Source organism: Phyllobates terribilis, unplaced genomic scaffold, assembly GCF_046119375.1.
Source record: "Phyllobates terribilis strain yellow unplaced genomic scaffold, ASM4611937v1 Scaffold_2__4_contigs__length_985480577, whole genome shotgun sequence".
NCBI lineage: Eukaryota > Metazoa > Chordata > Amphibia > Anura > Dendrobatidae > Phyllobates > Phyllobates terribilis.
The window spans coordinates 6,449,352-6,521,440 of record NW_027362762.1 but is presented as its reverse complement, the minus strand read 5'-3'; the positions used below and the strand labels follow the sequence as shown (position 1 = coordinate 6,521,440).

Below are 72,089 nucleotides of genomic sequence, written 5' to 3'. Positions count from 1 at the left end.
TAACAAAGGAGTGGCTTCAGAACAACTCTGTGACCATTCTTGACTGGCCCAGCCAGAGCCCTGACCTAAACCCAATTGAGCATCTCTGGAGAGACCTGAAAATGGCTGTCCACCAACGTTCACCATCCAAATTGATGGAACTGGAGAGGATCTGCAGGGAAGAATGGCAGAGGATCCCCAAATCCAGGTGTGAAAAACTTGTTGCATCATTCCCAAGAAGACTCATGGCTGTACTAGCTCAAAAGGGTGTCTCTACTCAATACTGAGCAAAGGGTCTAAATACTTATGAACATGTGATATTTCAGTTTTTCTTTCTTAATAAATTTGCAAAAATTTCTACATTTCTGTTTTTTTCAGTCAAGATGGGGTGCAGAGTGCACTTTAATGAGAAAAAAAATTAACTTTTTAGAATTTACCAAATGGCTGCAATGAAAGAAAGAGTGAAAAATGTAAGGGGTCTGAATACTTTCCGTACCCACTGTAGTGCATGGAAACTTCTGGTTTTAACTATATATATATATATATATATATATATATATATATATATACAGTCATGGTCAAAAGTTTTGAGAATGACACCAAAATTATATTTTCACATGATCTTCTGGCCTCTGGTTTTTATTAGTGTTTGTCTGATGTTTATATCACATATCACATAATTGCAATCATATTATGAGTACCAATAGGTTATATTGACAGTTAGAATGAGTTAATGCAGCAAGTCAATATTTGCAGTGTTGCCCCTTCTTCTTCAAGACCTCTGTAATTCTCCCTGGCATGCTCTCAATCAACTTTTGGACCAAATCAATGCTTGCATTTTGCCAGAATTTGTGGGTTTTTGTTTGTCCACCCGTCTCTTGATGATTGACCACAAGTTCTCAATGGGATTAAGATCTGGGGAGTTTCCAGGCCATGGACCCAAAATCTCTATGTTTTGTTCCATGAGCCATTTAGTTATCACCTTTGCTTTATGGCAAGGTGCTCCATCATGCTGGAAAAGGCATTGTTGGGCGCCAAACTGCTCTTGGACGGTTGGAAGAAGTTGCTCTTGGAGGACATTCTGGTACCATTCTTTATTCATGGCTGTGTTTTTAGGCAAGACTGTGAGTGAGCCGATTCCCTTGGCTGAGAAGCAACCCCACACATGAATGGTTTCAGGATGCTTTACAGTTGGCATGAGACAAGACTGGTGGTAGCGCTCACCTCTTCTTCTCCGAATAAGCTGTTTTCCAGATGTCCCAAACAATCGAAAAGGGGATTCATCAGAGAAAATGACTTTGCCCCAGTCCTCAGCAGTCCACTCCTTGTACCTTTTGCAGAATATCAGTCGGTCCCTGATGTTTTTTCTGGAGAGAAGTGGCTTCTTTGCTGCCCTCCATGAAACCAGCCCTTGCTCAAAGAGTCTCCGCCTCACAGTGCGTGCAGAAGCACTCACACCAGCCTGCTGCCATTCCTGAGCAAGCTCGGCACTGCTGGTAGTCCGATCCCGCAGCTGAAACAGTTTTAAGATACGGTCCTGGCGCTTGCTGGTCTTTCTTGGGCGTCCTGGAGCCTTTTTGACAACAATGGAAGCTCTCTCCTTGAAGTTCTTGATGATGCGATAGATTGTTGACTGAGGTGCAATCTTTGTAGCTGCGATACTCTTCCCTGTTTGGCCATTTTTGTGCAGTGCAATGATGGCTGCACGTGTTTCCTTAGAGATAACCATGGTTAACTGAAGAGAAACAATGATACCAAGAACCAGCCTCCTTTTAAAGTGTCCAGTGATGTCATTCTTACTTAATCATGACTGATTGATCGCCAGCCCTGTCCTCATCAACACCCACACCTGTGTTAATGGATCAATCACTAAAACGATGTTAGCTGCTCCTTTTAAGGCAGCACTGCAATGTTGTTGAAATGTGTTTTGGGGGTTAAAGTTCATTTTCTGGGCAAATATTCACTTTGCAAGTACAGTAATTGCTGTTAAGCTGATCACTCTTTGACATTCAGGAGTATATGCAAATTGCCATTACAAAAAATGAAGCAGTAAACTTTGGAAAAATTACTATTTGTCTCATTCTCAATACTTTTGGCCATGACTGTATATATATATATATATATATATATATATATATATACAGTACAGACCAAAAGTTTGGGCACACCTTCTCATGTAAAGATTTTTCTGTATTTTCATGACTATGAAAATTGTACATTCACACTGAAGGCATCAAAACTATGAATTACCACATGTGGAATTATATACTTAACAAAAAAGTGTGAAACAACTGAAAATATGTCTTATATTCTAGGTTCTTCAAAGTAGCCACCTTTTACTTTGATGACTGCTTTGCACAATCTTGGCATTCTAGGATGATGGGAGGAGTAATCTTCCATGGTCCATTCTTTGTGCGTTTTTGCCATGTTTTTGACTCATTGACTTGAATTCAGTCCGTCAAATACACAGCAAACAGCCGCTGCAAATCCACAAATATTTTTATACCTGCGTTTTTGCTATGGATTTGACTGACGCAATTCAAGTCTATGGTTGAAAAAAAAAAATTTGACATGCTGCAGATTTAAATGCAATGAAGATCCTGACAGGAAATTTCCGCGCACAAAAAAACGCACCAAAAACGCACAGCGTGCACACACCCTAATACAGCTATTAATGTGCTATTACTGCAGTATATCACAGGTCACTTTTTTCCACAGTCAGACACTCGATTGGTGATGATGAGAAGCTACAACAGTTCCCTAGAGATTGCTTGAATCTTGAATTTTCATCACTTCCAATTTCATTCTAATACATCAGCACTGAATTGGTTTACCACAATCTCATTAGGCCTTTATCTGTCCCTATCCTGTGTGCTCTGAGCGCCTGTCGCTACACAGTAAAGGCATAAAATGGCGTTCCTAGGTCAGCACATATCTTTAATGAAGGCTATTGACTCGCCCAGGGGGATGGGGACGACTCGGTACCTGGGCCTTTGCCTGGCCTTTGGGGATGTCGCGGTGGTCGGCTCCCGGGCCCGTACCCTGGCGTCAGCTTTTAAAAGGGTGGTTTGGTTTACTAATTTTATGGAAGTTTGTGACGCCACCTGTGGTTTCTGGTGAGAATCACCAGCGCTGCGGCAGTCCACTGAGGCTGGTGATAATGCAGCTCGATGGTATAGCTCCCCACTGGTGGAGCTAGGCCTCAGAGCAGTGTATGAAGAGGGATGCAGGACAGAGGGGACCCAGCCGGGTCAGAGCAAGAATAGGAGCACACACGAAGGTCACTTCAGTACCTTTTACTGATGGAAATTCAGGCACATCCCCGAGCACTGTAGGGTGAGGGGTGCACGTCCGGATTCTCCCCAGTGAGACGGTGTAGGGCCTCCTTTTTCTTGCCTCTCTGTAGTAAGTTTATGACCTGCCTGGAGCTAGGCCTATCTTGGTTTCTGTTCTGCACCTGCTGACTTGGTGATAGGGCCTTCTGTTGGAGATCACTCTCCCTATTCTCTGGGGTCTCCGTGATTCCTGACCCTGGTACGTATCAGCTTTTGGTGATCCTGGGACATGTAGTTCGCCAGGGGTTCCGGTTGTTTTCTACTGGTCATGAAGATCCACGTAGACTCGGACCCGGTATATGCTTCTGGGGTGAGCTTGTAAAGCTCCTCTGCCCCCTATGTTACTCTCTTCCACTAACCTTCGGCCCCACTCGGGCCCTCACTAGGCTACACACACTGCAGCTGGGACGCTGCTCTTCTTCGCCGCTGTCAGAGTGTCGGCACACTCCTAGCTCTCTATCCTGAGCTCTGTGAGTTCTAGTCTGGACTCACTCTACAGACTATACTGAACTCTTTCTGCAGGAACTGCTAGGCTATGGCTCGACTGCACTGACTCCTTCTGTGTCTGAGCAGGAACTGCTGAATCACTGAGCTGCCTAGCTCCACCTTCCCTATTTATATCCCTATCGGGCTCCCTCTGGTGGTCTGAGGTGGAAGGTGGAGGTGTGTGTATGCTGTGGGGGCTTTCTTGTGGAGAAATCCGCTAATGCTCCCCTCTAGGATCTGTGGTACCTAGCGCAGCTGGGTGCCACATTCCCCCCTAGCAAAGCTCAGCACTCCCGGGCTGAAGTACATTTTATAAAACAATAAACATTAACAATCTTCCCTTTATGGGAGGCACATTTCTTAAACATTGCATAACAAAAACATTATAAACATATAAAACATTTTCAGCAGTTCAGTAATGGTGCTCCTTCCGGGGATGCACCTGTCCATAATAGGCTGGCCCAGCCGGGTCATCAGCCATAGATGGCGGGGGTTTGCTCTTCTCTCCCACCTTGTGGACAATCAGGGCCATGGGTATGACAGGGGTTACCGGTCCTGCTGACGGGGCGGCCACTTCGGCCTGCTCGGGGCCGAGCTTGGGTTGAACATCCAGGCGGTGAATCGGTGCTCTGGCGCTGCGCTGTTCCTCGGACATTCTGGTGACCCCCTAGCGAACCGTGGCCTACCTTCCTTTCCTTCTGATAGGCCGCAGCTCCGCAGGTGACGGTCTTCTTCAGGACCTTGCGTCCTACGTCAGAGTGTTCACCGGGGCTCCTTCCAGGACCTGGCGCTTCCTGGTTTGACGTCGAGGCGTGGGGCGTGTCCGGAGCTTTGCGTGCTTTTGCAGGTACGCCTCTCGGTTTCCCGCGGTTATGCCCTTCTTCCCGCTCGGCGGCCCAACAATGGCGGCAATCTTCGCCACAGTTAAATACACAGTTCAGAATAAAGGCGCACAGTACCCGGTGGCAACGGGCATAACACTCCGTCATTGCAGCGGGCACGGAATCCTGTTCGTGACGCCAGGAAAGATGACTCGCCCAGGGGGATGGGGACGACTCGGTACCTGGGCCTTTGCCTGGCCTTTGGGGATGTCGCGGTGGTCGGCTCCCGGGCCCGTACCCTGGGGTCAGCTTTTAAAAGGGTGGTTTGGTTTACTAATTTTATGGAAGTTCGTGACGCCACCTGTGGTTTCTGGTGAGAATCACCAGCGCTGCGGCAGTCCACTGAGGCCGGTGATAATGCAGCTCGATGGTATAGCTCCCCACAGGTGGAGCTAGGCCTCAGGGCAGTGTATGAAGAGGGATGCAGGACAGAGGGGACCCAGCTGGGTCAGAGCAAGAATAGGAGCACGCACTTCAGTACCTTTTACTGATGGAAATTCAGGCACATCCCGGAGCACTGTGGGGTGAGGGGTGCACGTCCGGATTCTCCCCAGTGAGCGGGTGTAGGGCCTCCTGTTTCTTGCCTCTCTGTAGTAAGTTTCTGACCTGCCTGGAGCTAGGCCTAACTTGGTTTCTGTTCTGCACCTGCTGACTTGGTGATAGGGCCTTCTGTTGGAGATCACTCTCCCTATTCTCTGGGGTCTCCGTGATTCCTGACCCTGGTACGTATCAGCTTTTGGTGATCCTGGGACATGTAGTTCGCCAGGGGTTCCGGTTGTTTTCTACTGGTCATGAAGATCCACGTAGACTCGGACCCGGTGTCCGGTATATGCTTCTGGGGTGAGCTGGTAAAGCTCCTCTGCCCCCTATGTTACTCTCTTCCACTTGCCTTCGGCCCCGCTCGGGCCCTCACTAGGCTACACACACTGCAGCCGGGACGCTGCTCTTCTTTACTGCTCTCAGAGTGTCGGCACACTCCTAGCTCTCTATCCTGAGCTCTGTGAGTTCTAGTCTGGACTCACTCTACAGACTATACTGAACTCTTTCTGCAGGAACTGCTAGGCTTTGGCTCGACTGCACTGACTCCTTCTGTGTCTGAGCAGGAACTGCTGAATCACTGAGCTGCCTAGCTCCACCTTCCCTATTTATATCCCTATCGGGCTCCCTCTGGTGGTCTGAGGTGGAAGGTGGAGGTGTGTGTATGCTGTGGGGGCCTCTTGTGGAGAAATCCGCTAATGCACCCCTCTAGGATCTGTGGTACCAAGCGCAGCTGGGCGCCACACTATGATAGCACACCTTTCCCCTGTGACTGGCTGTACTAGACTACGTTGCTGCATGACATTATAAGGAAGCCCACATGGTCATGCCTGACGCCATTAATACGCTCACTGATTCTTTAGCAATGTGTGAAATGGTGTCGGACAAATATAAATATATATACGTATATGCACTGATGAGCAAAAGAGTAACAATGTTTTGAACTTTTGACTTTCAGGCTCCATATCTCACCATCCACTACTGATTCAAACGTTAGACGTCCATCATTTTATAGCAATCATCTTGGCTATCTCATACATAAATTTGACTTTTAACTATTTATCATATGATTACTTATGCAAATTCCTGTCATGGCATTGTTACTGTTTTGGTCTTAAAAGTCTATATTTTAATTTTCATTATTTTGTAAATCCACCTTTTGGCTTTCAGCACTGCCTGAATCCTTCTGGACATGCTCTCGATCAGATTTGAACATAACTTGACCGAAATCTGATCCCAGGTCTCTTCTACACATTCCCAATGTTGGTTCATACACTTGGGTATGTATACAGCTTTTTCTTCAACTCTACCCAGAAGTGTTGGCTTGGGTTGAGGTCTGGGGACTGTGGGGCCAATCCAGCACCTCTACTTCATTGTCATTGAACCATTTCTTCACCAATCTCGACGTATTCTTTGGGTCATTGTCCTCCTGGAACACTATGTCATCCTTTTCATACCCATAGAACTTGAGTGTATGAAGTAACTCGTCTTGTAGGATACTTACATATAGCTCAGCATTGAGACCACCATGGATCCTGGTCAGGTATCCAACACCTTTGGCTGTGAAACTACCCCATATCATCAGGCTTCCTCCACTGAACTTGACAGTTCTTTCAATTTCTCGATCCACTAGCCCCTTTTTTCCTTGTTTCTTCCAGATCAATTTGCACCCATCAGAGCCTAGTCTATTGACTTTCATCTCATCACTCCAAATCACCCTTTTCCAATCTTCTACTGTTCACTTTTCATGATTTTTTGCAAACTCGAGCCGACGCTTCTTACGATGATATTGAAGTCGAGGCTTCTTGACCTTTTTTTGGGCCACCATTCCAGACTTGTGTAGCGTATGTCGCACGGTGCTTGCATTTATGCCTATGATCTCCCTATTAAGAAGCATAAGGGCCACCTCCACTGCCGTGTTTGATACACCATAACTAATAGACCTTGTGATAAGCCGACTTGTTGACGCCAATATTTTGACTGGACGTCCACTTCTTGGCTTTTGATTGGATGGACAGTCTTCATCTTGTATTCTTCCAACTGTCAAGGCACTCACATGATGCAGTTTTGGCAATTTTCTTGGCCGAGAGAGACCGCTATCAATGAGCTGGATGATGCTGTTTCTCTTTTCTTGGGAAATCTTCTTCATGGCTGCTCCTTGATTCGCACCAGTGACCTTTCACTTGGGAATCAACCTAATGACACACCGAGTTATTAGCGAATGTGAGAACAGGTTGTAATTTGTAGTTTACAGGAAGAAAAAGATTTTTCCACCACCAGGAGCAAAACAGTAACAATGCAGTGACATGACAAGAATCTGCATAACTAATAATATGCTAAATAGTTACAAGTCAAATTAATGTATGACATAGCCAAGATGATTGTCTATCAAGTGATGATAAACAATAGTGTGTGACAGCTGCCAAACATAAAAACCCCATATAAATCTGGTATCTCTGTAATCGCACTGACCCAAAGAATAATAAAAACCCTAATACCAATTTAAAGACACATAGCGGTGGGTCTCAGTAACGACATGTTCCCATTAGAAAGGAGCAGTTCTGCTGTACAGTTATGGGGTATGCAGTGAGTAGAACAGCTGCCAAAATTTGGGAAAAGCCCCATAGCAATTTAAAGACACATAGAGGTGGGTCTCAGTAGCAAAATGTTCCCATTAGAAAGGAGCGGGTCTCTCATAATGTTCTTGCGTATGCAGTGACTGCACGGCTGCCAAAACTTTAGAGGCATTCCAATGCCCCTTGCAAGAGACGTAGAGAAGGGCCACATGAAAAAAAATGTTCCCCTTATTAGGAAGTGGGTCTCCCATACTGTTATTGTCTATACAGTGAATGCAAAGGCACTCCAATGTCCCTTGCAAGAGACATAGAGGAGGGTCTCATGAAAAAAATGTTCCCATTATTAGGAAGTGGGCAGGGCTGCCACCAGGAATTTCAGGGCCCCACACTAGCAAAATTTTTGGGCCCCATTGAGACTCCCCGATCATCAAATTTGCAATATTCACCGATTTATTCATCGAATGATCGTCGAACATTACCGAACGCCATAGGATTCAATGGGGGGGACAAAAAAACGCCATAGGATTCAATGGGGGGGACAAAAAAAATCATATACAACACCTTAACCCTCCGTCACATACAATATCGGTTCTAACGTGTTCACATACAATTTGACTGTCATGCGCAGGCTAGAAAAATACCTATAATATCTAATGTTTGCAATTTCAGTGCTCTAAAAGTGATCAGTGATCTTCATAGGGATGTAATAAAAGAGACTACACATAATTAGGTGCAAAAAAAACCCATTTACTTAACATAAAACTAATAACTCTGAAATACAAACATTTCAAAACTCCCGCCAAATAAAAGAGATGTGCCTGTCAGGCCTATTGTATGTGACGGAGGGTTAAACCTGGCCCAAAAGCTGCCAAAACACATCAAATTAGGGGTAGACACCTGGAAAGTGCCATCAATTGACCCAGAGTACTAATACTATAATTATTACTATTACAGCGACATTTATTCCGTGGTGCTTTATATGTCAAAAGGAGTCACCAACTGGTACAAGAGGAGAGAGGACCCTGCCCTTGAGGGCGCACAAACAATCTACAAGGGATGGGTGAGCATACAGTAGGTGAGGGTACAGCTAGTCGTGCAGCGGTATGCTGGAGCGAGGCTTACCGCAGATTGTACGCTTGTCACAAGAACTAGGTCTTCAGCTTCGTTTTCAAGGTTTCCACGATAGGCGAGAGTCTAATGTGTTGGGGTAAAGCAATACACAGTAGCGGAGATGCACGGGACAAATCTTGTATGCGATCGTGACAAGAAGAGATAAGAGGGACGCAGAGAAGGAGATCTTGGAAGGATGGGAAGTTCCGTGCAGGTAACTAGAACAGGGAGACTAGGTCACACATGTATGGAGAAGACAGGTTTTCGATGGCTTGGGATGCCAAAGTTAGGCTTTTCAACTAGAGTCTCTGGGCAACAGGGAGCCAGCACAGGGATTGACAGAGAGGAGAAGCCTGGGAATAGTGGGGTGACAGGTGGATTAATCGGCCAGCGCAGTTTAGGATAGAATGGAGGGGTGCGAGAGTGTTGGAAGGGAGGCCACAGCGCAGGAGCTTGTAGTAGTCAAGGCGGGAAACGATGAGGGCATGCACTGATGTTTTTCTACATTCATGGTTGAGGAATGTGTGGACCCCTGAGATAATTTGGAGTTTGAGTCAGCAGGAAGTGGAAAGGGCTTGGAACTGACGTTTGAAGGACAGATCAGAGTCAAGCTTGTGGGACTAAGGAGATTGGGCCGCCATTCACTTTGAAAGATAGGTCAGTTGGGGGGGGGGGGTGAATGAGATGGTGGAAAGATGATGCATTCTATTTTATCCATGATAATTTTTACAAATCTAGCAGAGAAGAAAGATGGAATACAGGAGACACATTGTGGGATTCTGGTTAGTACGGAGGTGATATCAGGTCCCGAGAGGTAGATCTGTGTGTCATCAGCATAGAGGTGATACTGAAAGCCATGAGACCATGAGCTGTGAGATGAGGAGGTGGTGTGAGCGGGAGACACTAAATGTCCTGTTGGTTAGGTATGAAAAGATCCAAGATAGGGCCAAGTCTTTGATGCCGAGAGATGAGAGTCTGTAGTAAGAGAGTATGGTCTACTGTGTCGAAGGTAGATGACAAGTCTAGGAGAAGGAAGACAGAGTAGTCTGGCTTGGATTAGGCAGTTAGTAGGTCGTTGGTGACTTTAGTCAGTGCAGTTTCAGTGGAGTGGTGAGGTCAGAAGCCTGATTGTAAGCGGTCAAAGTGGGAGCAGTAGGAGAGGTGGGAGGACAGTTCAAAATAGACATGTTGATCCAGTAGTTTGGAGGCATAGGGGAGAAGTGAGGTGGGACAATAGCTAAACATAGGATGGATCAAGGGAGGGGTTTTGGAGGATGGGTGTGATCGAGGTATGTTTGAATCATGATGGGAAGATGCCAGTTGTTAGTGACAGGTAGAAGAGGAGGGTTAGGCTTGTGATGAAGACTGTAGTACGGTTTGAAATTAGGTGGGATGATATTAGGTCAAGTTCGCAGGTGGTAAGATGTGATTTGGAGAGTAAAGATGATCTTCCGTGATGACGGAGAAGCTGGTTTTGGAGGAGGAGAGTTGAGTTGTTATGAGAGATAAGGAGCTGTTGGGACTTTAAGCAAAAGCTTTGCCCTATGTTGTCAATATTCTGCTTGAAGAATGAGGCTAAGTCTTCAGCTGAGCGGAGATGAGAGGGAGGGGGAGCTGGTGGACAGAGGAGGGACTTGAAAGTACTAAATAGCTGTTTAGGGTTGTGAAACACATATGATATGAGAGATGAGAAGTAGGTTTGTTTTGCTGCAGTGAGCAATTGTGTAGCATTTTGAAAATTTCTGTTACTGAACTTAACTCCCTTTCTTTGGCAGTCACACAGTATGCCTTGTAGATGAGGGGCAGGAAGAACATAGGCTCCAGTAGATGATAAGCGCTGCATTAAGTGTCCTCTGCTCCTCTTCCTCCACTTTAACATCACACACAGTACAGTCGTCAGAGGTGCCACCCCAATTACCCTTGTTTTCACCCACGTCACAACTCGCCAACCAGCCAACTGACTATGGGGAAGCACAGATGGGCGAGTCTGCAGAGCTGTTCACACATTCTATTCCGGGGCATCAGAGGTCTGACAAAAGCTTCACAGACTCAAGAGGGGGGAAGCATGTGTAGCGATGCCCAAAATTTTTTTCAGTTGATCCAGGCCCAGACGAAGTAGGGTCAAAAAAGAATCCAAACCCTCGTCACCAGACGTTAACCCCTGGGAGTGGGCATGGATGGGTTGGAGAAAGAAATAAATACACACCAGAACATGGAGAACTAAACTAATATACAACAGGGGTTGGAGAACTCAACTATTAAACAGCTAAGGTTGGAGAATGAAACAAATACCCACCAGAACATGGGGAACTAAAATAATAGAATACAGGGGTTGGAGAACTAAACTAATAAGACAACAGGGTTTGGAAAACTAACCTCCTAAACAGCTAGGGTTGGAGAACTAAACCACTACACACCAGGAGATGGAGAACTAAACCACTACACACCAAGGTGTCACTAGACAGCAAATGTTGGAATCCCCAAGGCTTGCAGGACAAACTTCTGTATCTAACTCTTCCTCCCGTGCTTCTGCGTCCTCCACCTCCTCTAGGGCCTTCACCTGCACCCTCAACCTCTGCCTTACTGAGACACATGTTCAAACAGTACAGATAGAATCCCCCCACCTCTGTACTGCGCAGCCAAGTCTCACCGCTATCAAGCAGTGTAAAAATTAATATGCCTTGGAGATCGCAGTCATACAGCTGAAGAGTTGTGGACAGCTCCCCAGGCCAAGTTTGAGCAATGGCTGTCTCCACTGAACCTGGAGCAAGGGAAGGCCGTGTGCGATAATGGTGCAAACCCGGTGGCGGCCCTACACCGGGGCAACCTCTGACACGTGCCTTTCATGGTTCGCATCCTCAACCTGATGGAACAGGAATTTCTCCACCACTATCCCGACCTGGATGCGCTGCTGCAGAAACCATGGTCTCTGCGTGCTAACTTAAAACTATAAAAATGAGCAGGATCTTCAGTATAAAAGCCAGACTACTAGACAATGAGCAAACTCCTTCATGACGATAGAGGGCACCATCTCCTTAGCTTGCTGGTACTTTTCTGTGGGAATGAGCTTCAACCAGCCAGGAATATCCAATGAATGGCTCGCCACGGTTTGGTATTATCACCCAGTACCAGAAGCAAAGCCATCCACAATTTCCGTACCTCAGGAATTTTATTTGGTAGACTGGCTGAGCAAACATTAGTTTCTCACAAAGGAGCTGAAGACATTGAGTGGCAGTAGGTGCAAGTTTCACCAGCCTGACCTGTTTGTTATTGTTACTAGTGATGAGCGAACTTGCTCGCCACTGCTCAGTACTAGCCCGAGCATCTCACTGCTCGAGATGCTCGGCGCTCGCCGAGTATTTCCGGGGCTGCTCGGCGGGAGCTCGGGTCCCCTCCCTGCATGTTTGGCGCTCTTTAGAGAGCCAATGAACATGCAGGGATTGCCTGCCACACACTGTAATGCCGTATCCATGTTGGTTGTGGTATTACAGTGATTGGCTGGCCGCACAGCGTCATTAGGTGTATATCAGACCTGGCGCCGCCATGCTCGTCACAGTCCGGAATCAGACAGTGTAGGAAGAGGTGCTGCTGAGCTAGGGAGAGATTTGCTTGTTTATTAGTTAGTATAGGCATTCCACAGCATATATATGTATCCATCTGAACTAACAGTCCTTCCGAGGACTAATCCAGCTGCATACATTCAGTGGTGATAGCAGGAATTAGGCAGGCAGGCAGACAGTGTATGTAGCAAACTGCAGCGCATCATACAGCACAAGAGGGTCCATTGGACGTCCTGTAAGTCTAGGTATTCCACAATAAATATATATATATATATATATATATATATATATACAGTACAGACCAAAAGTTTGGACACACCTTCTCATTTAAAGATTTAAAGATTTTTCTGTATTTTCTTGACTATGAAAATTGTACATTCACACTGAAGGCATCAAAACTATGAATTAACACATGTGGAATTATATACTTAACAAAAAAGTGTGAAACAACTGAAAATATGTCTTATATTTTAGGTTCTTCAAAGTAGCCACCTTTTGCTTTGATGACTGCTTTGCACACTCTGCATTCTCTTGATGAGCTTCAAGAGGTAGTCACCGGAAATGGTGTTCACTTCACAGGTGTGCCCTGTCAGGTTTAATAAGTGGGATTTCTTGCCTTATAAATGGGGTTGGGACCATCAGTTGTGTTGTGCAGAAGTCTGGTAGATACACAGCTGATAGTCCTACTGAATAGACTGTTAGAATTTGTATTATGGCAAGAAAAAAGCAGCTAAGTAAAGAAAAACGAGTGGCCATCATTACTTTAAGAAATGAAGGTCAGTCAGTCCAAAAAATTGGGAAAACTTTGAAAGTGTCCCCAAGTGCAGTTGCAAAAAGCATCAAGCGCTACAAAGAAACTGGCTCACATGAGGACCGCCCCAGGAAAGGAAGACCAAGAGTCACCTCTGCTTCTGAGGATAAGTTTATCCGAGTCACCAGCCTCAGAAATCGCAGGTTAACAGCAGCTCAGATTAGAGACCAGGTCAATGCCACACAGAGTTCTAGCAGCAGACACATCTCTACAACTGTTAAGAGGAGACTTTGTGCAGCAGGCCTTCATAGTAAAATAGCTGCTAGGAAACCACTGCTAAGGACAGGCAACAAGCAGAAGAGACTTGTTTGGGCTAAAGAACACAAGGAATGGACATTAGACCAGAGGAAATCTGTGCTTTGGTCTGATGAGTCCAAATTTGAGATCTTTGGTTCCAACCACCGTGTCTTTGTGCGACGCAGAAAAGGTGAACGGATGGACTCTACATGCCTGGTTCCCACCGTGAAGCATGGAGGAGGAGGTGTGATGGTGTGGGGGGTGCTTTGCTGGTGACACTGTTGGGGATTTATTCAAAATTGAAGCCATACTGAACCAGCATGGCTACCACAGCATCTTGCAGCGGCATGCTATTCCATCTGGTTTGCGTTTAGTTGGACCATCATTTATTTTTCAACAGGACAATGACCCCAAACACACCTCCAGGCTGTGTAAGGGCTATTTGACCAAGAAGGAGAGTGATGGGGTGCTACGCCAGATGACCTGGCCTCCACAGTCACCAGACCTGAACCCAATCGAGATGGTTTGGGGTGAGCTGGACCGCAGAGTGAAGGCAAAAGGGCCAACAAGTGCTAAGCATCTCTGGGAACTCCTTCAAGATTGTTGGAAGACCATTTCCGGTGACTACCTCTTGAAGCTCATCAAGAGAATGCCAAGAGTGTGCAAAGCAGTTATCAAAGCAAAAGGTGGCTACTTTGAAGAACCTAGAATATAAGACATATTTTCAGTTGTTTCACACTTTTTTGTTAAGTATATAATTCCACATGTGGTAATTCATAGTTTTGATGCCTTCAATGTGAATGTACAATTTTCATAGTCATGAAAATACAGAAAAATCTTTAAATGAGAAGGTGTGTCCAAACTTTTGGTCTGTACTGCATATATATCAGAGCTAGGCAGGCAGGCAGTGTATGTGGCAGACTGCAGTGTATAATACAGCACAAGAGGCTCCATTCCAGTTCTGTCTGCTGCTGCTGTTTCAGATATTTCTAGAAATAGCCCCAGGTATCAGGGCCAGGGACAATTATTTTTTTTATCTTAATCCTGATTATTTGCTTAAAAAGCAATACAGAGTACACAGCAGAATACAGACAGATTATTTCCATACTACAGAGATAAATATCCAGAAATTTGTAGTGAACGTGGAAAATATTGGCCTCCATTTAAATTTTGTTGCAGTGTGTTAGTGAAGTTATTGACACGAGGTCGCTGTGAAAAATAGTAACCTACAGGCCAGGTATTTAAAACTGTGGATTTCCGTCACACGTGTCACATATCACTGCAGTTTCAATTCAGTCATTTGTGGTGAACATGGAAAATATTGTCCTCCATTTAAAATGGGCAAGGCACGTGGCAAGGGAGGGGGAACTGGACGTGATGGTAATGGTGCATGCAGAGGCCGAGGACAAGGTCGTGGGCAAGCTGAAATTGTGCCACAACAAACACCCACATCTTCTCGCTTGACCTTCCTGTCCCAATTAATAGGGGACCGCAGAACAGCACTATTGAACCCAGAGCAGTGTCAAAAGGTTGTTGGTTGGATAGCAGATAATGTTTCCAGTCACTTAGCCACCACCACCACCCTCTCTTCCACACGGTCAAGTCTCAGTAGCCGTGAGTCTGGACCGCATATTCCTCACCCTGATCCTCCTTCCTCCCACCATGCCGAGTGCCCAGAGACAACTGATACCAAACTTTGACACTCTGAAGAGCTGTTCACTTTTCCATTTATACATTCGGGCCTCTCTCCCGGTCTACTTTAAGCAGGGCAAGAGGAGGTGTAGCGATGCCCAATATTTGAGCAGCCACGGTCACACGAAGATGACGGTGGGAAACTGTCACAAGGTGGATGATGATGAGACACAATTGCCAGAAAGTCAGGAGGAGGACCAGAGTGCGGAAGTGGAAGATGAGGTGATGGACGATGAAGTCACTGACCCAGCCTGGCAAGGCGCCATGCAGAGCGAGGACAGCAGCACACAGGGGGAGGAAGGCGTAGCACCTTAACAGGCAAGAACAAGCAGTGTGGTGGCTGCAGACAGAAGGCGGGCAACCGTTCCCCATAACATCAACACGACAGAAGTTGCCAGTACAACTGTTAGGTCTTCCTGAGTCTGGTTGTTTTTTAAAGACTCTGCTGATAACCCCAAAAAGGCCATTTGCACCACCTGCCACGCCAACATCAGCAGGGGTAGCAGAACTAGAAGCCTGAGCACCACCAGCATGATCAGGCACATGGCAGCAAAGCACCCGACTAAGTGGGCCAATCCCCAGGGTCCAGCAACAGTGTCTGTGGTTGACACCACTGCTTGTTCCGCTGTTGTACGTGCACGCCAATCCCCTGTCAATGGCACATGCCAAGATGCCTCCCGCCCTGCACCTGTCATTGAACACTCTCAACTAGCACCATCAGCAAGTACGTCCACGTCCTTGTCCCAGCGCAGCGTTCAGTTGTCCCTACCCCAGTCCTTGGAACGCAAGCGCAAATACGTAGCTGACGCCCCACAGGCCGCACTACTAAGTTCACACATTTCGCAAATGATTGCGCTCGAAATTTTGCCTTTTAGGCTCGTGGAGATGGAAGCTTTCCGCAACCTGATGGCGGCAGCCATCCCTCGGTACTCGGTCCCCAGCCGCCACTATGCTGTCCCCGCATTACACAAGCATGTGTTTCACAACATTAGCCGTGCCCTCAGCAATGCAGTTACAGGAAAAGTTCACATAACCACGGACACGTGGACATGTGCTTGTGTGCAGGGATGGTACATCTTGCTGACGGCACACTGGGTTAACATAGTGGAAGCCGGGAACCAGTCAGATCTTGGGATGGAACACGTCCTCCCAAAGCCAAGAATTGCGGGCCCTGGGTCAATCAGGGTTGCCCCCACATCCTACAGCTCCTGCACCTCCTCCTCCTCTTCAGCATCCATCTCCGAAATGACCACATCAGTCGCAAGCTGGAAGCACTGCAGCACTGCCTCGGCAAAGCGGCAACAGGCTGTGCTGAAGCTAATATGCTTAGGCGACAAACCACACAACGCTGAAGAGTTGTGGACAGCTCTGAAAGAGCAGGCAGCTCTGTGGCTGACCCACTGAACCTACAGCCAGGCATGGTCGTGTGTGACAATGGCCTAACCTGGTGGCGGCTCTGAGGCGAGGCGAGCTCAAACACGTACCATGCCTGGCCCATGTGTCTAACCTCAAGGTTCAGCGGTTTCTCAAAACCTACCCGGATCTGTCGGATCTGCTTGTCAAAGTACGCCGCCTGTGTGCCCTTTTTAGAAAGTCAGCTAAAGCTTCCGCCGCTCTTGCCGTGCTTCAGCAGAGTTTGCAGTTTCCAGCTCACCGACTTATCTGCGATGTCCCCACGCTTTGGAACTCTACATTGCAGATGTTGGGAAGGATTTGTGAGCAGAAGAGGGCAGTTGTTGACTACCAGCATCAACAAGGTCGTTGGTATTCAGGTCAGACTCCACACATAAAACCTCAGGAGTGGACATGGATGTCAGACATATGTACCATCCTCCAAAACTTTGAGGACTCCACCAAGATGGTGAGCGGCGATGACGCCATAATTAGCGTCACCATCCCGCTTCTCTGTCTTTTGAAACGCCTCTGCTCTCAATTAAAAATCAAAAATAGTTCACTAAGTACCCTATATTTCATATGCAACTTTGCTTTACATTTATATATAATGATGACAGGGTATGAGATATATTTTTTGTCTTTTGTAGGTTTTGCATCTTTTTGCTAGTGTGAACATGCTCCTATTTCTTGCATGTATACCATCTTAGACCTCAGTTCACATTGCTTGGTTTTTTGTCTTGTTTGCATTCTGTGCAAATTAGGGGTGTGGCATCCCCCTTGTTGAGCTGGTTAGTATATATGTAGCTTACCACGGGCTTAGGTGGTCTGATATTGGGACCCGGTTCTATTTGTCTACCCTTTTATATGCATTACTTCAACTTTGATATACAGTAAGGTTTTTAATATAGACAGTGTAGGACCGTCCCAATTTAGGGTCACCTTGTCGCTGGTGGGCTGGCGTGTATACTTTTTTTGATCAAAAATAGTTCACTAAGTACCCTATATTTCATATGCAACTTTGCTTTACATTTATATATAATGATGGTAGGGTATGAGATATATTTTTTGTCTTTTGTAGGTTTTGCATCTTTTTGCTAGTGTGAACATGCTCCTATTTCTTGCATGTGTACCATCTTAGACCTCAGTTCACATTGCTTGGTTCTCAATTAAAGAGGATGCATTGCAGGCGGAGGACGATGAGATGGAGCAAGGAACCATACAGGGTGATTACACACAGCCCAGCCTCATCTCATCCCAACATGGAATGGGTGACAATGAGGAGGAGGAAGAACAGGAGCTAGTTTCCTGCACTATTGACGGTACTACCTGCACAACTGCCATACCGTCTGTTCAGCGTGGATGTCCTGAGGACAAGGAGGAGGAGGAAGAGGAGGAAGATGTGGAGGAGAGCATGGTCAGTCGTCCTCTTGGTGAGTACACAGAAATCTTGCCTGTTTGCAGTCTGGCACACATGGCTGAGTTCATGTTACGCTGCCTTTCCCATGACCCTCGCGTTGTCCAAATTTTGGGTGACAGTCATTACTGGTTGGTAACACTTCTAGACCCACGCTACAGGGAGAAATTTATGTCTCTTATTCCTTTGCAGGACAGGCCTAATAAAATGGGGCAGTACGAGAAGGCCCTTGTTTCAGAATCAGTGAAAAAATTCCCATCTGAAAACACTGGCGGCAGAGGTCACAGTTCGTTGGACAACAAAGGAGTCCAGTTTAGAGAGCCACAAATGCAGTCCAGCAGAAGAAGGGGAACACTGTCAAAGTTTTAGGACAGTTTTCTCAGAGCCTCCCATTGCACAGGTCCTGAGGCGGGGGGTACTCTCACAAGGAGGGCAAAGTGTCGGAAGATGGTGAGGGAGTACCTTGCCGACCGTACCAATGTCCTCCGTGATTCCTCTGTGCTTTATAATTATTGGGTATCCAAGCTGGACACGTGGCATGAACTGGCTCTCTACGCCTTGGAGGTCCTGGCCTGCCCTGCCACTAGCGTTTTATCAGAGCGGGTTTTTAGTGCCGCCAGACTTCTCAACACCACCGAATGATAGCAGTGTAACATAAACTCAATACAGTGTCTTTTTTTGGGGAGGTCTAACTGTATTCCCATGCACCTCTGTCTTCACACCCAGACATGGGTATACGCTTCCTGATTTTGTCTATTTGCTCTTGTCCTCCTCCTTCTCCGCATCCTCATCCTCATCCTCCACCACCATATCACCAGCATATGTACCATATCAACATATCTGTGTCTCTTGCAATGGGCATTGGAGTTCCTCCAAATTTTTGGCAGCCATTGCTTCACTGCATAGGCAAACACTATGGGAGACCCACTTCCTAATAATGGGAACATTGTTTTTAGGGGGCTCTCCGACCTCTACGTCTCTTGCAAGGGGCATTTGAGTTCCTCCAAATTTTTGGCAGCCGTTGCTTCACTCCGTATGCAAACACTATGGGAGACCCACTCCCTAATGATGGGAACTTTGTTTTTAGGAGACTCTCTGACCTCTACGCCTCTTGCACGGGGCATTGGAGTGCCTCCAAATTTTTGGCAGTCCTTGCAGTCACTGCATACAATAACAGTATTCGAGACCGACTCGTTAATAATGGGAACAACAAAGCTTAGCTCACTGATGGCCCTTTAAGAATAGTAAGGGCCGCCTAATGGCCGTATAAAAATAGGCTTTGTGACTTTCAGAGTCCCTCCATCATAAATGAAACAGGATGTGTCTGATGATGTGTCACACACCACATGGCCAGATAAGGTTGTAAAATGTTAAAATGACATTTCCCGGTAAATGCATTTGTCTTAAAAAATCACGCAAAAAAAAAACAACACAGTAGGATCTTTCTTTAGTATAAAAAGCAGAGTCTCCAATGTAACCTCAATGTAATCACATTGTTCAGCTCCTGCACCTCCTCCTTCAGTTCGGCCTCCATCTCCGAAATGACCACATCAGTCACAAGCTGAAAGCACTGCAGCACTGCCCTTGACCAAGTGGCAACAGGCTCTGCTGAAGATAACATGCTTAATGCTTAGGTGACAAACAGCCCACCGCTGCAGAGTTGTTGAAAGCTGTAACACAGCAGCCTGATCTGTGGCTCTCATCGCTGAACATACAGCCAGGCATGGTCGTGTGTGACAATGGGCGGAACCTGGTGACGGAGAAATGACAGCTAGAGTAGATACGGTTTCCCAAAAGTCAGTCCTTTCACCGAGCTAAAAAATATGGCTGTGGTGAAATACAACTCACCGACAAGCTGTGGACTGGCTCCGTACCGTCCCTGGCCACAATCACTTGTCCACGTGTTTGTGGTTAGGCGGTCCTTCCCAGTAAGTGCACTGGGTAGGGCACGGGTAATGTTGTGGGACCCGTGCTTGTGGAAGGCGGAGATGACACCGGGAGAAATAGTGGCGGCCATGGACCGAGTATGGACACCCGGCCGCTGCCGCCATGAGGTTGTGGACAGCTTCCTCCTCCACAAGCCTAAAAGGCCACATTTCAAGTGCAAGCAGCTTTAGAGGACTTCCTGGGAGAAATGACAGCTGGAGTAGATACGTTTTCCCTAGTCCTTTGACCACGCTAAAGAATATGGCTGTGGTGAAATACAACTCTCAGCAAAATAAGCTGTGGACTGGCTCCGTACCGTCCCTGGCCACATTCACTTGACCACGTGTTTGTGGTTAGGCGGTCCTTCCCAGTAAGTGCACTGGGGAGGGCACGGGTAATGTTGTGGACCCGTGCTTGTGGAAGGTGGAGACGACACGGGGAGAAATAGTGGCGGCTGGAGACCGGGTATGGACACCGGGCTGCCGCCGCTTGCACTGGGACAAGGACGTGGACGGTGATTGTTGCAAGTCTGCAACGACAGAGGCATCTTTGCATGCGCCAAGGATCACTTGTGATGGGCACACTTTTAGGCAGTGACCTGGGAGTCAGAGATGCTTCCATGATGATGTGTCACACACCATATGGCCAGATAAGGTTGTAAAATGTTAAAATTACATTTCCCAGTGAATGCATTTGTATTGGTTGAAAGCAATTCAAAAGTGCAAAAACGCATCAAAAACGCTACATGTGAACATAGCCAAGGTGTGGAGGAGCATTTTTGTTTTTGTTTTTTTATTTTGCCTTATATAAAAGTTATTACCCTGGAAAGGATGTTCCTTTACATTTTTCCCAGGAAAATCCATTTTGGTTTAGTTTTTGCATGTTTTATTGTGAGACCGTAAAAGTGGCATAATACCTTTGACAACATTGTTGACAGCAGTGACCTGGTCATCCGAAATGCTTCCAGGGGTCTTCCACAGGCTAATCCCATGTCATTTGAGCACTGTTCCCGTCGATTTGGGCAATTTTTATGCCCTCTGCAGACCGCTGGGGAAAGCCGCCGGAAAAATGCTCGAGTTTCCCTTAGACTAACATTGGGCTCGTTACTCAGTCCGAGCACTCGAGCATTCCAATTTGCTCGACCCGAAAAACGAGTACCCAAGCATTTCAGTGCTCTCTCATCACTAATTGTTAGATATCAGAGGGAGACATAACTGGGCTTTGCCTAGGTGCCATATTGCATCTTAAGTCTTATAGACTCTGCACTTGCTGCCTTACATTCTACAGGATGGTGGGGAAGGAAACAGTAGGTTGTGGAGTTGCATTAGCTCTGGTGGTGTTGAGGTGAGGTGGCAGCAAGGCAATGACAGGCTGTAGGCTGTCTTGAAGAGATGGGTTTTCAGGTTGTGTCTGAAGGATCCTAATGTGGTGGCTAATCGGACGTGTTGAGGCACAGAAGTCCAGAGGATGGTGGATATTTGGTAGAAGTATTGGAGGTGATTGGGTGAGGAACAAATAAGTGTGGAGAGAAGGAGGTCTTGGGAGGACCGGAGATTATGGAAGGGAATATATCGGGAGATTAGTTCAGAGATGTGCGGAGAAGAAAGGTTATGGATGGCTTTGTACGTCAGTGTTAGTAATTTGAACTGGATACGCTGGGCAATTGGGAGCCAGTGAAGGGATCTCATAGATTGCAATCTTATGGATTGCTGGAGCCAGTCCACAGTAAAAAAGCAGCCATAGAGTGTCCGGGAACCTTCCCACACACTTTTGTTAGCCAGGGTTGGACTGGCCTATCAGAGAACCGGAGAATCCTTCGGTGGGTCCTAGCTTTCCCATAGCGCAAACCTTTCAGGTTGTGATCATGAGGCCATCCATCTCCTTAGTTTTCTGTTACTTGGAATGCAAGCGCAAGTATGCAGCCAGCCAGCCACCCACCCACCCACAGGCCGCAATACTAAAATGCCACATTTATGAACAGCTGCTTGTACTTGAAATGTTGCCTTTTAGGCTTGTGGAGGCGGAAGCTTTTCACAACCTCATGGCGGTGGCGGCCGGGTCTCCATACTCGGTCCCCAGCCACCACTATTTCTCCTGGAGTCATCCCCGCCTCCCACAAGCACGGGTCCCAGAACTTTACTTCTGGTACTTTTCTGTGGTAATCTGCTTTACTCCTACCAGCCTGGAATATTTACAGTGAACTATGATACAATGCCATGGTATTAGCACTGCCCCCAGTGCCAGTAGCGAAGCCATCCCCAATTTCCTTCTCAGGAATTTTATGTGGTAGACTGAGTGGCTGCCCAAATACAACCCCTGGCAAAAATTATGGAATCACCGGACTCGGAGGATGTTCATTCAGTTGTTTAATGTTGTTGAAAAAAGCAGATCACAGACATGGCACAAAACTAAAGTAATTTCAAATGGCAACTTTAGGGCTTTAAGAAACACTAAAAGAAATCAAGATAAAAAATATGGTACTCAGTAAGGGTAATTTTTTTCAGATCAAGCAGAGGGAAAAAATTATGGAATCACTCAATTCTGAGGAAAAAATTATGGAATCACCCTGTAAATTTTCATTTCCAAAACTAACACCTGCATCAAATTAGATCTGCTCGTTAGTCTACATCTAAAAAGTAGTGATCACACCTTGGCGAGCTGTTGCACCAAGTGAACTGACATGGCATCAATTTCATCAGAGTAGAAGTAGTTTAGGGGAGACTGAAACTTCTTCCAGTACAGCCAAACCCAATAGATGGAGACCCAATCAGGATTCTCCACATTTCCAAAAATTAGTGGCAGACACCAGGAAAGTGGCATCAATTTCACTACAGTAGAAATTGTAGAATTTGGAAAGACACCTCTTCCACTACAGCCAACCCAATAGATGGAGAGACCCAATCAGGATTCTCAACATTTCTAAAAATTAGGGCCTAAACCAACCAAAATGGCATCAATTTCAGTACAGTACAAATTGTAGAATCAGGAATGACACCTCTTCTCCTACAGCCAACCCAGTAGATGGAGACCCTATCAGGATTCCCCATATTTCCAAAAATTAGTGGCAGACACCAGAAAAGTGGCATCAATTTCACCAGAGTAGAAGTAGTTTAATGGAGGCCGAAACCTCTTCCATTACAGCCAACCCAATAGATGGAGACACAATCAGGAGTGTTCGCATTTAAAAAAATGAGGGCCTAAAACCTCCAAAGTGTCATGAATTTCACTAGAGTTTAAGTAGTATAATGGGGACCGACACCACTTCCACTACAGCCAACCCAATAGATGGTGACCCAATCAGAATTCTCCACATTTCCAAAAATTAGTGGCAGACACCAGCGAAATGGCATCAATTTCACCAGAGTAGAAGTAGTTTAATGGAGATAGAAACCTCTTCCACTACAGCCAAACCGAATAGATGGAGACCCAATCAGGATTCTCCACATTTCCAAAATTGGTGGCAGACACCAGCAAAGTGGCCTCAATTTCATTACAGTAGAAATTGTAGAATTAGAAATGACACGTCTTCCCCTAAAGCAAACCCAGTAGATGGAGACTCAATCAGAAGTATTTACATTTCCCTAAATTAGGGCCTAGCACCACCAAAGTGGCATCAATTTCACCAGAGTAGAAGTAGTTTAATGGAGACCGCAACCTCTTCCACTACTCAATAGATGGAGACTCAATCAGGATTCTCCACATTTCCAAAAATTAGTGGCAGACATCAGCAAAGTAGCCTCAAATTCACCAGAGTAGAAGTAGTTTGTTGGAGACAGAAACCTCTTCCACTACAGCCAAACCCAATAGATGGAGACACAATCAGTAGTGTTCACATTTAAAAAAATGAGGGCCTAAAACCACCAAAGTGGCATGAATTTCACTAGAGTTTAAGTAGTATAATGGGGACCGACACCGCTTCCACTACAGCCAACCCAGTAGAAGGAGACCCAATGAGGAGTCCCCATATTTCCAAAAATTAGTGACAGACACCAGAAAAGTGGCATCAATTTCACTACAGTTTAAGTACTATAATGGGGACCGACACCGCTTCTACTAAGCCAACCCAGCAGATAGAGACACAAGCAGAACTGTTCACATTTAAAAAAAATTAGGGCCTAAGACCACCATTTCCGTGGCCTACAGATTGGAGATGGTGGAGTTCAACCTCTTAGCTTTGTCATGTGTAGGAGTAAACAATCATCTTTTACGTGACCACAACTGTGGAACCGAGGGCTGGCTGCAGTGCTGGGCGAGGGAAGAGTACGGTGAAACGGACAAACTGCTAGACCGTGAGTGAGGTGCAGGCGGAGCTGTTACGGTGGATTGAGAAACATATGGTGTGCTCAGTGAAACAAACACAGCAGGTATGTCAGCTTCTGTTACAGCTGACAGGCTCTCACTCAGCCTGACATCCATGCCCACTCCTAAGGTCTTATGTGTGGAGGCTGACCTGAATACCAACGGCCGTGTTGATGCTGTTAGCCAACAACTGCCCTCTGCTGTTCACAAATCCTTCCTAACATCTGCAACGTTAAGTTCCAACGCGTGGGGACATCGCACACCGGTTGGTGAGCTGGATGCTGCAAACGCTGCTGAAGCACAGTAAGGGCGGCGGAAGCTGTAGCTGACTTTCTAAAATGGGCACACACGCGACATACTTTGACAAGCAGATTCGGCAGATCCTGGTAGGTTTTGAGAAAACGCTGAACCACGAGGTTAAGCACATGGGCCTGGCATGGTAAGTGTGCGAGCTCGCCTCTCTTCAGAGCTGCCACCAGGTTCCGGCCATTGTCACACACGACCATGCCTGGCTGTAGGTTCAGTGATGTCAGCCACAGATCTGCCTGCTCTTTCAGAGCTGTCCACAACTCTTCAACGTTGTGCGGTTTGTCACCTAAGCATATTAGCTTCAACACAGCCTGTTTCCGCTTGGCCGAGGCAGTGCAGCAGTGCTTCAAGTCCCAAGGTCCAACTGGGTCCCGGCTTCCACTATATAAACCCATTGTGCCGTCAGCGGATGTACCGTCCCTGCCCACAAGCACTTGCCCACCTGTCCGTGGTTAGGTGGACATTCCCAGTAAATGTATTGTTGAGGGTACGACTAATGTTCTGGGAGACGTGCTTGTGTAATGCGGGGACTGCACACCGGGAGAAATAGTGGCGGCTGGGGACCGAGTACTGAGGGATGGCCACCACCATCAGTTTGCGGAAAGCTTCCATCTCCACGAGCCTAAAAGGCAACATTTCGAGTGCAAGCATTTGCGAAATGTGGGAATTTAGTAGTGTTGCATGTGGGGCATTGGCTGCGTATTTGCGCTTGTGACTCGCCCCCTGGGCCGTGGGGCACTCGGATCCGGGCAATAGGGGAACGATGGGGGTAGTAGTGGCTACCCGGTTCCGTGGCTCAGGGTGGTCAGGCCAGTGGTAGTCCGTTATGTGCTGTTGATTATGTCCGACTACGCCACCCGTGGATTTGCAGTCATTAGGTACCGACGCTGCAAGGCAGACCGCTGGGGCTGATGATGTGTGCAGCTGGGATGGTGTGACTCCCCACGGGAAGAGTGCGGCCCCAGGGCAGTGTAGTGGATGGTGGGAGTGATGGTGGTGAGAGTCCCAGTACCGGTAGTGCTGGAGGCGCGAAGGAGCACACAGACAATAGGTTGCAGTCCAGGGTCTTTACTGAAACAGGTAAACTGACCCATAAACAGTCCCAGCTAGGAGGGGACCTGGATGTCTGAGAACAACGGGGAAATTGACCCTGGTCAGGGTGAGGGTGTAGGCCTACCGTGCTTTCTGCGCTCCTTCTGACTATCTCCTCCTTATAGGATAACAGCCCACGCTTCCGAGCTCTCTGTGTATTCTCGCCTGTATGGCCTGCGACGTGGGTTCCTTTCTGCTCCCAGCCTTGTACGGCTTTGCTGGTCCCTTCTGTTGTGGCAGGGCCTCCAGGCTTCTTAGGCCAAGGAATATACAGTCCCTTGCGGACTGGTTCTCTGCTGGGGGATGTGGAATCCTCCCAGCCTCAGACACCAAAGTCTGGAAAAGTAAGTCTTTTATCTGCCAAGACAGGCTTGCTTCGCCTCTTGTCTCTGGCTTGTGGCTCTCCTCCTGCCACACTTCCTCTTAGGTGCAATACAACTTTCTGTCCCTGCTCTGCTCTGGGACAAGTCTCAGTCCTGAGACAGGCCTTCAAGTTCTCCCTAACCCTGCCCCCAGCACCAGCTTTTATAGGGGCAGCCTGCTCCCCCTACTGGCCTGAGACAGGAGGTACTGCATGCTAATGTTCCCCTCACTAGAGAACCTCCCCCTTGCTCTCAGACACAGCTTTAATTACACTTGTGGCATCCAGGCCAGGGTGACACATTCCCCCCTAGTAAAATTTAGTACTCCGGGACTAAACAATAAGCAAAAATAATATACATGACTATAAAACATTAATAGACAAACGACGCACAGATTGAGTTCTTAAGGTCACAGTGTGGCCTGTGACCGGGTGTCCATATCACCAATACAACGGGGAGCCTTAACCAGGTGGGGGTCTGTCCTACCCCAAGTCCTTTACAGTCTTAGTTCATTCCTTGGCTAGGCTCCGAATGCAGTCCATACAAGGTCCTGGTTATAAAAAGTCCATAACCTGTGAGTCCATACGGTAGCTGCAAGAAACTGAAACATAGAATTACCAAACATGCATGTAACTTTGCAAACATTTCAACATTTGGCAACAGGGTTATTTACAATTTTAGTACACTCTATATTTTCCAGCTAGCGGGTATCTGCCCCTTTGTGCTCCTGGTTGACCTCCTTAACCCATTGTCTGGTGGTGGACTGACTTGGCTTTCCCCACTAGCGTTAGGGGTGCAGCTACCAGCTGGGTGTACAGGTAGGGCAGGCAGCTGTCTGCGGGTCCTTTGGCTTACCGCAGGCATGGCAGGCTCACTGTCAGTAGAGGGTTGACTCTCCTGGGCTGCTGGTACAGGCTCTTCTGCCTCTGGAACTGCTTGCTCCTCTTCACCTTCCGGCTCTGGTGTTGGTTGTTGCTGGGCCGGTTGCAGGAAATGCAGGACGGGTACCACTATGGCATCATTTATGCGAGTCCAGGACTGAGGGAACTCTCCGAGAACGGTGCTGATCATTTCTTCCTTGTCCTCTGCGGGTTCAAGGTCACTCTAATCCTCTTCTGCACTACGGAGTTGCTCGGGGCATCTTTTGAGGTGGTCTCTGGAGACGGTGCTAGTGGTTTCTCCTCCGTCCTTGGTGATCACGCACACCTTCGGGTTGTCGTGGTCAGACTGCAGTACGGTGTAGGGTTCCCTTTCCCACTGGTCGTCCAACTTATGTAGCCTTCTATTTCGCTTTAGGACTTGCTCACCAGGTTCTAGGGGACCAGCAGGGGCGTGTTGATTGAAGAGTTTTTCTTGCCTCTCTCTCACCTGGGCCAGGCTCTTCTCCACACTCTCCTGTACCTTCTTGTACTGCAGTTGCCTTTCCGTATCCCAGTCCGCATCTGGGGAGGTGTCCTCAGGTATTAGGACTCCCATCTCCAGGTCAAAGGGCAGCTTACCTGGTTTGGCTCGCATCAGGTAAGCCGGGGTGCAGTTTGTAGCATTCACCGGGATATTGTTGTATAGGTCTATCAGGTCCGGCAGTTTTTCTGGCCACAGGCTGCGTTCCTCCAGGGGCAACGTCTTCAGGAGATCAACGACTATATTGTACATCTTCTCACACATCCCGTTGGTTTGGGGGTGGTAAGGCGTTGTACGAATCTTCTTACAGCCATAGAGGTTGCAGAACTCCTGGAAGATTTCAGCCTCGAACGCTGGACCCTGGTCTGTCAGGACCTGTTCCGGATACCCGTGTGGACGGCAGAAATATTGCTGGAAGGCTCTGGCCGCTGTTTGGGCTGTCAAGTCTTTTACCGGGACCACCACGAGAAAACGGGAATAGTGGTCCACGATTGTCAGGGCGTAGATGTACCCTGACCGGCTTGGAGCCAACTTGACGTGGTCTAGAGCTACCAGCTCAAGAGGCTGCGTGGTGACGATGGGCCTCAAGGGTGTCTTCTGGCTGGTGCAGTCCTTCCTCCTTAGGTGACAAGGGCCACAGTCTGTGCACCACTTTTCTACAGCTCCTCTCATGCCGACCCAAAAGAACCTTCCTCTTAGCAGGAACTCCAGTTTCTTCCAACCGAAGTGTCCCGCTCTGTCATGGTAAGCCCCCAGGACCATAGCTGCATCCCGCCTTGGAACCACGACTTGCCAGGTCAGCTCGTGCGTCCGGTGGTTAACAATCCTTCTGCACAACTTGCCTTCGTAGAGGAACAGCTTGCTCTTCTCCTTCCATAGCTGCTTGGCTTCCTCTGGGGCATCTGGATCTAAGCGGGCATCTTCCTGGGTCAGCAGATCTTTCACCAGGCGGACTGCAGGGTCACTATCTTGGGTCTCAGCCCAGCTGTGGTGAGGTAGGGGATTGATCATCACGGTTGTTAGATCCTCCTCCTTCACGCGGTGGGAGTGTTGAGTGGCTCCATACCGGGGGAAACGCGGGGAGTTCTACCTCCTCCAGCTCTTCTGGGTCTTCGTCACCTGCAGGTAAGTGAGGCATTCTTGATAGGGCGTCCATGTTGGCATTGGTTTTGCATGCCCGGTACTTGATCACGAAGTCATAGTTGGAGAGACGGGCCATCCACCGCTGTTCCAGGGCACCCAGTCTTGCATTGTCCAGGTGTCTCAACGGGTTGTTGTCCGTGTACACGGTGAACTTTGCGGAGGCCAGGTAATGCTTGAAGCGTTCCGTCACGGCCCACACCACAGCCAAGAATTCTAGCTTGAAGGAGCTGTAATTCTCCGGGTTCCTCTCGGTGGGCCTCTGCTTCCGGCTGGCGTATACGATCACCCTTTCTCTGCCCTGTTGGTTTTGGGACAATACGGCTCCCAGTCCCACATTACTGGCGTCCGTGTGGAGGATAAAAGGCTGGCCATAGTCAGGGTAGGCCAGGATCTCATCCCCCGTGAGGGCCATCTTCAACTGGCGGAAGGACTCCTCTTCCGGTTTATCCCACTTGAAGGGTGGCTTTTGACTCCTGGACTTAGACTGTCCGATCAGGAGGTCCTGCATAGGAGCTGCCATCTTAGTGAACCCGGGGATGAACTTTGGTAGTAGCCTACCAACCCGAGAAACTGTCTCACCTCTTTGATGTTCGAGGGGCTTGGCCAGCTCTTGATTGCCGTGACCTTGTCAGGGTCGGGGGCCACTCCTTCCGCGCTTACCACGTGCCCTAGGTACTGGACCTTTGGTTTCAGCAGGTGACACTTCGATGGTTTCACCTTCAGGCCATAGCCTGCCAGGGCTTCGAACACCTCGGCCAGGTGCTTTAGATGGTCCTCGTAGGTCTTCGAATAGACGATCACGTCGTTCAGGTAAAGGAGGACCGTCTCGAAGTTTCGGTGCCCTAGACAGCATTCCATCAGCCGCTGGAAGGTCCCTGGTGCGTTGCAGAGCCCGAAAGGCATGCAGTTGAATTCGCTCAGTCCCATCGGGGTGGTGAAGGCGGTCTTCTCCTTGTCAGCCTCTGCCACAGGAACCTGCCAGTACCCGCTAGTAAGGTCCAAAGTAGAAAAGAAGTTAGCTGATTTTAGTGCGGCTAAAGACTCCTCTATCCTAGGCAGCGGATATGCGTCTTTGTGGGTGATACGGTTGATTTGTCTATAGTCCACGCACATTCTCATGGTGCCGTCTTTCTTTTTCACCAGAACCAAGGGGGCTGCCCAGGGGCTACAGCTATCTCTAAAGACCCCAGCTTCCTTCATTTCTCTTAGCATGCCCTTTGCGTTCTGATAATGTGCAGGGGGTACAGGTCGGTGTCTTTCTTTTATCGGTGGGTGGCTTCCTGTGGGGATGTGGTGTTCTATCCCTTTTACTCTGCCGAAGTCTAGCGGGTGCTTACTAAAGACTCTCTCGTACTCCTGTACCACCCGGTAGACTCCTTGTTTTTGGTGCAGGGGAGTGGAGTCAGCACCCACATGGAGTTTCTGGCACCAGTCCTCCTTTTGTTTCTGGGAGCCATTACCCTCCGCCTGTGGAGATGGAGGCAAGGGTTCCACGGCCCTGATAGCTTTGTGTTCGACAACAAACAGTTTGGCGAGTGTAGCGTACCTGGGTAAGTGTACCTCCCTCTCCCCAATGTTGAGGATGCGGACGGGCTCCCTCCCATGACGGACATCAACCACTCCCCGGGCTGTCAAAATGGTGGGCCTGCTGTCTGATTACACGGGTTCTACCATGGCTTGGTAGTCTCTACCTCTCAACCCGATTGCAGTCCGACACCAGATCATCATTTCACTTTTGGGAGGCATGGAAATGGGGAATGGGTCACTCAGTCTTACGCTACCGATCTCACCACCAGACAGTTCTACCTGCTGCCGTCTCATCAGGGCTTTTATCTCCTTGTTGAGGACTCTCTGTTGGCTGGAACTAGCATTCACCGCCACCTGTTGTAGAATTACAATTACTTCTGAAAGACAATTTTCGATCACGTTAGTACCCACAGTTATTTTAGGGTGACTTTCACGACGGTCAATGTCCACAATAATTACTCCCTGTGCCGGCAGTTCAACTTTACCAATTTTAATGGTCATCTCCTTGAACCCCATCTGCGGCACGGGTAAGCCATTACTGGCGATGATGCTCAAGTTACTGTCTGGATACCGTGTGATATCAGCATCAGTCCAATACTGCTTAAAAAGTACATAAGGGATAGTGGTTACTTGCGACCCAGTATCCAGCAAGGCACTCATGGGGATACCGTCCAGCACCACGGGTAAAACCGGGCGCCCCCCAACGTACTTATCACGCCAATTATAAGGGTCTGGTGATCTTATGCCTGGGTGTTGGCCCTGTGCCCCAGGTTGGACCCGTTTAAATTACAGTACCTGGAAATGTGTCCGGGCTGGTTGCATCGACGGTAAATGGGCTGTCCATCCTCTGCGTAGCGGTCTGTGGGCCTCCCTCGGAACGACGGGATCCTCCTCTGTCGACGCCACGGGACATCCTCCGGACTTGAAGCCAGCTCGATGGGTTTTGACGGGTCCACTTGCAACGCCTGGGCGGTCCTGGTCAACGCCGCGACGCTCCTGGTCAGCTCCTGGACTTGGTGGTGCAGGTCTTTCGACGGGGCTTGGTTCAGGGCCTGTGCATCAGCCCCCACGGGGTCCATAGAGGAGGGCGCCGCCTCCTGGTGGTAGGTGAGAGCAGGGCGCCGGGGGTTTATAGCGCCACTGGTTGCAGATTCACGGAGCACCCTTATGGCCCTGTCCTTAAATTGGGCAAAGGTCAGGTCGGGTTTCTGAAAGAACATGAGGCGCAGTTGGGCCCTGTGGGCGCTAGACAGCAGACCTTCTATGAATTGTTCTGTTAGCAGCATATCCGTTTCCTGCACACTGCCAGGGTCAGTTTGTTGGATAGCCCTTAGGGCTTCCTGCAGATTTAGGGCATAGTCTCTGATGCTGTCCTGTGCCCGCTGCTTACATCCATAGAACCTCATTTTAATTTCAGCGGAGGTACGTGTGTCAAAGGTACCCCGCAGCCGGGCCAGAATACCCTTCACAGTCCTTTTCTCCTCAGTGGGCCATGATTTTACCTCCCTTTGGGCAGCGCCAGTTAACTGCCCTGTTAGTATGCTGACCTTCTGTTCCTCTGTCAGGGGGTAAACCTGGAACAAACTGTACAGCCTTTCCTTAAAGTCAGTTAGGGCATGGGGCTTCCCTGAGTACTTGGGCAGCCAGGCCGCTCCAGGGATGTAGGGCAGGGAAAAGGGCATCACCGCTGCTGCAGCTGCGTTGGTGGTAGTGGGCGCCTCTGTGTCCGACATCTTCCTCCCCCCTAGTTAAGCGTGGCCTACCTTCCGACGATCCTCTTCTGTAGGCCGCGGCTCCGCTGCTGCTGCTCTGGATGAGGACCTTGCGTCGCGTCCTGATGACGTCAGCGTCGCTCTCTCTCCCTTCCAGGACCTTGCGCAGTGTCGGTGCGTGGGGCGGAGCTTCGGATCTCGTGCTGTTTGGACATCCACGCCCCTCTTCTTCCCGCGCGGCGTCCTGAAGATGGCGTCCGATGGCGGGAAAGCAGCTGAAGATGGCGGGAACCGATGGAAGATGGTGGGAGACGGCTGGAAATGACAGGAAACGGCTCCGGATGGCGGGAAACCTCTTTTCAGGTAAGTGCAAAGTCTCTTTCAGGCACACAATACCCGTTTGTGGTGGGTTGGTTACAATCCTGCCGACGACGCCAAAGCTGACTCGCCCCCTGGGCCGTGGGGCACTCGGATCCGGCCAATAGGGGAACGATGGGGGTAGTAGTGGCTACCCGGTTCCGTGGCTCAGGGTGGTCAGGCCAGTGGTAGTCCGTTATGTGCTGTTGATTATGTCTGACTACGCCACCCGTGGATTTGCGGTCATTAGGTACCGCCGCTGCAAGGCAGACCGCTGGGGCTGATGATGTGTGCAGCTGGGATGGTGTGACTCCCCACGGGAAGAGTGCGGCCCCAGGGCAGTACAGTCATGGCCAAAAGTATTGAGAATGAGACAAATAGTAATTTTTCCAAAGTTTACTGCTTCATTTTTTGTAATGGCAATTTGCATATACTCCTGAATGTCAAAGAGTGATCAGCTTAACAGCAATTACTGTACTTGCAAAGTCAATATTTGCCCAGAAAATGAACTTTAACCCCCAAAACACATTTCAACATCATTGCAGTCCTGCCTTAAAAGGAGCAGTTAACATCGTTTTAGTGATTGATCCATTAACACAGGTGTGGGTGTTGATGAGGACAGGGCTTAATCAGTCATGATTAAGTAAGAATGACATCACTGGACACTTTAAAAGGAGGCTGGTTCTTGGTATCATTGTTTCTCTTCAGTTAACCATGGTTATCTCTAAAGAAACACGTGCAGCCATCATTGCACTGCACAAAAATGGCCTAACAGGGAAGAGTATCGCAGCTACAAAGATTGCACCTCAGTCAACAATCTATCGCATCATGAAGAACTTCAAGGAGAGAGCTTCCATTGTTGTCAAAAAGGCTCCAGGGCGCCCAAGAAAGACCAGCAAGCGCCAGGACCGTATCTTAAAACTGTTTCAGCTGCGGGATCGGACTACCAGCAGTGCCGAGCTTGCTCAGGAATGGCAGCAGGCTGGTGTGAGTGCTTCTGCACGCACTGTGAGGCGGAGACTCTTTGAGCAAGGGCTGGTTTCAAGGAGGGCAGCAAAGAAGCCACTTCTCTCCAGAAAAAACATCAGGGACCGACTGATATTCTGCAAAAGGTACAGGGAGTGGACTGCTGAGGACTGGGGCAAAGTCATTTTCTCTGATGAATCCCCTTTTCGATTGTTTGGGACATCTGGAAAACAGCTTATTCGGAGAAGAAGAGGTGAGCGCTACCACCAGTCTTGTCTCATGCCAACTGTAAAGCATCCTGAAACCATTCATGTGTGGGGTTGCTTCTCAGCCAAGGGAATCGGCTCACTCACAGTCTTGCCTAAAAACACAGCCATGAATAAAGAATGGTACCAGAATGTCCTCCAAGAGCAACTTCTCCCAACCGTCCAAGAGCAGTTTGGCGCCCAAAAATGCCTTTTCCAGCATGATGGAGCACCTTGCCATAAAGCAAAGGTGATAACAAAATGGCTCATGGAACAAAACATAGAGATTTTGGGTCCATGGCCTGGAAACTCCCCAGATCTTAATCCCATTGAGAACTTGTGGTCAATCATCAAGAGACGGGTGGACAAACAAAAACCACCAAATTCTGGCAAAATGCAAGCATTGATTATGCAAGAATGGACTGCTATCAGTCAGGACTTGGTCCAAAAGTTGATTGAGAGTATGCCAGGGAGAATTACAGAGGTCTGGAAGAAGAAGGGGCAACACTGCAAATATTGACTTGCTGCGTTAACTCATTCTAACTGTCAATATAACTTATTGGTACTCATAATATGATTGCAATTATATTTCTGTATGTGATATAAACATCAGACAAACACTAATAAAAACCAGAGGCCAGCAGATCATGTGAAAATATAATTTTTGTGTCATTCTCAAAACTTTTGGCCATGACTGTATAGTGGATGGTGGGAGTGATGGTGGTGAGAGTCCCAGTACCGGTAGTGCTGGAGGCGCGAAGGAGCACACAGACAATAGGTTGCAGTCCAGGGTCTTTACTGAAACAGGTAAACTGACCCATAAACAGTCCCAGCTAGGAGGGGACCTGGATGTCTGAGAACAACGGGGAAATTGGCCCTGGTCAGGGTGAGGGTGTAGGCCTACCGTGCTTTCTGCGCTCCTTCTGACTATCTCCTCCTTATAGGATAACAGCCCACGCTTCCGAGCTCTCCGTGTATTCTCGCCTGTATGGCCTGCGACGTGGGTTCCTTTCTGCTCCCAGCCTTGTACGGCTTTGCTGGTCCCTTCTGTTGTGGCAGGGCCTCCAGGCTTCTTAGGCCAAGGAATATACAGTCCCCTTCGAACTGGTTATCTGCTGGGGGATGTGGAATCCTCCCAGCCTCAGACACCAAAGTCTGGTAAAGTCAGTCTTTTATCTGCCAAGACAGGCTTGCTTCGCCTCTTGTCTCTGGCTTGTGGCTCTCCTCCTGCCACACTTCCTCTTAGGTGCAATACAACTTTCTGTCCCTGCTCTGCTCTGGGACAAGTCTCAGTCCTGAGACAGGCCTTCAAGTTCTCCCTAACTCTGCCCCCAGCACCAGCTTTTATAGGGGCAGCCTGCTCCCCCTTCTAGCCTGAGACAGGAGGTACTGCATGCTAATGTTCCCCTGACTAGAGAACCTCCCACTTGCTCTCAGACACAGCTTCAATTACACTTGTGGCATCCTGGCCAGGGTGACACACTTGCGTTCCAAGGACTGATGTAGGGACAACTGAACACTGCGCTGAGACAAGGATGTGGACGTGGTTGCAGATTTTGCTAGTTGAGAGTGTGCAACGACAGGTGCAGGGCGTGAGGCATCTACGCATGCGCCACGGACAGGCGATTGGCATGCATGCCCGACAGCGGAAGAAGCAGTGGTGTCACCCACAGACACTGTTTCTGGACCCTGACATTCTGCCCACCTAGTCGGGTGCTTTGCTGCCATGTGCCTGATCATGCTGGTGGTGGTCAGGCTGCTAGTTTTGCTACCCCTGCAGATGCTGGCCTGGGAGATGGTACTAATGGCCTTTTTGGGGTTGTCTCCAGAGTCTTTATTAAAGAACCATACTCGGGAAGACCTAACAGTTGTACTGGCAACTTCCGTCGTGTTCGTGTTCCAGGGAACGGTTGCCCACCTTGCGTCTGCAGCCACCTCACTGCTTGTTCCTGCCTGTTGTGATGCTACGCCTTCCTCCCCCTGTGTGCTGCTGTCCTCACTCTGCATATCCCCCTGCCAGGTTGGGTCAGTGACTTCATCGTCCGCCACCTCGTCTTCCACTTCCAAACCCTGGTCCTCCCCCTGACGTTCTGGCAATTGTGTCTCAACATCATCATCCACTTCTTACGACAGTAATTGCACTTTTCCACCATCGCCTTCGTGTGACCATGGCTGCTCAAATACTTGGGTATCGCTACACGCGATCTCCTCTTGTGCTGCTTAAAGGCTGGCCGGGCGAGAGGCCCAAATCTATAAATGGAAAAGTGAACAGCTCTTCTGAGTGTCTAAGTGTGGGATCAATTGTCTCCGTCACTCGGCATGGTGGGAGGAAGGAGTATCAGGGTGAGGAATATGCGGTCCAGACTCACGGCTACTGAGACTTGACCGTGTGGAAGACAGGGTGGTGGTGGTGGTGGCTAAGTGACTGGAAGCATTATCCACTATCCAACCAACAACCTTTTCACACTGCTCTGGGTTCTATAGTGGTGAGCTGTGGTCCCCTAGGAATTGGGACAGGAAGGTCAGGCGAGAAGATGTGGGTGTTTGTTGTGGTACAATTTCAACTTGCCCATGGCCTCGTCCTTTGCATACACCATCAGCATCACGTCTACTTCCCCATCCCTTGCCACGTGCCTTGCCCATTTTAAATGGAGGATAATATTTTCCATGTTCACTACAAATGCCTGGATTTGAACCGCAGTTATATGTGATACGTCTGATGGACACACACGGTTTTAAATAGCGAGCCTGTAATTTACTATTCTTCACAGCGATCACGTGTGAATAGCTTCACTGACACCCTGATGCAAAACTCTAAATGGAGGACAATATTTTCCACATTCACTACAAATGCCTGGATTTGAACCGCAGTTATATGTGATACATCTGATGGACACCCACGATTTTAAATAGCGGGCCTGTAGTTTACTATTCTTCACAGCGATCACGTGTGAATAGCTTCACTGACACCCTGATGCAAATCTCTAAATCGAGGACAATATTTTCCACATTCAGCACAAATTTGTGGATTTTTATCGCTGTAATATGGGATCACGTCTGATGATGGAAAACATCTGGCTGTATTCTGCAGTGCTAACAAGCAAATGGAGCACTAAAATGGTGTACTCTGGATTGCTTTTTAAGCAAATAATCAGGATTAAGATAAAAAAAAAAATATTCCTGGCTCCTGATATCTGGGGCTATGTCTATGGATATCTGTAACAGCAGCAGCAGACAGAATGTGCAATGGACACTCTTGTGCTGTATACACTGCCACAAACCCTGCCTGCCTGCCTAACTGCTGCTATTGCCACTGAATATCTGCAGCTGGATTAGTCCTCAGAAGGACTGTTAGTTCAGATGGATATATAGATATGCTGTGGAATACCTATACTAACTGTAAACAAGCAAATCTCTCCCTGACGCAGCAGCAGCTCTCCCTACTCTACCTCTTTCCAGGTTAGACTGTGACGAGCATGGCGGCGCCAGGTCTGATATAGACCCGATGACGCTATACAGCCAGCCAATCACTGTAATGCCCACAACCAACATGGCTACGGCATTACAGTGCGTGGCAGGCAATCCCTGCATGTTCATTGGCTCTCCAAAGAGCGCCAATCATCCAGGGCGGACCCGTGCTCTTGTTCGAGGAACCCTGAAATACTCGCCAAGCTTGTTGAGCACCGTGATGCTTGGATGAGTATCGAGTAATGGCGAGCATGTTCGCTCATCACTAGTAACCTCCTACATTATCTGTACTCAGAGAGTTATCACTGTGTTATCTGTGGTGTTACATAGGACTGCAGGTGACATCTACTACATTATCTGTACTCAGAGAGTTATCACTGTGTTATCTGTGGTGTTACATAGGACTGCAGGTGACATCTACTACACTATCTGTACTCAGAGAGTTATCACTGTGTTATCTGTGGTGTTACATAGGACTGCAGGTGACATCTACTACATTATCTGTACTCAGAGAGTTATTACGGTGTTATCTGTGGTGTTACATAGGACTGCAGGTGACAGCTACTACATTATCTGTACTCAGAGAGTTACCACTGTGTTATCTGTGGTGTTACATAGGACTGCAGGTGACATCTACTACATTATCTGTACTCAGAGAGTTATCAGTGTGTTATCTGTGGTGTTACATAGGACTGCAGGTGACATCTACTACATTATCTGTACTCAGAGAGTTATCACTGTGTTATCTGTGGTGTTACATAGGACTGCAGGTGACATCTACTACATTATCTGTACTCAGAGAGATATCACTGTGTTATCTGTGGTGTTACATAGGACTGCAGGTGACATCTACTACATTATCTGTACTCGGAGAGTTATAGGCAAGGTTATATAGAGTTCTGCATTCAGATAACTGGAGCAAGCAGCCCAGTAAGTAACACATCACTGGAACTAGGGTCTCTGGCCCTATATCCTGTTGCTCTTAGGGTACAAGAGACAAGTGACAAATTCATTTTAATTTAAATTAGAAAACAAATTTGTGATCTGAATTAAACACAAGCAGATGCACAAATATACAACTATATACAAGTAACTAAAATTAGATACAGAAAATACAACTAGATAGGAATAAATCTGACTCGATACAAAAAGATACAATCAGATGGGACTATTGGATGGGAATAAAACGTCTTTAGAGAGTGAAACTTTGATGAGTACAACTAATGAGCAATTACCATGTTATTCCTGTTGTTTCTTCCAGCATTTTAAATTTATGAAAGAAGTCTCCAAGGAGAAGATCTAGAGCCATAAAAAAGTGCATCAGGATGTAGTTTATTGCATCCAGCCCCAATAGAAGAGCCTCATGGTGTCTGGCTGCAGGTATGTTACAGTCTATGTACCCTCTGTTCCTCATATACAGTGCATTAAAAAGGAATTTTTACCCTGTTAGCTTTTCCCCATTTTTTTCATGTTACACCCACAAACGTAAATGCACTTTATTTGGATTTTATGTGATACTAGTACAAAGTAGCAAATATTTGTGACGTGTACAGGAAATGTTAGAAGGTTTTCTAAATATTTAAAAAATATAAATCTGACCACCCTTCGCTTCCATTACTGCTGCAGTCTTTTGGGGTCTATCTCTCCCACCCCTCGCTGCAGTGTTTTGGGATCTGTCTCTCCCACCCCTCACTGCAGTCTTTTGGGGTCAGTCTCTCCCATCTTTCTCTGCTGCAGTCTTTTGGGGTCTGTCTCTCCACCTTTCTCTGCTGCAGTCTTTTGGGGTCAGTCTCTCCCATCTTTCTCTGCTGCAGTCTTTTGGGGTCTGTCTCTCCACCTTTCTCTGCTGCAGTCTTTTGGGGTCTGTCTCTCCACCTTTCTCTGCTGCAGTGTTTTGGGGTCTGTCTCTCCACCTTTCTCTGCTGCAGTCTTTTGGGGTCTGTCTCTCCACCTTTCTCTGCTGCAGTCTTTTGGGGTCTGTCTCTCCACCTTTCTCTGCAGTCTTTTGGGGTCTGTCTCTCCCCCCTTTCTCTGCTGCAGTCTTTTGGGGTCTGTCTCTCCAGCTTTGCACATCTAGAGGTGACATTTTGCCCTGCCTTCTTTGCCCCCTCGTTCTCGCTCAGTGATTGGATGGAGACGTCTGTGATCAGTGATTTTCTCGTCTTGTCACAGATTCTCTGGGATTTGGGTCTGGACTGTGACTGCGCCGTTCACACACATGAATATGCTCTGACCTAAACCCTCCATTGTAGCTCTGGCAGGATGTTGAGGGTCGTTGTCCTCCTGGAAGGTGAACCTACGTCTCAGTCTCAGGTCTCCTGCAGCCTCTAACAGGTTTTCCTCCAGGATTGTGCTGTTTTTATCTCCTTCCATCTTCCCATCACCTTTGTCCAGCTTCCCTGCCACTGCTGAAGAAAAGCCTCCAAACAGCAGGATGCTGCCACCACCATGTGTGACGGAGGGGATGGTGTTTTCAGGGTGATGTGCAGTGTTAGTTTTCCACCACACATAGCTTTTTGCATTTAGCTTAAAAATTTCTCCTTTGGTATCATCTGACCAGAGCACAATCCTCTACATGCTCGCTGTGTCCCCTACATGGCTTTTGGAAAACTGCAAATGTAACTTCTTATGGCTTTCTTATTGCCACTCTTCCATAAAGGTGAGATTTTTGGAGTATATGACTAATAGTTGTCCTGTGGACAGATTCTCCCCCCTGAGCTGTGGATCTCAGTGTCTCCTCCACAGTGACCATGGACCTTGGTGGCTTCTCTCATTAGTGTTCTCCTTGCTTATGATGTCAGGTTAGGTGGACGGCCATGTCTTAGTAGGTTGAAGTTGGGCCATTCTCCTTCCATTTTTTGATGATGTATTGACCAGTGTTCCATGAGATGTTCAGAGCTTGGGCTATTTTTTATAACCTAACCCTGCTTTGCTCTTCTCCACAGCTTTATCCCTGACCTGTCTGGTGGGCTCCTTGGTTTTTAGCTTTATCCCTGACCTGTCTGGTGGGCTCCTTGACTTTCTTGATGCTGTTTGATCCCTAATTTTCTCACACAAACCTCTGAGGCCTTCACAGAACAGCTGTAGTTATACTGAGAAGAAATCACACCCAGGTGGATGCAATGTATTATGTGACTTCTGGAGGCAATTTGTCTCTCAGGATTTTATTTAGGGGTATCACACTACAGGGGGCTAAATACAAATGCACCTCACAATTTTCAGATTTATATTTGTAAAATATAAAACCCTGTATCATTTCATTTACATGTCACAAATACTTGTTACTTTGTGTTGGTGTCACAGAAAATTCCAAAAAAATACATTTACATCATTGGATATAACGGGAAAAAACGTGGAAAAGATTACAAAGTGTGAATCATTTTTCAGTTGACTGTATTGTGTATTGTATATATGAGGCAGATATAAAACTGTAAGTCCCATTAAGCCCTAGTATCTAAACAAAACCTGGAAACTCCTCCTGAACTGAAACTTTTCTCCATTGTTACAATGTATCAGTCTGGAGTTCAGTTTGTTTAGGCCACATTTAGATGTAAGGATGATCACAGGACATTTATTATCTGAGATAATTATCTTCAGAACAAACCTCCTTAAATTAAAAGGGTCCCAGATAATAAATGTCCTGTGATCATCTTTAATTGTATCTGACAAAGAAAAAGGAAGTATTCTATTGCAACTTACTACTATACTTGTTCATACAGAGGGTACCAAAAAGAGGACCCTTTCCCCCCATGCCATCCATATGATCTTACAGGTTATAATAGATGGCATTGGGGGGAAATGGTCCTCTCTTTGGTACCCTCTGTATGAACAAGTATAGTAAGTTGCAATAGAATACTTCCTTTTTCTTTGTCAGATACAATTAATCTATTTATTTCATTGAAGGAAATTTATCTGAATAGGCGTATTGTAATACTATATTTTTGGTGCATTACATGCTTTTGGATACAACCCCTTTAAGTTGTTTTCATCTATGGTCCTCCTTACAGTTTGTGGTGTAACTAGAGTCCTACGGTGAAATTTAGAACTTGGCCCCCCATGTGCTCGGTTGTGTTGGAGTCTATAAAGACCAATGTTTGCTCCCATAAAAATAAAATAATAATGGAAATATAAGATATAAATCACCCAGAAAAAACATCAATAAGATCATTTTTAATTTATAAAATAATACAGTGGGTATGGAAAGTATTCAGACCCCTTTACATTTTTCACTCTTTGTTTCATTGCAGCCATTTGGTAAATTCTAAAAAGTTAATTTTTTTCTCATTAAAGTCCACTCTACACCCCATCTTGACTGAAAAAAACAGAAATGTAGAAATTTTTGCAAATTTATTAAAAAAGAAAAACTGAAATATCACATGGTCATAAGTATTCAGACCCTTTGCTCAGACACTCATATTTAAGTCACATGCTGTCCATTTCCTTGAGATCCTCCTTGATGGTTCTACTCCTTCATTGGAGTCCAGCTGTGTTTAATTAAACTGATAGGACTTGATTTGGAAAGGCACACACCTGTCTATATAAGACCTCACAGCTCACAGTGCATGTCAGACCAAATGAGAATCATGAGCTCAAAGGAACTGCCCAAGGAGCTCAGAGACATACCTGTGGCAAGGCACAGATCTGGCCAAGGTTACAAAAGAATTTCTGCATTACTCAAGGTTCCTAAGAACACAGCGGCCTCCATAATCCTTAAATGGAAGAAGTTTGGGACCACCAGAAGTCTTCCTAGACCTGGCCGTCCAGCCAAACTGAGCAATCGTGGGAGAAGAGCCTTGGTGAGAGAGGTAAAGAAGAACCCCAAGATCACTGTGGCTGAGCTCCAGAGATGTAGTAGGGAGATGGAAGAAAGTTCCACAAAGTCAACTATCACTGCCGCCCTCCAACAGGCGGGCCTTTATGACATAGTGGCCCGATGGAAGCCTCTCCTCAGTGCAAGACAGATGAACATAGAATTTGCTCAAAAGCACATGAAGGACTCCCAGACTATAAGAAATAAGATTCTCTGGTCTGATGAGACGAGGATAGAACTTTTTGGTGATAATTCTAAGCGGTATGTGTGGAGAAAACCAGGCACTGCTCATCACCTGCCCAATACAATCCCAACAGTGAAACATGGTGGTGGCAGCATCATGCTATGGGGGTGTTTTTCAGCTGCAGGGACAGGACGACTGGTTTCAATTGAAGGAAACATGAATGCGACGAAGTACAGAGATATCCTGGATGAAAACCTCTTCCAGAGTGCTCTGGACCTCAGACTTGGCCGAAGGTTCACCTTCCAACAACACAATGACCCTAAGCACACAGCTAAAATAACAAAGGAGTGGCTTCAGAACAACTCTGTGACCATTCTTGACTGGCCCAGCCAGAGCCATGACCTAAACCCAATTGAGCATCTCTGGAGAGACCTGAAAATGGCCGTCCACCAAGGTTCACCATCCAACCTGACGGAACTGGAGAGGGTCTGCAAGGAAGAATGGCAGAGGATCCCCAAATCCAGGTGTGAAAAACTTGTTGCATCATTCCCAAGAAGACTCATGGCTGTACTAGCTCAAAAGGGCGCTTCTACTCAATACTGAGCAAAGGGACTGAATACTTATGATCATGTGATATTTCAGTTTTCCTTTTTTAATAAATTTGCAAAAGTTTCTACATTTGTTTTTTTTCAGTGAAGATGGGGGGCAGAGTGTACTTTACTGAGAAAAAAATGAACTTTATAGAATTTACCAAATGGCTGCAATGAAACAAAGAGTGAAAAATTGAAAGGGGTCTCAATACTTTCCGTACCCACTGTAAATAGTAAAATTATACTTTTACTAAACCGAGACCAATGGTACCAGAAATACCACATGCAAGTACCACCAACCCATGACCACAAAGTACCAGCATACATGGTGGTGACAGCCCTATACAATAGTGATACCACCATACCATGAGCAATCATTACAACATAGTGTCTGAATATTACCGCCATCCTGTTACTTAACAAAACCCTCTATATCAAGACCAATATGCCAATAATATCAGATAGAAGGGACAAATACTGTCACACCATGACCGGACCACGTAATACCAACACATAGTGACCAGATAATACCACATACAAGGAACAAATACCACCACACCATGACCAGACCACATATTACCACCACCTAGTGACCAAATAATAACACATACAAGGGAAAAATACCACCACACCATGGCCAGATCACATACTACCAACACATAGTGACCTAATAATATCACACACAAGGAACAAATACGGCCACACCATGACCAGACCACATATTACCACCATGTAGTGGCAAAATAATACCACATACAAGGGACAAATACCACCATACCATGATCAGACCACATTTTACCACCACATAGTGACCGAATAATACCACATACAGGGGACAAATACTGTCACACCATGATCAGATCACATATTACCACCACATAGTAACCGAATAATACCACACACGGGATAAATACCGTCACACCGGGATCAGATCACATATTACTACCACATAGTGACCAAATAATAGCTTCATACTGATCACTAACCAAAGCTACTTTACTGAGACCAACATTACCGCCATACAGTGAGTGAGTAATTCCTCCTTTATTGCCCCAGTATATTAGTAATTTCCATCTTTATGGCTCTATATATTAATGAAGGCCATTTTGCCCCAAAAAGCTAATAATATTCACCTTTGTGCCCCCATATATTAATAATGTTCCCCTTTGAAGCACCATACATTATTAAAAGGTTTTTCTGATTTCAGAAAACCCTTGTCTGCATGGCTTCTGTTTGTCTTAAAAGATAAACTGTGTCATAGAATCTACGATTGTTAGAGTTGGAAGAGACCTCCAGGGTCCGTGTGTCCAACCCCCGGCTCAAAGTAGGAGTCACTAAACCATCTCAGACAGATGTCTGTCCAGCCTCTGAAGACTTCCATTGAAGGAGACCTCACCACCTCTCGTGGCCGCCTGTTCCACTCATTGATCACCTCACTGTCAAAAAGTGTCTTCTAATATCTAAACTGTCTTTCTCACCCTCAATTTCTGGCTAGCATATATTAATAGCACTCTCCTATGTAGTGCCATATATTAATAATACCCCCTTTGCAGCCCAATACAGTAATAATGTCCTCCTTTATGCCCCCATAAATTAGCAATGCCCCCTTTGTACCGTTTACATTAATAATGCATCTTTTAGTGACCTCATACATTAATAATGCCAATTTGTGGCTCCCATATATTAATAGCACCCTCCTATGTGGGGGCGTACATTGATAATACACCCCTTCATGGCCCCACACATTAATGATGCTCTCCTTTGTGCAAAGAGCAATTATAAAAAAAAAGACAACCCTGCCGGTGCGGTGCGATGCAATGCAGTGTTATCATTGTGCCACTTGCAACGGATACTGATGTTCTCCACTGATTGGGGTCCTTTGATAGGTCTGTGGCTTGTGTTTATGTGGGGCAGGGAGCCAATGGGTTTTTGCTCAGCATTTGCTTTCAGCCGGATGTACAGTACAGTCCAAACGACATACCTTCTCATTTAAAGATTTTTCTGTATTTTCATGACTATGAATATTGTACATTCACATTGAAGGCATCAAAACTATGAATTACCACATGTGGAATTATATACTTAACAAAAAAGTGTGAAACAACTGAAAATATGTCTTATATTCTAGGTTCTTCACAGTAGCCACCTTTTGCTTTGATGACTGCTTTGCACACTCTTGGCATTCTCTTGATGAGCTTCAAGAGGTAGTCACCGGAAATGGTCTTCCAACAATCTTGAAGGAGTTCCCAGAGATGCTTAGCACTTGTTGGCCCTTTTGCCTTCACTCTTTGGTCCAGCTCACCCCAAACCATCTCGATTGGGTTCAGATCTGGTGACTGTGGAGGCCAGGTCATCTGGCGTAGCACCCCATCACTCTCCTTCTGGGTCAAATAGCCCTTACACAGCCTGGAGGTGTGTTTGGGGTCATTGTCCTGATGAAAAATAAATGATGGTCCAACTAAATGCAAACCGGATGGAATAGCATGCCGCTGCAAGATGCTGTGGTAGCCATGCTGGTTCAGTATGCCTTCAATTTTGAATAAATCCCCAACAGTGTTACCAGCAAAGCCCCCCCACACCATCACACCTCCTCCTCCATGCTTCACGGTGGGAACCAGGCATGTAGAGTCCATTCGTTCACCTTTTCTGCGTCGCACAAAGACACGGTGGTTGGAACCAAAGATCTCAAATTTGGACTCATCAGAACAAAGCACAGATTTCCACTGGTCTAATGTCCATTCCTTGTGTTCTTTAGCCCAAACAAGTCTCTTCTGCTTGTTGCCTGTCCTTAGCAGTGGTTTCCTAGCAGCTATTTTACCATGAAGGCCTGCTGCACAAAGTCTCCTCTTAACAGTTGTTGAAGAGATGTGTCTGCTGCTAGAACTCTGTGTGGCGTTGACCTGGTCTCTAATCTGAGCTGCTGTTAACCTGCGATTTCTGAGGCTGGTGACTCGGATAAACTTATCCTCAGAAGCAGAGGTGACTCTTGGTCTTCCTTTCCTGGAGAGGTCCTCTTGTGAGCCAGTTGCTTTGTAGCGCTTGATGGTTTTTGCAACTGCACTTGGTGACACTTTCAAAGTTCGCCCAATTTTTCGGACTGACTGACCTTCATTTCTTAAAGTAATGATGGCCACTCGTTTTTCTTTACTTAGCTGCTTTTTTCTTGCCATAATACAAATTCTAACAGTCTATTCAGTAGGACTATCAGCTGTGTATCCACCTGACTTCTGCACAACACAACTGATGGTCCCAACCCCATTTATAAGGCAAGAAATCCCACTTATTAAACCTGACAGGGCACACCTGTGAAGTGAAGACCATTTCCGGTGACGACCTCTTGAAGCTCATCAAGAGAATGCCAAGAGTGTGCAAAGCAGTCATCAAAGCAAAAGGTGGCTACTGTGAAGAACCTAGAATATAAGACATATTTTCAGTTGTTTCACACTTTTTTGTTAAGTATATAATTCCACATGTGGTAATTCATAGTTTTGATGCCTTCAGTGTGAATGTACAATATTCAAAGTCATGAAAATACAGAAAAATCTTTAAATGAGAAGGTGTGTCCAAACTTTTGGTCTGTACTGTATGTCCTGCGACCACGACCACTAAGCCCCTGTCTACAGCCTCCTATAGCTACACTGATATATGGCTGTGGGGTATAAGTAGGGTGTAGTCGCCCTCGGGCTTTCTGAGCTATGTGACCCCAAAAAACCTCTAAACCAGAAAAGCATGAGATGAGAAGTCCTAGTTTAGACTTAGCTTTATGGCCTGGTTTCATGGTACGTACTGTATCTGCCAGAGAGTCTTGGTCAATGAAAAGGGGATCCTGACTAAAGGGTCTCACTGTACCTTACTGTGCTTCGTAAGGAATTATACAATAAACTGTCAGTAGAAAACACTATACTTGTAGCAACTTAGGAAATGTCCTTCTTTCCATCAATCCATAAAGTTCTTGGAGGACCTTCACATTTGCTTTTCCTTGAGCTATGCCCTAATATACACTCTGTAAGTCAAATATATTGTATTCCTTACAGATGTTATCAGAATCCATGGCCAATGAATCAGAGTTTTCAGAGTTTGTCCTCGTCGGATTCCCTGGTCTTCCTCAGAGATTTCACATCGGCGTTGGAATTCTTATTTTCCTGGTTTATAATGTTTCATTATGTGCTAATTTAACTGTGATCGTGCTTATCTTCCTTAAAGAACATCTACATCAGCCAATGTACATAGTAATCGCAAGCCTGGCCATCGCCGACCTTCTGTTTGACACCTCAACTTTGCCAAAAATCATTGCCAAGTATTGGTTTGGAGTAGGATCCATGACCTTCATGGGATGTTTCCTTCAGATGACCATTGTTCATACCCTGAATCCTCTTGACTCTTTAATAATCATGCTGATGGCTGTTGACCGGTATGTCGCCATTTGTAAACCCCTCCGGTATCACTCAATCATTGGCAACAGACGCATTATAATCATTTGCATATCGTTATATACAGTGGCCATAGTGACTGGCATTTGCGTCATGTATTTGGCTTATTGTCTTCCGTACATTGGTTCAAATAATGTCAAGAACTTTTTCTGTTCTATCGGAACTGTTGCCGTTACAACAAGTCTTAATCCAACCCAAACCCTTCTGAAAGCTTATTACATTGGTTTAGCCTGTCACTTGGGTCCACTATCATTCATCATCTTTTCCTACAGCATCATACTCACAAAAGCCTGCTCTACTGCACGATCGGAGAGCTGGAATAAAGCCCTCTACACCTGCGTGACGCACTGGTTTGTCATTGGAACCTACAATGTCCCAAGACTCCTCGTTTACACCTATGAACAAACAAAAAAGCCACAGGTGGACATTTACGTCTCGCTTATTTGCCTCTACACATTTGTGCCACATTTCATGAGTCCAATCATATTTTGTCTCCGGACTGAGGAAATTAAAAAAACATTGAGATCGATATTTAAGAGAAGAAACAATTCCTAGTTTAAGATTAAAACAAATATATAAAACATATGGTGAGTTTGTGACTGCCATCCATCTTTTCCAATAAAAACAGGATCCTTATCAGAGCAGATGATTGGCTGAGACAGTAACTGTGACTCTTTAAAACCAGGAAGTGTTTTCTTTTCACTCCTCCTACTTGACACTTCATGGGATGTTCACTTCCTGCAGTTAAACTTACTAGCATCATTGTATTGGGTAATTACACTGCTGATTCGATTCTATCGGATCTGTTACAGATCAGGAAGTTTCTAAATAAACTAAAAAAAAGTTACTAGACTGAAATATGTTGGGACAATGTAAAGATCAACAAAAGCTGCAACATCACCAGCAGTGTCTAGAACAGTGTATAGATAAAGCTTTGTTCACACTGCCATCAGAGTATTCACCAACAGCTTCCGCAACTGCAACAGCACCTGATGCACCCAATTATAAAAAAAAATGAGGTTCGCTGGTCAATGGTGGCATCCATCCAACAATGAATCAAACAGAGTGTTGTGGGCTCCGTCATAACTGGAAGCCAAACTACTAGTGTGACCATAACCCAAGAACCAGATTTCCATATAGACCTAATCATAGTCATGATCATGGTGGCCATTTTGAGTAGTGGTGTAAGATATTTGTACTAGTTATCAGCTAAAAACTAAATGGGAATGTGGCTAATATTTCTCAACTTTGCAATTATGATGTCTCAAGATGACATAACATGGTTAAACTGGTGGACAAGGAGGTGGTCCCAACTTTCTTTCTTTGCATGTTGTGATCTCAAGTCCAATCTGATGACCAAGGTGAGATTGGGCGCCTCCAATAGGGATAAATGACTTAAAAAAGGGGCACTTTACCATTAGGGAGAATGTATTTTGGTTGAGGAGGTGACCCTGATCTAAGTGTGTGGTGTCCACAGATACAACATCACTGAATGGAATGTAAGTTTAAGAAATGATAAAATGTGTCTCTTGTAATATTACTGCAATATACGTTTTCCACCGTATACTCGTGTAAAGTCCTGGAATGGGTCGGATCCGGGATTTTGAGCTTATATGGTCCATATTAGCAGGAGCCAGCATTACAGCAACATGTGTGAAGAGTACGTGACCACACGTCTCCATGTACTAACTGATGGGTCTGCCCCATTTAACTTCTGTGTCTCCAAATTGGACACATGGCCTGAGCTTGACCTTTATGCCTTGGAGGTGCTCGACTGCAGCAAGTGTACTGGCGGATCATATGTTTAGCATGGCAGGGGGTGTGATCACACACAGGTGCGTCCCCCTGTCCACAGCCAATGTGGGGACGCTAACATTCCTTAAAATGAACCAGGCGTGGATCCCACAGGACTTGTCCATACCTTTGGCTGTCTAGATAAGTATACCAGCCACACCCAGCCAATGTTCAACTCTATTTGCCATTAATTTAATTTGGGTGACTCCCAACACAAAAAAACCTGTACTGGCTACCTCCTCTGCCTGTTCCACCTACACCGCCAAGTCCACCTCCACCTCCATCTCCTCCTCTAGTTGGACCTCCCCCCCTCTAGCTTGTTAGTTTTTTTGTGGGGTTAATTCTATGTTCTTTTAAGTCAGTTTCCAAAAAAAACAACACCCCCCCCAAAGAAAAACACTAAAAAAAATAAAAGAAAAATACAAAATTTCCCTCCTTGCCTCTTCCACCTACATTGCCACATCCACCTCCTCCACTTGGATCTATGCCTCCTGGCTCTAAATTGCTATTTTTTAGGTGTGTTAATTCTAAGTTGTTTTAAGTCATTGCCATAAAAAAATAAAAAATGAAAAAAACACGAAAAAAATAAAATAAAATACAAAAACTGTGTTGAATTACTCCTCCCCTGCCTCTTCCACCTACACCGCCATATCCACCTCCATCTCTTCCACCTACTCGCCTCCTCCACTTAGACCTCTTCCTCCTGGTTCAAAATTATTATTTTATATTTCTGCTCTGCATAGCATAGGGAGAGGACGCCGCTGTAGCGAGGGAAAGTATTCGGTTTTGTGTGTGCGCAGTTTTCCAAAAAGACTTTCTGTATGTACGAGTGCACCCATGTCTGTGATAGTACTGTGCATACCCAAAAGTTTTTCTAATCTGCAAGAGTTCTGTGAGAGTTATGTGCGTCAAAAACATTTTTCTACTCTTATGCACCCATGTCTCTGATAGCACTGTGCATAAAAACAACCAGCCTCCACCGCGGGGGTCCTTTTTTTTGGATTGTATGTTATTTTAAGTGATTTCCATATCCACATTTGTTTGCAGGGCACTTGCACCAAAGTTCGGGTCGCTATTGACTTCTATGGGATTCGGGGTCAAGTTCGGCTAAACCTGAAGTTCCCAAGCATCTACAGGTCTGCTTATCCCTATTCCTCAGCTAACAATATTTCCAGATATAAGTAACAAATAATGTTGCACTCGGCAGTAGAGGTGAGTGAACCTCTCAAGGTTCGATTAGTTTCAGATCGGCAAACTTCCCAATGTTCTCTGAATAAATTGACAAACAGTTGAACAAACATATCCAAATCCCATTGCAATCAATAGAAGACAAAAACAAACTGCATACACAACGCCTTCAAAGGGACCCAAAACAGCTCAAATTAGGGGCAGACACCAGGAAAAGTGGCATCAATTGATCCACAGTACAAATTTTATGTTGGCACAGCCGCAGTCAGCCATGGACCATGCATGAGGAATCAGGGTCTGGGCAGCATTTACAGCTTAGAATTTAACTTCAAAATAAGACAAGGTGGGTGCGGGATCGGCGTCGGCCTGCTGTGCTGGACGCCCTGATACTACATCCAACAGCTCAAGCTGGTTTTATGCTCAGCCACACTCAGATGGCAGAAAAATCTGTTTCATAGGGTAGTATCAGTACAAAAATGTAAGGATAGCAACACAGGTAGTTGACTGTAAGTATGTGGAGGCCTGCCGGTAATGGGGACTGACAACCCTTCCACTACAGGCAACCCAGCAGATAGAGACCCAATCAGGAGTCTTCAAAGTTGCAAAAATTAGGGGCCGACACCACCAAAGTGGCATCAATTTCACAAGAATAGAAATAGTATGATGGGGATTGACACCTCCTCCACTACAGCCAACCTAGTAGATGGAGACCCAATCAGGAGTCTTCAGATTTCCAAAAATCAGGGGCAGACACCACAAAAGTGGCATCAATTTCACTAGAGTAGAAATAGTATAATGGGGACTGACATTTCTTCCACAACAGCCAACCCAGTAGATGGAAACCCAATCAGGAGTCTTCAAATTTACAAAAATTAGGGGCAGACACCACAAAAGTGACATCAATTTCATGAAAGTAGAACTAGTATACTGGGGACCGACACTTCTTCCCCAACAGCCAACGCAGCAGATGGAGACCCAATCAGATGTCTTCAAATTTCCAAATGTTAGGGCCAGACACCTTCAAAGTGCATTAAATTCACCAGAGTAGAAATAGTATAATGGGGACCAACACTCCTTCCAGTACAGCCAATCCACCAGATAAAGGCCCAATCAGAAGTCTTCAAATTTCAAAAAAGTATTGTTAACAGCAGCAGCAACAGCAGGCACAGGAGCCAAGACAAAAATATCACAGACTGCAATTACGCGAGATCAATGCAGTACACTAAAAACAACACCATTGCCTAGTTTGCACAGTCTGCGGTTGGGGTGCAAAAGTCCTTGGAGATCCATGTCTTGTTCATCTTGATGAAAGTTAGAAAGTCTACACTTTCAGGGAACAGCCAGCTGTGGTTATCCTTCAGGACACCACCAGCAGCGCTGAAGACATGTTGTGAGAGAACGCTGGCTGCCGGGCATGATAAAACCTCCAAGGCGTGACAGGCGAGCTCAGACCACTCTTCCATTTTTGAAGACCAAAATGTAAAAGGGTCTAAACCCTCCCTGATGGTATTGATATTGAGCTCGACCTACTCCTGGACCATCCTCTCCAATTGTTCACTACATGTCAGACTTGAACTCTGTTGTGCTGGTGCCCGAGCTGGTCTAAAAAATGTGTGAAAGGATTTACAGAAATTGATTCTACCACTTGGCTGCTGCTAATGTTTTTGTGTTGACGAATTGATGTTCCTGAGGTTGGAAGTCTAGAGCTGCGATGCACACTGTGAGCCTCACTGCTGTCTTGGGGAAAAACCTTTCCAGGGCAGGAAGCATCTGCCAAAATTTACTCTTATAATGTAGATCTAACAGAGTGGCAACCCAGTAGTCAGCACTATTTTGAATCCTAACTATACAGGGATAATATTGCAGATAGTGGGGCAAGAAGGCACTCATATGTCGGGCTCATCCATGAGGTCCAAGCCCATGGTGTGTTGGTGGCAGGGTAACACTGATGCTTGTTTCCTCCATCCCTTCCCGCCAGCCACGAACAACAGAGAGGGGATGATTATCCTCTTCATCTCCTGACTGTTGCTCGCCCATAACCTCTTCCTCCTCCATTCATTCCTCGGCTCCTGCACCTTACTAACAGTTTTTCTGGTGGTATCACCAGCCTCCCTCGATCGCAGTAATCTACCCTCCTTTGGCACCCTCCTGAGTGACGACAGTGTGAAACTTAGAGACAGTGTTAAACCTCCTCCTCTGCTTCTTCCCTTTCCTCTGGGACCACCACTTCCTCCAGCAGGCTATTCAAAGTCTGCTCCAGAATGTAAATGACTGGAATAGTGATGTTGATGATGACATCGTCAGCGCTAACCATCTTAGTAGCCATTTCAAAATTGTGCAAAAGGGTGCAGAGGTCCTTAATCTGATCCTACTCCGCAAGTGTGATTTGCACCACGTCCATATTGCGTTGACCCATGCTATACAACATGACATACTGCATCAGGGCTCATCGCTGATGCCATAGTTGCTGCAACATGTGCAGAATGGAAGTCCATCGTGTCAGATCATCACATATAAACCGGTTAGCTGGCATGGACAAAGACCTCTGTATCGATGCAAGTTGATGACCTGAGGGGTGCGAACGGCAGAAGTGAGCACATAGCTTCTGTGCTTTCTGCAGCAGTTCATCCAGGCCGGGATAGTGGCGGAGAAATTGCTGTACCACCAGGTTGAGGACGTGGGTCATGCAAGGCACGTGAGTGAGCTTGCCCCGGTGTAGGCTGACACCAGGTTTTAGACTGTTATCGCACATGGCCTTCCTTGGCTCCAGGTTCAGTAGAGACAGCCATTGCTGAAACTTGGCCTGGATAGCTGTCCACAACTCTTAAGCTGTTTAACGGCGATCTCCAAGGCATATTATTTTTAACACTGCCTGATTGTGGTGAGCCATGGCTGCGCTGTTTGGAGGTAGTGAGCATTCGCTCTGCACAGTTGGAACATGTGTCTCATTAAGGCCAAGGTTGAGGCGCAGGTGGAGGCCCTGGATTTGGTGGAGGAGGAAGAAGTAGTGGAATAAGTGTTAGATACAGAGGTTTGTCCAGCAAGCCTTGGGGATTCCAAGACTTGTGGAGCAGCACCTTTCCTGCCTGCACCCACAGCCATCAGAGTCACCCAGTGCCCAGTCAGTGAGATGTGGCACCCCTGGCCATGCTTATGTGGCGCCCGTGCTGCGCATGAGTGCCACAGATCCTAGAGGGGTGCATGGACGGATTCCTCCACAAGAGGCCCCCACAGCATACACACACCTCCACCTTCCACCTCAGACCACCAGAGGGAGCCCTTGAGGGATATAAAAAGGGAAGGTGGAGCTAGGCAGTTCAGTCTGTGAGAGAGTTCCTGCAGTAGAGAAGCCTGAGAGAGGTCATCCTACAGTGTAGCTCAGTCCAGAGAGAGCTCAGACTAGTGAGCCTACGGCGTGCCGACGTCATAAGAGCGGTGAAGAGTAGCGAGGCCTACTGCCAGTGTGAAGCCTAGTGAGGGCCCCGAGCGAGGCCGAAGGCAAGTGAAGTAAGCGGGCTACATAGGGGGCAGAGGAGCTTAACCAGCTCACCCCACAAGCATTTTCCGGACACCGAGTCCACGTCTGCAAGGATCTCTAGGACCAGCAGAAACAACCGGAACCCCTGGCGAACTACATATCCCAGGAACACCTAAAGCTGACTGTTATACCAGGGTCAGGAGTCACTGAGGCCCAAGATACCACGGAGCGTGATCTCCAACAGAAGGCCCTACCACCAGGTCAGCTGGTGCAAGACAGAGACCAAGTTAGGCCTAGCTTCAGGCAGGTCATAAACTTAACAGGAAAAGGCAAGGAACAGGAGGCCCCACACCCGCTCACTGGGGAGAGTCCTGAAATGCACCCTTCACCCTACAGTGCCTTGGATCGTGCCTGAAACACCACCAGTAAAGGTACTGAAGTGAACTGTCGTGTGTGAGCCTATTCTTCCTCCGACCCGGCTGGGTCCCCTCTGTCCTGCATCCCTTTTCCTACGCAGCCCTGAGGCCCCGCTCCACCTGTGGGGAGCCGCACCATCTAAGCTGCCTGATCACCGGCCTCAGAGGACTGTAGCAGCGCTGGTGATCCTCACCAGACACCACGGGTGGTGTCACGAACTGTCCCTATCCCATACACCTTTCCCCCATCATTCCTTCTTTCTTTTAAAGAGTGACCCCAGGGTACAGCCTCGGGAGCCGGACACTGCGGCATCCCCTAAAACTAACAGCAAGGCCCAGGCGCCGAGTCCCCATCCCTTGGGCGCGTCACTTACTCGTCCAGGTGTCTGTTGTGAAATGCACCCTGGCAGACATAGATTTTGTCAAGGAATGGGTGATGTTGTCTGCGACCTGCTGGTGTAGCGCAGGCACAGCTTTCTTAGAGAAGTAATGGCTACTGGGCAACTGTTAAAGGGGGACTGCGACCACCATCAGCTTTTAGAAACGGTCTGTATCCACCAGGCGGAAAGGCAGTATTTCTGTGGCTAACAGATTGGAGATGGTGGAGATCAACCTCTTAGCTTTGTCATGTGTAAAGGAAACAATCTTTTACATGACCACAACTGCAGGACCATGAGCTGGCTGCAGTGCTGAGAGAGTGCGGAGTAGGGTGAACACCGACAACCTGCTGGACCATGATTGAGGTGCAGGTGGAGATGTTATGGTGGATTGAGAAAGATGTGGTGTGCTCGGTGAAACAAACAGCAGGCATGTTTGCTTCCATTACTCTGCCTGACTGGAGCGGGTAAACAAGTGGAGGTTTTGCAGTTGGAGACCTGTGTGAGAACACTTGGCATGGTGACGGAGGAGGAAGAAACAGCAGATGCAGTTGATGGGGAGGTCGATGGTTGGTGAGGCCCACTGGTCCACATTTTATCGCAGTGAGATTGCCAGAGTAACGCATGTTGACCACGCATGTGACGGTTCATGCATGTAGTAGTCAAATTACTGCAATTTTTCCCTCTACTGAGTATTTTTTTGCAAAGTTGGCAGATAATGTGAGTTGAATCATAGTTGGCGGTGTTGCAAAAGCCCCAGGGTAGGCAACCCGTGCCACCCCTGCGAGCTGCAGACCTGTGACCGCTGCTGGCCACAGTTGTGGTTAAGGATGTAGTGCTCATTGATGTTGCATCACTCTGTGTCACTCCTCGTCTTCCTCCTCCTCCACCTCCTCAGATGAGCTACTCAGATGAGTGCCTCTGGGTTCACACCAAGTGGGATCTATAACCTGATCATCATCCTCTCTGTTCTCTCATTCCCCACCCTGAGAGTCACCCTACTCTTCTTCCTGTCCTGGCAGCACAGTACAGTCCGCGTGAGCCTCAGGTATCTGAGTCTCATCAGGAGCACCCCCCCCCCCCCAGGGGGTTAACGTCTGGTGACTAGGGTCAGGATTCTGCTCGGATGCTACTACGTCCTGCCCCGGATCCAATATAAAAAAAAAATTGGGACATTGGTGCAGATGCTTTCCTCCTCATTAGTCTGTGAATCTTTGGAATAGACCTCTGATACCCATGGCATAGAATGTGTGAACAGCTCTGCAGACTTGCCCATCTGTGGTTTCCTACAGTCAGTTGGGTGGTTGGAGAGTTGTGACACGGGGGAAACAAGGGTAATTGGGGTGCCACCTCTGCGGACTGTACTGTGTGTGATGTTGAGGAAGAAGAGGAGCAGAGGCCATTTGAAGTAGCGCTTGCCATCCACTGGAGCACCTGCTCTTTCTGGCCCTGATCTACAAGTCATATCGCTGTGCGGCTGCCAAAGAAAGGGAGTGGAGTAGCCCGTCCAGTAACAGAAGTAACAGTAATATAGTTTTTAAGGTTGAAGGAAGACTAAGTCCATCTACTTCAACCCATAGCCTAACATGTTGATCCAGATAAAGGCAAAGAAAACCATGTGGCAAACACTAAGCTCCACAATGGGGGAAAAAATTCCTTCCCGACTCCATACGACAATCAGACTAGTTCCCTGGATCAACGCCCTATCAATGAATCCAGTATATATAACCTGTAATATTATACTTTTCAAGAAAGGCATCCAGGCCCTTCTTAAATATTAGTAGTGAATCCCTCATTACAACATCATGCGGCAGAGAGCTCCATAGTCTCACTGCTCTTACAGTAAAGAATCCGCGTCTGTGATTATGATTAAACCTTCTTTCCTCCAGACGTAGAAGATGCCCCCTTGTCCCCGTCTCAGGCCTCAGAGTAAAAAGATCAGTAGAAAGGTCTTTGTACTGTCCCCTCATATACTTGTACATAGTAATAAGATCACCCCTAAACTAAATAACCCCAAGTGTAATAACCTGTCTTGGTATTGCAGACCCCCCGTCCACTAATAACCTGTCTTGGTATTGCAGACCCCGCAGTCCTCTAATAACCTGTCTTGGTATTGCAGACCCCCCAGTCCTCTAATAACCTGTCTTGGTATTGCAGACCCCCCAGTCCTCTAATAACCTGTCTTGGTATTGCAGACCCCCCGTCCTCTAATAACCTGTCTTGGTATTGCAGACCCCGCAGTCCTCTAATAACCTGTCTTGGTATTGCAGACCCCCCAGTCCTTTAATAACCTGTCTTGGTATTGCAGACCCCCCAGTCTTCTAATAACCTTGGTCGCTCTTCTCTGCACCCGCTCTAGTTCAGCTATGTCTTTCTTATACACCGGAGACCAGAACTGTACACAGTATTCTAAGTGTGGTTGCACTAGTGACTTGTATAGAGGTAAAATTATCTTCTCCTCATGAGCATTTATGCCTCTTTTAATGCATCCCATTATTTTATTTGCCTTTGCAGCAGCAGCCTGACACTGGCCACTAAACGTGAGCTTGTCATCCACCAATACACCCAGGTCTTTTTCAGTGACAGTTTTGCCCAGTGTTTTACAATTAAGCATATAATTATACATTTTATTTCCTCTGCCCAAGTGCATTACCTTACATTTATCCCCATTAAACCTCATTTGCCATTTATCAGCCCAAGCTTCTAGTTTACTTACATCCTCCTGTAATATAAAATTGTCCTCCTCTGTATTGATTACCCTGCAGAGTTTAGTGTCATCTGCATATATTGAAACACTACTCTGTATGCCCCCTACAAGGTCATTAATAAATATGTTAAATAGAAGGGGGCCCAATACTGACCCCTGTGGTACCCCACTGTTAACTGAGACCCAGTCTGAGTGTTTTCCATTAATAACCACCCTTTGTTTCCTATCACTGAGCCAATTCTTAACCCACCTACATATATTTTCCCCTATCGCCATTGTTCTCATTTTATGTATCAACCTTTTGTGTGGAACCGTATCAAAAGCTTTTGAAAAGTCCATATACACGACATCCACTGCATTTCCTTGGTCCAGTCCAGAACTTGCCTCCTCATAAAAGCTGATCAGATTAGTCTGACAGGAACGGTCCCTCGTAAACCCATGTTGATATTGGGTCATGAGGTTATTCTTCTTCAGATACTCCAGTATAGCATCTCTTAGGAAACCCTCCAGGATTTTACCCACAGTAGAGGTTAAGCTTACTCGTCTATGATTTCCAAGTTCGGTTTTTGTCCCCTTTTTGAATATTGGCACCACATTTGCTATACGCCAGTCCTGTGGTACAGACCCTGTTATTATGGAATCTTTAGAGATCAAAAATAATGGTCTATCTATGACGTTACTTAATTCCGGCAGTACTCGCGGGTGTATCCCATCCGGGCGCGGGGATTTGTCAGTTGTCTTTGGATAGGACGGGACGGTGTTGGTTCACTAGAGCTTTCGCTAACATTACCACCTACCCCACATACACCTTGAACACCAAGCCTATTCCCCCCTTCTATCATGACCTCGCTTTTTCCCACTCATGTTGCTCAGCTAGTGTGGTTGGAGCATGCTATGAGGAACAAAAAAATAGATTTTTACTGTGGACAAGGCCTGTATACAATAGAATTTATGCTAAAAAAATTTCAAGCTGAGATGTGTCCTGCTCTATCACCCTAGTAACAGAAGAAATTAGATTTTTTACTGTGGATGAGGCCTGGATACAGTAGAATATATGAGCCAAAAAATTACAAGCTGAGATGTGGTCTGCTGTACCACGTTAGTAACAGAATAAATTTTTTTTTTCCTGTGGACAAGGCCTATAAACAGCTGAATTTCACCTCCCGAAAATTACAAGCAGAGGTGTAACCTACTGTATGTATCTCGTACACACCCCTTTGAGAAAGTGATATACGCGAAACGTGCGTCAGGGGCTGCAAGGGGGACAATCACGCTCTGTGTTCATCATGGGTAAGCACCAACATACTTGTGTATATTAGCACATGCTCTTGATGCGTTGATGGGGGCTCTCCTTTATCCGTACTTTCTGGATTTCATGTGACCAAATTGATGGTCCTTCTATTTTAGGTCTCCATCTTTAGTTCTATGGTGTCCTTTTCTTAGCCCACATGAGATTGTGGTTCTTTTTGCTGTTGTTTTCCAGGTTTTCCTCCTATTATGTTATGTATGGCAGATATACTTATGTGTTGTTTTTAACTGTTCTCAATAAATATTGTTTTTATATCTTACTCTTTGGTGGCTTTACTATGACTCTGTTTTTGGTAATTCAATTTTCTTAGTTGTATGCATAGGCTCTCTGGCAGTTTTAATCACAGCAGGATCCTTCCTACCCATTTATTTTTGCTACCAGCCCAGGAGAGAAATCAGGTTAGGTTAGGTCCCAGGAAAGAGAATTGCCTTATCGCGTCTGCTGGGTATACATCAATTGGCCAATTAATGCGGAAGTGATGGTCAGTATTTTGTTAGTAATATTTCCAGATATGACTGCCAGGTAAAATTACACCAGATACTGTGAATCATGTAGTGAATGATAAAACTTACCCCAAGTCACCAGATGAACAGAACATACATGATGAACTTCGATTTGGGCCGATTTGCTCAAATTAGTGCAGAGATTTGATTCATATAGAATAAATTTGGTATAAAGTGGATCTCCAGGAAAGGGTTAAATATACCAGTAGACCTTTATATCTACTCTCCTTGGCCCTTTCCATTCTCTCCCCTCTGCTTCACTAAGATGACTTTGCTTTCTTCTCCTTCTTAATCCTGCAGTCTTTTGGTGGCTGCCACTGATGTCTAGGCCCTACAAGGGGAATAATAAACATACAAGTGCTTCTCACAAAATTAGAATATCATCAAAAAGTTAATTTATTTCAGTTCTTCAATACAAAAAGTCAAACTCATATCATATAGAGTCATTACACACAGAGGGATCTATTATATAGAGTCATTACACACAGAGGGATCTATTATATAGAGTCATTACACACAGAGGGATCTATTATATAGAGTCATTACACACAGAGGGATCTATTATGTAGAGTCATTACACGCAGAGGGATCTATTATATAGAGTCATTACACACAAAGTGATCTATTATATAGAGTCATTGCACACAGAGGGATCTATTATATAGAGTCATTACACGCAGAGGGATCTATTATATAGAGTCATTACACACAGAGGGATCTATTATATAGAGTCATTACACACAGAGGGATCTATTATATAGAGTCATTACACACAGAGGGATCTATTATATAGAGTCATTACACACAGAGGGATCTATTATATAGAGTCATTACACACAGAGGGATCTATTATATAGAGTCATTACACACAGAGGGATCTATTATATAGAGTCATTACACGCAGAGGGATCTATTATATAGAGTCATTACACACAGAGGGATCTATTATATAGAGTCATTACACACAAAGTGATCTATTATATAGAGTCATTACAGACAGAGTGATCTATTATATAGAGTCATTACACACAGAGGGATCTATTATATAGAGTCATTACACACAGAGGGATCTATTTCACGTGTTTATTTCTGTTAATGTTGATGATTATGGCTTACAGACAATGAAAACACAAAAGTCATTATCTCAGAAAATTAGATTAACAAAAAACACCTGCAAAGGCTTCCTGAGCGTTTTAAAAGGTCCCTTAGTCTGTTTCAGTAGACTCCACAATCATGGGGAAGACTGCTGACTTGACAGATGTCCAGAAGGCAGTCACTGACACATTCCACAAGGAGGGTAAGCCACAAAAGGTCATTGCTAAAGAAGCTGACTGTTCACAGAGTGCTGTATCCAAGAATAGTAATGGAAAGTTCAGTGGAAGGAAAAAGTGTGGTAGGAAAAGGTGCACAAGCAACCGGGATAACCGCAGCCTGGAAAGGATTGTTAAGAAAAGGCCATTCAAAAAGGAAGGCATGTGTGGTCAAAAAGAAAGTAATGGCAAACATCACAAGAAAGTTCACAAGAAAAAAAACCTTCTGTGTACTATATCTAATAATTATTTATAGTGATTGGGGCCATAGAAATGAGACAAAAATTAAAATAAAAAACAATCTTATATTATAAATAGTGATGAGCGAGCATGCTCGCTACTGCTCGGTGCTCGCCTGAGCATCTCACTGCTCGAGATACTCGGTGCTCGCTGAGTATTTCCGGGGTTGCTCAGCGGGAGCTCAGGTCCCCTCCCTGCATGTTTGGCGCTCTTTAGAGAACCAATGAACATGCAGGGATTGCCTGCCACTCACTGTAGTGCCGTAGCCATGTTGGTTGTGGGCATTACAGTGATTGGCTGGCCGCACTGCGTCATCAGGTGTATATCAGACCTGGCGCCGCCATGCTCGTCACAGTCACTCCGGATCAGACAGTGTAGGGAGAGCTGCTGCTGCGTCAGGGAGAGATTTGCTTGTGTATTAGGTAGTGTAGGGAGAAAAAACGTACATTACACATATCCATCTCAACAAACAGTCCTTCTGAGGACTAATCCATCTGCAGAGATATCGGGCAGGGTGTATATAGGCAGGTAGGGTATATAGCAGACTGCAGTGCATACAGCACAAGAGGCTCCATTCTAGTTCTGCCTTCTGCTGCTGTTAGATATTTCTATACAAAGGCCCAGGTCTCAGGGGCCAGGAATACTTTTCTTTGGATCTTAATCCTCATTATTTGCTTAAAAAGCTCCAGAGAACACAGTTTTTCTGCGCCATTTGCTTGTTGGCACTGCAGAATACAGCCAGGTCCTTTCCATATTACAGCGATAAAAATCCAGCTATTGTAAACTGTGTTTTCTCCGACACACAGATCACATATACGTTGTCAGAAAATGCTGCCATTTCTGGCCTCCATTCCAATTTTTTTTCACTGTGTCAGCGAAGTTTTTGACACCGGTTTGCTGTTCACACTACTTACCTACAGGCCCGGGATTTAAAACTCTGTTTTCTACGGCACACGGATCACATAAAACTTCGCTCCAAATCCAGCCATTTGTAGTGTGCGTGGAAGATACTGTCCTCCATTTAAAATGGGCAAGGCACGTGGCAAGGGACGGGGAACTGGACGTGATGGTGATGGTGCATGCAGAGGCCAAGGACAAGGCCGTGGGCAAGCCGAAATTGTGCCACAACAAACACCCACATCTTCTCGCCCGACCTTACTGTCCCAATTCCTAGGGGACCACAGCACACTACTATTGAACCCAGAGCAGTGTCAAAAGGTTGTTGGTTGGATAGCGGATAATGCTTCCAGTCACTTAGCCACCATCACCCTGTCTTCCACACGGTCAAGTCTCAGTAGCCGTCAGTCTGGACTGCATATTCCTCACCCTGATCCTCCTTCCTCCCACCATGCCGAGTACCCAGAGACAACTGATCCCACACTTGGACACTCTGAAGAGATGTTCACTTTTCCATTTATAGATTCGGGCCTCTTGCCGGTCCACTTGAAGCGGAGCAAGAGGAGATCGCATGTAGCGATGCCCAAATATTTGAGCAGCCATGGTCACACGAAGGCGACAGTGGGAAAGTGTCACAAGAGGTGGACTATGATGAGACACAATTGCCAGAAAGTCAGGAGGAGGACCAGGGTGCGGAAGTGGAAGATGAGGTGGTGGATGATACAGTAACTGACCCAAAATGGCAGGAGGAAATGCAGAGTGAGGACAGCAGCACACAGGGGGAGGGAGGCAGAGCACCCCAACAGGCAGGAAGAAGCAGTGTAGTGGCCGCAGACAGAAGGCAGGCAACTGTTCCCTTTAACACTAACACGAAGGAAATTGCCAGTACAACTGTTAGGTCTTCCCGAGTCTGGTTGTTTTTTAAAGACTCTGCTGATAACCCCAAAAAGGCCATTTGCACCACCTGCCAGGCCAGCATCAGCAGGGGTGGCAAAACGACCAGCCTGACCACCACCAGCATGATCAGGCACATGGCAGCAAAGCACCTGACTTTGTGGGCCAAGCCCCAGGGTCCAGGAACAGTGTCTGCAGGTGGCACCATTGCTTCTTCCGCTGTTGTGCATGCAAGCCAATCGCCTGTCCATGGTGCATGCGAAAATGTTTCCTGCCCTGCACCTGTCATTGCGCACTCTCAAGTAGCTGCATCAGGAAACACGTCCATGTCCTTGTCCCAGCGCAACGTTCAGTTGTCCCCCACAAACCACACTACTAAATTCTCACATTTCACGACTGTTTACACTCGAAATGTTGCCTTTGAGGCTCGTGGAGACGGAAGCATTCCGCAACCTGATGGCGGCGGCCATCCCTCGGTACTCAGTCCCCAGCCGCCACTATTTCTCTCGGTGTGCTGTCCCGGCATTACACAAGCAAGTGTCCAAAAACATTAGCCATGCCTTCAACAACGCAGTTACCGAGAAAGTTCACCTAACCACGGACACGTGGACAAGTGCTTGTGGGCAGAGATGGTACATCTCACTGACGGCACACTGGGTTAACTGGAAGCCGGGGCCTAGTCGGACCTTGGGACGGAACACGTCCTCCCGACTCCAAGGATTGAGGGCCCTAGATCAATCAGGTTTGCCCCCACGGTCTACAGCTCCTGAACCTCATCCTTCTCAACCTCCTCCTCCTCTTCAGTCTCTATCGCCAAAATGACCACATCAGTCACAAGCTGGAAGCACTGCAGCACTACCTCGGCCAAGCAGCAACAGGCTGTGCTGAAGTGAATATGCTTAGGTGACAAATCACACAATGTTGAAGAGTTGCAGACAGCTCTGAAAGAGCAGGCAGATCTGTGGCTCACACCGCTGAACATACAGCCAGGCATGGTCGTGTGTGACAATGGCCGGAACCTGGTGGTGGCTCTGAAGCGAGGCGAGCTCACACATGTACCATGCCTGGCCCATGTGCTTAACCTTGTTTTTCAGCGGTTTCTCAAATCCTACCCGGAGCTGCCGGATCTGCTTGTTAAAGTACGCCGCCTGTGTGCCCATTTTAGAAAGTCAGCTACAGCTTCCGCTGCCCTTGCCGTGTTTCAGCAGCATTTGCAGCTTCTGGCTGACAGATTGGTGTGTGGTGTCCCCACGCGTTGGAACTCTACACTGCAGATGTTGGGAAGGATTTGTGAGCAGTAGAGAGCAGTTGTTGATTACCAGCATCAACAAGGCCATCGGTATTCAGTTCAGACTCCACACATAAGACCTCAGGAGTGGACATGGATGTCTGACATATGTAGCATCCTCCAAAACTTTGAGGACTCCACCAAGATGGTGAGCGGCGATGATGCCATAATTAGCGTCACCATCCCATTTTTCTGTCTTCTGAAACGCTCTCTGCTCACAATCAAAGAGGATGCATTGCAGGCGGAGCACGATGAGATGGAGCAAGGAACCATACAGGGTGATTACACACAGCACAGTCTCATCTCATCCCAACATGGATTGGGTGACAATGAGGAAGAGGAGGAGGAAGAGGAAGGACAGGAGCTAGTTTCATGCGCTATAGATGGTACTACCTGCACAGCTTAATTCTGTTCAGCGTGGATGGCCAGAGGACAGAGAGGAGGAGGAGGCGAGCATGGTCAGACATCCTCTTGGTGACGACACGGAAGTCTTGCCTGTTAGTAGTCTGGCACGCATGGCTGAGTTTATGTTACGTTGCCTTTCCCATGACCCTCGCGTTCTCAAAATTTTGGGTGACAGTCATTACTGGTTGGTGACACTTCTAGACCCACGCTACAAGGAGAACTTTATATCTCTTATTCCTGAGGCGGACAGGTCTACAAAAATGGGGCAGTACCAGAAGGCCCTTGTTGCGGAACTATTAAAAAAATTCCCATCTGAAAACATTGGCAGCAGAGGGCACACTTCGTTGGACAACCAATGAGTACAAGCGAGAGAGACACAACTTCAATCCAGCAGAGGCAGGGGAACACTGTCAAAGTTCTAGGAGAGTTTTCTCAGACCCTCCCATCGCACAGGCCCTGAGTACCTTGCCGACCATACCAAGGTCCTCCGTGATTCCTCTGTGCCTCATAATTATTGGGTATCCAAGCTGGATACGTGGCATGAACTGGCTCTCTATGCATTGCAGGTCCTGGCCTGCCCTGCCGCCAGCGTTTTATCAGAGCGGGTTTTTAGTGCCGCTGGTGGAATTGTAACTGATAGGTGCATCCGCCTGTCAACTGACAATGCTGACAGGCTGACTCTTATAAAAATGAACAAGGGCTGGATTGGGCCAGACTTCTCAACACCATCGAATGATAGCAGCGTAACATAAACTCCAATTCAGTGTCTTTTCTTGGGAGGTGTATTCCCATGCACCTTTTCACACCCACACATGGGTATACGCTTCCTGATTTTGGCTATTTGACCTTGTTCTCCTTCTTCTCCTCATCCTCCACCACCATATCACCAGGGTGACCGTGGTTCGTGATGCAACACCCACATAATTGTTTTAAAAGGTGTTTATGATGCCTGTAAAAATTTTTTTTTATACATTATGTTCATGTATACCCCCCAGGGGTAAATGTTTGTCAGCCCATACACTTAGTGCATGGGCATTACAAGTATAGGAGGCCCGCTCCTTTCTAATGGGAACATTTTTTTATGAGGCCCTCCTCCACGTCTCTTACAAGGGGCATTGGAGTGCCTCCAAATTTTTGGCAACCTTTGCATTCACTGCATAGGCCAACACTATGGGAGACCCACTTCCTTATAAGGGTCCATGCCCACGATGCATTTTTCAAGCGTTTATGCTGCGGATTTTTTGCAGCGTAAACTCTTGGGAAACGCTTTGTAATCCTTCCCCCATGCTCCCCAATGAAATTCCGCAATTTCAATGTCCATGCTGCAGAATTTTCCACAGCGCTTTTGACGTGCGGAAAATTCAGCAGCCTGTCCATTATTTGTGCGTTTACGCATGTGGAATTGCCATCTACAATGCATTAGAAAACGCAAGGCAATTCCGAATGTTTAAAACGCGCAAAAAACGCGTGTCAAATTCCGCACGTGTTTTTCCGGGCAAGGAGATGCAGAAATGAAGCAGAAATTTTCTGCTTCATTTCTGCATCGTGGGCATACAGCCTTATGGGAACATTGTTTTGAGGAGGCCCTCTGACCTCCATGTTTCTTCCAAGGGGCATTAAAGTGCCTCCAAATTTTTGGCAGCCCTTGCATTCACTGCATAGGCCAACACTATGGGAGACTCTCTCCTTTCTAATGGGAATTTGTCGTTACTGTGGCCCTGTTAGTGGGTTTTTTCCTAAATTTGGTCAGCCGTTGGACTCACTGCACACCCTATAACTGTATAGCAGACTCTCTCCTTTCTAATGGTAACATGCCGTACTCGTTACTGTGGCCCTGCTCTGTGAGTCTTTAAATTCTTAGTGGGGTTTTTCCTAAATTTGATCAGCCGTTGGACTCACTGCACACCCTATAACTGTATAGCAGACTCTCTCCTTTCTAATGGGAACATGTCATACTAATTACTGTGGCCCTGCTCTATGTGTCTTTCAGAGTCCCTCCATCATCATTGAAACAGGATGTGTCTGATGATGTGTCACACACCACATGGTCAGATAAGGTTGTAAAATGTTAAAATGACATTTCCGGGGGAATACATTTGCCTTAAAATATAAAGTAGGATCTTTCTTTAGTATAAAAACAGAGTCGCCAATGTAACTTCAATGTAATTACATTGTTCAGCTCCTGCACCTCCTCCTCCATCTCTGAAATGACCACATCAGTCACAAGCTGACAGCACTGCAGCACTGCCTTGGCCAAGCGGCAACAGGCTGTGCTGAAGATAACATGCTTAATGCTTAGGTGACAAACCGCCCAGCGCTGCAGAGTTGTTGAAAGCTGTAACACAGCAGCCTGATCTGTGGCTCTCACCGCTGAAGGTACAGCCAGGCATGGTCGTGAGTGACAATGGGCGGAACCTGGTGACGGAGAAATGACAGCCGGAGTAGATACGGTTTCCCTCTATTCCAGTCATTTCACAGAGCTAAAGAATATGGCTGTGGTGAAATACAACTCCCACTGAGAAGCTGTTTCAGATTGAAAAACATTGTGCCCACCATAGGATTTGATTCTGAGGGCTCACCTTTCTCCCCCGCTCAACAGCCCCATAGCAGCTGCAAGGTTAGCGCTATCATGAACTCTCCTGATGTAGAAGCCAGGGCACACCAGAGGATTCTCTGGTGGGACCGTCCAACCATGCCGAGAAGCAGTCCTGGTGTGGGGGAAGGTTCCCGGACACTCTATGGCTGTTTTTTTTTAATGTGGATCGGACATAAGCTTATGCATGTTATTTCTCAAAGAGGATTGCAGATCAGGCCATTGCCCAACTCTGTAGTTATGTAATTAAATGCGCAAAGAAAGATGTTTTTGTGTCAAAGCACCACCAAGAAGTGTGAGTTGATGTTGGACGGGCTGCCATTGCTTCTGCAACAAGCTGCTTGAGAGGACTTCCTGGGAGAAATGACACCCAGAGTAGATACGGTTTCCCTCTATGCCAGTCCTTTCACCGAGCTAAAGAATATGGCTGTGGTGAAATACAACTCTCAACAAAAAAAGCTGTGGACTGGCTCTGTACCGTCCCTGGCCACATTCACCTGTCCACGTGTTTGTGGTTAGGCGGTCCTTCCAAGTAAGTGCGCTGGGGAGGGCACGGGTAATGTTGTGGGACCCATGCTTGTGGAAGGCAGAGACGATACCGGGAGAAACAATGGCGGCTGGGGACTGAGTATGGACACCCGCCCTCTGCCGCCATGAGGTTTTGGACAGCTTCTGCTTCCATGAGCCTAAAAGGCCACATTACAAGTGAAAGCAACTTTAGAGGACTACCTGGGAGAAATGACAGCTGGGTAGATATTGTTTCCTATGTCCTTTCCCCAAGCTAAAGAATATGGCTGTGGTGAAATACAACTCAGCAAAAAAACCTGTGGACTGGCTCCGTACCGTCCCTGGCCACATTCACTTGTCCACGTGTTTGTTGTTAGGCGCTCCTTCCCATTAAGTTCACTGGGGAGGGCATGGGTAATGTTGTGGGACCCATGCTTGTGGAAGGCAGAAAAGACACCTGGAGAAACAGTGGCGGCTGGGGACCGAGTATGGACACCTGGCCGCCGCCGGCATGAGGTTATGAGAAGCTTCCAACTCCACGAGCCTAAAACGCCACATTTCAAGTGAAAGCAGCTTTAGAGGACTTCCTGGGAGAAATGACAACTGGGTAGATATGGTTTCCCTAGTTATTTCACCTAGCTAAAGAATATGGCTGTGGTTAAATAAAATTCAGGCAAAAAAGCTGTGGACTGGCTCCGTACCGTCCCTGGCCACATTCACCTGTCCACGTGTTTGTGGTTAGGCAGTCCTTCCCAGTAAGTGCACTGGGGAGGGCACAAGTAATGTTGTGGGACCCGTGCTTGTGGAAGGCGGAGACGACACCGGGACAAATAGTGGCGGCTGGGGACCGAGTATGGATACCCGGTCTTCCACCTCCACGAGCCTAAAAGGCCACATTTCAAGTGCAAGCAGTTGTCAAAAATTTGGCAGTATAGTATTGCAGCCTGGGTGGGTGGCTTGGCTGCATTCTTGCGCTTGCATTCCAAGTAATGGGGTAGGGACAACTGAACGCTGCAGTGGGACAAGGACGTGGACGGTGATTGTTGCAAGTCTGCAACGACAGGCAGGGGTGGATTAAGAGTATCAAGGGCCCCGGGCAGTTTAGAAGGCGTGGGCCTCCCCCACACACACACCTGATGTATCACATGTCACATGATCCCCTGTGATAGATCATGTAATAGTTCACGTGAAATTAATTTGGCACAATATTAATATATTAATTATAATAATTTTTTTTAGGCTGTGTGCCCACTATGCGTTTTTTAAGCGTTTATGCAGCGGCAATTCTGCTGCAGAAACGCTTAAAAAACGCTTAGTAGAAGGTCTGCCATGTTCCCCAATGATAATCTGCATGTGCTGTGCACATGCTGTGGAAATTTCCGCTGCGGATTATCATTGCCGAAAAATCCGCAGCACTACCAATTATTTTGCGGACACGCGGCGTTTTGGCCGCCATTGACTTGCATTGGAACGCATGTAATCCGCATCCCTGCTTCTGTACATGCGGAATCCATGCATTTCAATGTGCGGATGGTACCCGGGTGTGGAGGACAGGAGACTCTCCTCCGGACCCGGGTACCATAGAACCTGTAAAAAAAAGAATAAAATAAAAAATAAATATGATACTTACCTTCTGATGGCCCCCGGTGTCTTTATCCGATGCGTCCTGGCTTGCCGGCAGCTAGCGGTAGACTAAAGGACCTGTGGTGACGTCATTTAGTCATGTGACGGGTCATGCGACCGCTGACGTCGGCAGGCCATCAGAAGGTAAGTATATATTTATTTTTTATATTTTACCATTCTTTACGGTCACACTATATATGCCGGTTGCATGGATTTATATAGTGTGACCAAGTTGTCAAGCACTTTCCAAGTGATGCTAAAATGACTTGGAAAGTGCTTGACAACCCGCATGCGGAAATGCATGTGAAGAACGCTTCACATCCGCATGTCCCTGGCAGGAAAAACACATGTACAATCCGCATGTACAATCCATATGTACAATCCGCATGCGTTTTTTCTGCCAGGGAGATGCAGTAACGCTCAAAAAAAATCCGGAGCATTTCTGCATCGTGGGCACATAGCCTTAAATTAATTGTATGACTCAATATTGAGCACACGAAGCCATATATACACAGCAGGAGGCCGCACGTAGCCATCTATACACAGCAGGAGGCCGCACGGCGCCATCTATACACAGCAGGAGGCCGCACGTAGCCATCTATACCCAGCAGGAGGCCACACGGTGCCATCTATACACAGCAGGAGGCCGCATATAGCCATCTATACACAGCGGGAGGCCGCACATAGCCATCTTTACACAGCAGGAGGCCGCATGTAGCCATCTATACACAGCAGGAGGCCACACGTAGTCTTCTATACACAGCAGGAGGCCGCATGTAGCCATCTATACACAGCAGGAGGCCACACGTAGTCTTCTATACACAGCAGGAGGCCACACGTAGTCTTCTATACACAGCGGGAGGCCGCACGTAGCCATCTATACACAGCAGGAGGCCACACGTAGCCATCTATACACAGCAGGAGGCCACACGGTGCCATCTATACACAGCGGGAGGCCGCATGTAGCTATCTATACACAGCAGGCCACACGTAGCCATCTATACACAGCAGGAGGCCGCACGGTGCCATCTATACACAGCGGGAGGCCGCATGCAGTCACGCACACACACAAACATATACAGACATATACATACACGCATAAACACATTTGAAACACAAAAATACATATAAAGAGACATCACACAATGATATCTGCCTGCACACACACACACACACTCAGTCACTCACACACACACACACTCTCACACACTCACTCACACACACTCTCACACACACACACACACACACTCACCATCCTCCGGCTTGGCTCCAGTCCTCCAGCTCCTCTCTGGTGCAGCAGTGACACGGCCGGGCCAGCACACAGGGAAGTTAACAGGCGCAGTGCTGGCCCGGCCGAAGAAGTAGCTGCCATGTGCCGCTGCTGGGGGAGCAGTCCGGGGACCCCCCGCCTCTGACTGCCGGTATGTGCCATGGCACCGCACATATTATAATGAGGGCAATCTGGCCATGGACCACCCGGAGCCCCGGGCCCCGGGTGGTAGCCCAGATTGCCCTCATTATAATCTGCCTATGACGACAGGTGCATGGCGGGAGGCATCTTCGCATGCGCCAAGGATCACTTCTGATGGGCACACTTTTAGGCCGTGACCTGGGAGTCAGAGATGCTTCCAGTGGTCTTCCCCATGCTGTTCCCATATCTTTTCAGCACTGTATGCATGTGTCACACAGCACATGGCCAGATAAGGTTGTAAAGTGTTAAAATGACATTTCCCGGTGAATGCATTTGTCTTGGTTGAAAGCAGTGCAAAAACGCATCAAAAACGCTACTTGTGAACATAGCCCAAAGTGTAGAGGAGTATTTTTGTGTTTGGTTATTTATTTTGCCTTATATACAAGTCATTACCCTGGAAAGGATGTTCCTTAACATATTTCCCAGGAAAATCCATTTTGATTTCGTTTTTGTATGTTTTATTGTGAGTCCGTAAAAGTGGCGTAATACTCTGACAACGTTGTTGACAGCAGTGATCTGGGAGTCAGAAATGCTTCCAGGGGTCTTCCCCATGCTGTTCCCATGTCATTTGAGCACTGTTCCCATCGATTTGGGCAATTTTTAGGCCCTCTGCAGACCGCCGGGGGGAGCCGCCTGAAAAATGCTCGAGTTTCCCATAGACTTACATTGGGCTCGTTGCTTGGGTCGAGCACTCGAGTATTCCAATGTGCCCGACCCGAGCATCGAGCACCCGAGCATTATAGTGCTCGCTCATCACTAATTATAAATCATCTCTGCTCCCTCTTAATATACACAAATCCGTTATTTAATGTATTAAAAGTGTTCAATAAACAGTATAAGAGCGACTCCGGGGAATATTCTCTTCATAATGTGTAAATCAGTAATTACTGATTTTTCTCTTCTCTCAATATACCAGATGTTAATCACCAGAGACGATCTCATTCATAGATATAGCATATATAGAGGAGACACACAGCGTATGAGTGGAGAACGGACCCGGCCCCTCACACTCTGGAGACAATTTAAGATGTAAGTACGAGAACTTTTTCTTTGTGATTACAAAGAGACGACCGTGACAAACGCACAGAAAGAAGTGATCACAAAATAGTTACATCGATATCAACATTCTAAAATACAAAATACAATTCTAGCATTAGAAACCTTAACTTGACGACAGAGTGCAGCAGTATTCGTCATAAAAGTAGTCACAAGAAAAGGAATACATGGAAAGTGAGAACTTATAAAAATAAATATGTTTCATGGGAATAAAAAATATCTGCAAAACAAAAATAGAGTGAAATGTAATCAAAAGAATGCAAAAATGTTACTGCAATTCACTACTTTGCCTAAAAATTTGACATTTAAATCTATATCTATCGCAGTATCTCAGATCTGAAGCGGCAGTGATCAAACCCAGATGACATATTGATACATCTGGATTAGTGTTGAGCGAGTATGTTCTATTAACCCTTTCGCCGAGTACGCTCGGGCCGAGCACCGAGTATTTACAGCTGCTCGGTGATATGGTTGAATCGCTCCCGTGTGCATGATTTGCAACTGTTTGACAGCTTTATTACATGTGAGGAATGTGTAAGAAATAGACATTCCTCACATGTATTAAAACTGTCAAACAGTTTGTACACTGTATCCAACATCTTTACCGAAAAAATTTCCCTCCTATATGTTGGGTTATAGCTTATATATATATTCTTAGGTCACTTTCTAATTGAACGAGATACATTACCCAAAATTTAAAAATAATTTAACAAAAGTAAAAATGTGCAAAAAAATGGAAAAAAAAAACATCTAGGAATCTATGTGAATGAAACAAACTTTTAAATCTGTTTTGATTTCTTTCGCTTGTGTATTTTGTACAGATTTTTAATATATAAATATTATCTTTTCTTACAGAGTAATTTTCGAAATATCTTTTCCAATGGCCAACCAGTCCTACGTGAAAGAGTTTATCCTGATTGGCTTCCCAGGACTTGAAGAAAAATTCTTCACAGTAGTTTCTTTGACCATCTTCTTTGTCTATAACGTATCAGTATGTGCGAATGTTACTGTATTAGTCTTAATCGTTCTCAGAGCTCATCTTCATCAGCCCATGTATGTCATCATTGCTAACTTGGCCTTTGCTGATTTGCTTTTTGACACAATAACTCTTCCAAAAATAATTGCCCGGTATTGGTTTAGAGACGGATCCATTCCATATAATTTATGCTTTTTCCAAATGTTTTTTGTTCACCATCTCA

General features: G+C 46.6%; 2 protein-coding genes across 2 annotated transcripts in view; both read left to right on the top strand.

Annotated features, from left to right (window-relative positions):
• The first annotated feature begins 46,438 nt into the window (after positions 1–46,438).
• Positions 46,439–47,389, top strand: LOC141248717 (olfactory receptor 56A4-like). Its single transcript, XM_073669411.1, has one exon. The coding sequence runs from the start codon at positions 46,439–46,441 to the stop codon at positions 47,387–47,389; it is 951 nt and encodes a 316-aa protein (XP_073525512.1).
• A 24,375-nt stretch (positions 47,390–71,764) lies between these two features.
• The window catches only part of LOC141243067 (olfactory receptor 4E2-like), a 948-nt gene continuing 623 nt past the window's right edge, over positions 71,765–72,089 (top strand). Inside the window, exon 1 of the mRNA XM_073668889.1 lies at positions 71,765–72,089. This exon is cut by the window's right edge and continues 623 nt beyond it. Within this exon, the coding sequence (XP_073524990.1) occupies positions 71,771–72,089 (319 nt within the window). The 5' untranslated portion in view covers positions 71,765–71,770.

Excerpts from the sequence above, each read along its gene's own strand:
- LOC141248717 (XM_073669411.1), top strand. The coding sequence starts at position 46,439 with ATGTTATCAGAATCCATGGCCAATGAATCAGAGTTTTCAGAGTTTGTC.